Raw genomic sequence first — 72089 nt, 5'->3', positions numbered from 1 at the left:
TTCTGATAAAAAGAGATGAGTCTGCCACTGACGCCTTGAACCCTAACTGGAGAAGATGACTGCTGAGACGAGAAAACCATGCACGCGGTGCTTGTTTGAGACCATACAAGGATTTATGGAGCTTGCAGACGTGATCAGGAAAGTTGGGATCGACATAGCCAGCAGGCTGCTTCATGTATACTTCCTCCTCCAAGACACCATGTAAAAAGGCGTTCTCAACATCAAGTTGACGCAACTGCCAGCCATTCATCACTGCAAGTGATAGAACTAGTCTGATAGTGCAAGGTTTGATTACCGGTGAGAAAGTTTCACCATAATCTACTCCCTCTTGCTGTGTAAATCCTTTAGCAACCAAGCGCGCTTTATGGCGCTGTATAGTACCATCCGGATTTCTCTTAATCCGAAAGACCCATTTAGACATAACTACATTCATGCCAGAAACAAACTTTACGAGCGAGTAAGTGCCATTACGTATTAGTGCATTTATCTGATTGTCCATTGCTGCTCTACATACAGGTATCTTGCAAGCTTTAGAGTAGCACGTCGGCTCCATAAAATCGTCGTCATGCAGAGGATACTTAGTTGTTTCCAGACACAATTTCTGAATTGGTTTGGTAATGCCTGATTTAGCACGTGTCACCATCATGTGACCTTGTTGCTCTTGCTGTAGAGTAGGTTGAATTTCAGAGACAGCATGAGCAGGAGTCAAGGAATTATCTGCTGACTCTGCTGAAGCAGCCGGTGAAAACTCTGGAGATTCTGGAGCAAAAGCCTGAGGCTGCAGCTCTAATGCAGGTGACAGTGGCTGCTGCAGCTGCATCTGAGTAGGTGCAGATGGACTGAAAACAAAAGAGCCAAGGATATCTATGCTTGTTGCAGTAATAGGCTGACAAACGTCAAGAGTATGCTGCTGTCGAGGAGAGAATGGGAATGTGGTTTCTTCAAATCTCACGTGGCGTGAAATATACTGCCTATTGGTTGGCAGATGAAGGCAAATATAGCCTTTATGTGCGGCACTGTATCCTAAAAATACACAAGGAAGTGACCGGGGTTCTAATTTGTTTGCATTGTAAGGCCTTATACATGGATAAGCTAAGAAACCAAACACTCTAAGAGAAGTATAATCTGGTTTCTTTTTGTATAGCAACTCAAGAGGTGTTTTTGAATATGTTTTAGATTTAGGTATCATATTGATTAGATAACAAGCTGTAGTAAAGGCATCTGACCAAAAATATTTAGGCAAGTGAGCATGATGAGGTGTGAGGGCAGGAAAATCTATGTTGAATGCCTGAACTGTTTAAATAGGAGGTAATTCTTTTGTACTCAAGAGCATTGTCATATTGGAAAACCTTGATTTTGTAACCAGATAAATTTTCTACTTGTTTGTGAAAATGAACAAAAATATTGTAAGCATCAGAACGATGAACCATTGGAAACACCCAGGTGTAGTGAGAGAAAACATCCATTAACAACATGTAATAACGAAAACCAGTCCTTGAAATTTGTGGAGAAACCCAAATATCAGAAACAATCAAACTTAAAGGTGTATCAAAGGTAGTAGTACTGAGGGAAAATGGAAGTTTTCTACTCTTGCTAACATGACAAGAGTGACAAAAATCGAACTTCTTATTCACAACAGGAAGGGAGAAATTCCTAATTATTTTTGAAACCGTTCCAAGCATGGGGTGACCCAGGCGCTGGTGCCAAACAGGTAAACTGGCTGAGAGAAAGGACTGTGGAGGTTTGGATGGAGAAAAGTCACCTAAGCCATCGAAAATATACAACCCATTTTCACTCCTCCCCTTTAGCAGCATTGCTCCTGTGCATTTGTCCTTCACAAGAAAACAACTTGTGTGAATGTTGTCTTTACAGACTGTGGAGGTTTGGATGGAGAAAAGTCACCTAAACTCAAAAAACACGTTGTTGTCTTTACAGAATTGAGAAACAGATAGAAAGTTTGTTTTAATCTTAGGCACATGATAAATCTGATTTAATAGAAAACAACGGGAATTATGAGTGAATGTTGCGTTACCAATATGCGCAATCTCCAGACTATTACCATTACCGACACGAACTTGATCCGTGCCTTCATACTCATGCGATATACAGATGTTGTTCACATCAGGAGTTAAATGATGGGTCGCACCTGTATCAGTAACCCATTGGCCATTAGGTGGACCATTTGGTAAGGCAATATAAGCTTCAGGCGTTTTGGCATGCTGTTGAGCATCTCTGTCATAGCGAAACCAGCATCGCTCTGCAGTATGGTTACATTTTTTGCAAATCTGACAATAGACTGGACCATTACCAGTATTTCTTGGAGGTTGTTGAGGGCGACGATTGTTATTGTTTGGCTGATTTGGTCCTCTTGGTGTATTTGGAACACCTCTTGGTGCAGGTCTGCCTGCAGATGATGAGGAGGAACTGACATAGTTTGCAACTGGTTCTTGCATCTAAGACAGCTGATGTTCTAGCCTCATCTCAAATGTCAGAAGATGAGTTATGAAGGTTGATATGTCCATTGTTTCAGCAGTACTTAATGTTGTGACAATTGAGTCATATGTATGATTTAATCCATTGCAAATGGATTGCTTTTTCTCATGAGCAGGTACGGTGTATCCTGTGGCTGCAAGCTGATCAAACAAACGCTTAGCATCATTTAAATACACCTTCAAAGTCTTATTACCTTTGTGCAGATTATGGAGCTGTCTCTTTAAAATCATCTGGTGAGCAAAGGTTTTTGGAGCAAACTCAGACTCCAAGGTATCCCATATCTCTTGTGCAGTATCAAGCTCTGCAACTACACTGAGAACCTCAGGAGTCAAAGTAGAATTGAGCCAACCAACGATCAAAGAGTCCTGGTGCTCATATGCTGTAAACGCAGGATTAACATCCTCACTTTCTGGTAGATTTCTTGGTGGTTTTTGTTTTGATCCATCAATAAAACCTGTTAGGTCATAGCCTTTCAGTATGGGCTTGAACTGAGCCTTCCACAAGGGATTCTTTTGAAATGGGTTTAAGCTAAGTCAGAACATAACGGAAACAAAAAGAATTTAAAAACAGATCATTTCCCTTTTCTTATTTTCATGACCTTGTACATTCTTTACATACCAGCATAGAACCATATTACATTCTTTAGGATTCTCATAGGAATTTAATTCTAATCAGATTCTTGCTTGACGGCGTTCCTGATATTCATGTTTGATCTGCTCCACATAGTCTTCTTCAAATCCTGGAGGGATTTGACACCCACCCATATGATTAACTACCCCCGGACCTCCTAGTCCAGCTGATTAACTACCCACCAATATGCAATCCTCTAGCCTGTGCACCTCTGCTGGCTGCATCACCAATAGTATACCGCACCCTTCACAATTGTAGAATAGGATGCGATGAATGGGTGGTGGAGTCTACAAACTCCACCACCATCTGCAACCATAACATCACCAATAGTATACCGCACCCTTCGCCAAGAACTTCCGTTAACTTTGGATTCTACAAACTCCCCCATAACTTCTGTATCTACTGCTTTCGTTTTGCTCACAGGATAGATTATTGTCCTATACTTCATAATGGTGAACTCGATGCTATCTATGACCCTAGTCTTGAGTCCCCTGGGTCTGTGGAGTCAGATGGTTGGTTCCATGGCCATGCTGATCCTAACCTGGTTTTTGAATTCTTTGAGAGTTTATCTGTTCGAGAGCCCGTAGCCCTCTCTAGTCCTAATGTTTCTCCTAATCTTATCCTTGATGGAGATCTATTCCTATCCTGTTCTAGCGAATCCTCTTTCCTTGATGCACCTGAATCTCCTTCACTGCTAGGTAAGTGTTCCTTTGATTTGGATATCGCTAGACACTCTTTTTCGCCGATAAAACGCCAGTGTTGTGAGCTTGGTGGAAATTCTTCTCTAAGGCAAAGGCTGGTGGGCTTGCATTTCGAAAAGGCCTGTTTCCTTTGTTAGATTTGACCCGTATTCCGACCTGCACCGATAACCAAAAAGCCTCCTTCCCAATTCTGGTTGAAGACCTAGATTTAATTACCTTTTTTATATTTTTCTCATTGTCTACCTCTTTACTTCATAGTTTATATCCTTGTTCGTTCTGTCAGTTTTTTTTCGCGCCTCCTTTACCGTAGTTGCGTAGGTTTTTCTCTTGGCCTCCTAGCCTGCTATCTCTTGGTTAAATTATCTCTGTCGCAGACTTTTCTAGCCTGCCCTTTTAGTCCACTGCTCTAGAATATCTAGACTTAGATTGGCTCACTTGCTTATTTCGTCTCGTCTTTTCTTTGTCCTTGAGGATTAGAATCCATAGATTCTAAACCCAATAAATATTCTCTCTTGGAACTGCCAGGGAATTGGTTCCAATTTTACGACATCTCATCTCAATAAGCTCTGTGTAACAAAAACCCCGGATATTCTTTTTCTTTCGGAAACTAGATGTAAGGCTGATAGAGTGGTCCCTATTCTGAATTCCTGCGGTTTTCAAAATTTGTCTATAGAAGACCCTGTGGGTCTCCCGGGTGGTTTATGCTTAGCATGGAGTGACCATATTAAGGTATATATCCGTAGCAAAACTAGGAGAATGATACATGCTCTAGTTACCATACCCATTGACACCGAGATCCTAATATCTTTTGTCTATGGTAATCCCAAGCAACCGAAAAGAATTAAAGACTGGATTTTCTTAGAAGAACTTGCTGCTGAAGTAACCTCCCCTTGGTTAGCGATTGGCGACCTTAATCTTACTCTTAATAGTGCAGAAAAATTAGGAGGAGCCCCTTTCAACTCTGATCCCGTTCAGAACATCATTTCCATTATAGAAAGTATAGGACTTATCGACTTGGGGTTCATTGGACCCATTTTTACTTGGTCTAATAAGCAAAAGGATGATGATCTAATTAAGGTTAGGCTAGACAGAGCGTTCGCCAACCACGACTGGTTAGCTCTCCATCCTAATTCAGTGTGTATCACCTACCGGATATAGGCTCCGACCACAGTCCTATTCAGTTTTGTACCTCTCAAAATGCTCAGAAATCTAACATTCCGTGCAGATTCTTCAGTCTTTGGCTTGATATTCCAGAGGCGGTTAGGATACTTAAGGATTGCTGGGACACTCCAGTTCTAGCCTCCCCCCCCCCCCCCCCTTTCAAAGTTGTCTCCAAACTAAAACTAGTCAAGAGAAATTTATCTAAATGGAATAAAGAAGTTTTTGGGATTATACAACATAATATTAAACACAAACTTGAAGAGATTAGCCAAATACATTCCCAAAACACCTTGGGTTCACATGACTTGTCTCTACAACATTGTATCAGTGAACTAGAAACCCTTTATGACCAGGAAGAGAAGCTTTGGAAGGAAAAATGTAAAGATAACAACCTTAGGTTTGGGGACAGAAACACTAACTATTTCCATTCTAGTACTTTGAATAGGAGAAGGAATATAATCCACTCTCTCACTGACGCCAGTGGAAAAACAACTTCCAACCAGACCGAGATGGCTGATATTCTTAGAGACCACTTTGAAAACATTTCTGTTGTTTCTCATACCGGAGATGTTGCTCCGATCTCTGATCTGTTCTTCCCATCCATATTCCAGGAAGAAAACGCAGCCCTTACGGCTCTCCCCTCTGGACTGGAGATTCTTAAAGTTGTCTAATCGATGGCAGGGGATAAATCCCCTGGGCCGGACGGTTTCAATTTAAAGTTTTTTCAACATCAATGGACTCTTATTGGTCACGATATCATTAGAATGGTGCAACATTTCTTCTCAAGTAGGCACGTCCTTAAGGAGATGAATACCACTTTCTTAGCTCTCATTCCTAAAGTAGACCAACCCTCTTCGCCCAGTGACTTCAGGCTAATAAGCCTTTGCAACTCTACCTACAAGATCATATCGAAAATCCTAGCGAAATGACGTCGACCTCTCCTGGCTAAAATTATTTCTCCTTCCAGTCAGCCTTTTTGCCTGATCGAAGAATTACTGATAACATAGTCATGGCCCAAGAAGTTATCCATACAATTAAAAAAAAGAAAATAACTAAATCCTCTTCTGGCCTTATGGGCCTAAAACTAGATATGAGCAAAACTTTGGATAGAGTTAGTTGGCAGTATTTAATGGAAATTATGGCAAAGCTAGGCTTTTCTGATGAGTGGTGCCAGCTCATACAAGAGTGCATCAGTACCCCAGCAATTTCTGTTCTCTGTAATGGTTCGCCGGGGAAGTTGTTTAAACCTAAGCGAGGGTTAAGGCAGGGAGACCCTTTGTCTCCTTATTTATTCCTCCTCTGTGTGGAAGGGTTAACTAGGCTTCTTAGGAAAGGGAAGGAGGATAAGAAAATTCACCGTATTCGCGTAGCCAAAATTAGTATTCCAATATCCCATCTCCTGTTCGCCAACGACTGCCTAATCTTTGCCAAGGCATCTCTTTTGGAAGCTAGAAACCTTCTTGACATCATTAACACTTTTAGCAAGGGATCAGGGAAGATGATCAATTTCCAAAAATCTGGTATTTTTTTCAATCCGAAATTGCCTAATAGGTTTGGTAAAATGATAATAAATATTCTTAAAGTTGAGAAAATTCGCATGAAAGACAACTATTTAGGTACTCCCATGTTCATTTCAGGCTCAAAACTAAGTGCTTTGAATCCATGACCAAACGATTCATAGGTAGACTACAAAACTGGAAAGGAATAAATCTCTCTCCAGCCGCGAGAACTGTTGTAGTTAAATCTAAAATGGAATCAATGCCAATCTACTAGATGGGTTGTTTTTTGATTCCTAAAACTATCACTTGCCAAACTTACTTCACTCCAGCGGAATTTCTGGTGGGGAAAGACGGACGACAAGAAAGGATTTTTCATGAAGGCTTGGCCTTCTCTTAGTAAACCAATTAGAGTAGGAGGGATGGGTTTTAGGGATAAGGGCAAACAATCTAGCCAAATTAGGGAGACTGGCTTGGAACTTGTTGACAGGTGCCGACACACCTTGGGCTAATACCCTTAAATATAAGTATTTTAGGAAATGTAGACACCCTTTAGATGAACTATAATTTTGGGCATACCAAAATCTTCCAAGGCGTACTGAATGAAGACAAAAAAGGTTGTGAAATAGCAAAATCAGATAACCCCTTAACCCAAATTTTTTTAATGGCAAATCTGCCCTATACGTATTAGTGTTAATAATCTTGATTAGTGATTAAATATTTTGTTTAGTGATTAAAATAATTTTCAGAACTATAAGAGTTGTTTAGATGAAAAATTTGAGGAAAAAAAAATCAAAGTTTTGGTTTGGTTAAGAAGGAGAGAAAGAGAAGGAGAAAGTGAGAAAATTCTAATTCTTGATTCAATGGAGGATGAGGAGGGTCATCATTCATCTAAAAAACCTAGGAAAATACATATCAACTACAACAATGATCCAGAAATGGCTGATTTCTTAGATTATGAGAATGATTTTACACCCACTCAAACTCAAGCTCAAACTCAAACACAAACTCAAGATGATGATTTTTATGAGCCAAATCCTGATGATGAAGACATTGATGAGGAACCCAATGCTTCTGATACACAGGTACACTTATATCCTATACTTAATCTCACTTCTATAGCTCTCAATTATCAAAAGTTAGGTTTTTTGAATCATGGTTCGGCGAAACAGGTTGAGGTTCGGATCACATCAAAAGGTAATTGAAATGTGTAATTTTCTGGACAAAAGCGCTCGGTAAATGCAGAGGCCGACACACTATCATATTCCTTATGTCCATAATTGATGATAGGCCATAAAGCACTGCGTTGTACGTAAGCAATCACCTCAGGAACCTCTTCATCAAGACTCCATTCCGCTGCCCTCTGGTGTCTCAATACTCGGACTGCATGGTTGTGATCAGGAGTCTCATAAATTTTCTTCGCCCAAGAATCGGCATAACCAATCAACACATTTCCTCCATCTTCCGGAAGACCATGAGGCAATCCATCTGATCGAGGTGTAATTACGTCATCTTCACCAGGAATGTGTAAACCAGTGATCCGTCGATCAACATCGTCCTTCTCTTTCTCGGGTTCTGCCACCTTCTTACCTTTCTTGTCTTTCTTGGGTTTTCCTTGGGGTTGTGTTTCTTGATGAACTTCTTGATTATCATCAACTTCTTCATCTTCAGCTATTCCTTCTTCTTGTCTTTCAATTCTTACTTGTTCAACTTCTTCTTCTAAAATTCCTCCTCTACCTCCCTTTCCCAATTTTTTCTTACCTCCTCCTCTAGGATCGGGAGTTTTAGAAGTAGAAGGTGTTACCTCCATCTTCTTCCTCTTTGTAGCTTCATTGGTCCTGACACAAGTATGAAAGTTATAAGACTAATTCGAACAACAAAAAGATTTGGAAAGCCAAAAACTTGTAAGAAAATAAGAAGGCTCGGCTTACCCGAAATAACACATATGAGCCGAATCATGTCTTGAAATTTTTATTAGCTTACACAGAGAGTGGATCGGATCATACCACAAAACAATTATAAGCCGATCCTATATATTCGGCTCACAACCGATACCGTCGAATAAGCCGAGTCTATGATTATGAACTCAAACATGTATTCAGCGCAACATGATATCATATAAATAAGTCGATCCTATACACTTGTAAAATTTATGAAATTTTAACAATGATATTCGGCGCAACCCTAATACTATCGAATAAGCCGAATCTAGACTTATGAATTGAAACCTTTATTCGGCGCAAAACTAATACAACCATACAAGCCGATCCTAAGCACATGCAAAAATTCTGAAATTCAAACAACAATTATTCGGCACAAAACTAATACTACCATACAAGCCGATCCTACGCACATGCAAAATTTCTGAAATTCACAAAACATATTCGGCACAAAACTAACACCATCGAATAAGCCGATCCTAAATATAAGTCTCTGTGTCACTAAGTTCGGCTCAAAACGGATTTCAGATATACGTCGAGCCGTTCATATGCACTTTCAGGGTTCAGTTTCAAGAACAGCTCGGCGCACATCTAAGATTTGTTTTGCGACGAACCATACTCTATAACCGCCGCAGAAACATGATTTTGACGAATTTAATCGACCAAACCAATCTAAAACATCAAATATGAGATGGGTTTGTAGAACTAACCTTCTTATTCTCATTTCCGGAGTTGGTTCTTCTTCAATCTATTCTTCCGGTTGATTTTGTGGTTGATTTTGAGTTTGTTCTACACTCTCTAAATCTTATTCTTTTTCAATGGGTTGTTGAGTCGATCGATTTGAACGAGATACTGGCTTACGACGACCCATTATATAGATGAGTTTAATCGTCGACTAAATTTTCACGAATCGACGATTAAATTTCCGCGATGAAAAAAAAGAAAGGGAAGGGTGAATGAGTTCGGCTGTGGAGAGGAAGAAGAAGAAGGTGAATGAAACTGATTTTAGGTGTAGTTGATTATAGGTTTTGTATTAGGGTTAGGGATAGATTAGTAGTAATTTAAAGGATTTAAGGGCATATAGGTAATTGAACCACCCCATAGGGTACCTCTTATAAGGTCACCCAAGTTAGGACTAGTGCTTTGTATGCTTAAGAAGATTTTGGTATGCCCAAAATCAGGGTTCCTTTAGATCCTAAAATATCAAAACTGGAACTTGGATATGGACCTGCATCCAGAAAGGCCCGGAGGTTATTCGACCTTTTTTCTTTTGGGAAGTAGGTAGTGGCCAGTCTATTAATATATGGGAGGATTGGTGGATCCCCGGTTTTCATTCTCTTCCTAACTCTCTCTCTCTTCCTCGCTGTCTCTAGTGAGTGAACTCATTGATAGCTCGTCTAACTCTTGAAACACTATCTTAATCAATGTGTCCTTCACTCCTGACATTGCTAGTGCTATCTATAGGATTAGAATCTGTTAAGAATTTGGTATTTCTTATTCTTTCATATAACCGATTACAATGATTTATATAGGAATTATCACTTGGTAAACAAATAACTTCTTTCCTAATACGACCCTTTCTCAAAACTAACATAAAGAGTCACAATTACGGCATATTCCATAACAGTCTCGGATTCTTACCGAGCTGGGAAGTCTTATTCTGTAAGACTTTCCTAATCAATCTCTAATAGACGTGTATAGCTGAGACTTTCCTAATCAGTCTCAGATACGCGTCTCAACACCGTGTCTCAATAACCCCCTCAAGACGGAGCATGTAGGTCACAATTGCCCATCTTGGACAAAATAGCATGAAACTGAGCTTTCCCCAACGACTTTGTGAATATATCCGCCAACTATATTGTGGTAGGAGTATAAGAAGGTATAATAATCTTCTGTATTACCGCATCCCTGACTAGATGACAGTCCACTTCAATATGTTTCGTTCGTTCATGAAAGACAGGGTTCTTCGCAATATATAATGCTGATTGACTATCACAAAGAAGACTCATCGCTTGTGTATGGTGAACTCCCAAATCTCTGAGTAATTGTTTTAACCATTTTAATTCACATGTAGCCGCCGCCATGTAACGATATTCTTCTTCAGCCGAGCTACTAGACACAGTTTGTTGCTTCTTAGTCTTCCAAGATACTGGTGAATCTCCAAAAAAAACAAACCATCCCGTCAGTGAGCGCCTAGTTAAAGGACACCTTGCCCAATCCGAATCACACCAACCTCTCAAGTTTAAACTACTATCAGAGCGCAACAGAATTCCTTGTCCAGGATTCTTTTTCAAATATCTAACCACACGAAGTGCTGCTTCCCAATGCTCCATTCTAGGTCGTTGCATAAACTGAGATAAGATATGCACTGAGTAAGCAAGATCTGGTCTGGTGACAGATAAATAGATTAAACGCCCAACCAATCTTTTATACTTCTCTACATCATTAAGAAAATCTCCTGTTGCTAAAGCAAGACGATGATTTGTTTCCATAGGAAATTCTGCAGTTTTCGCACCCAATAAACCTGTCACCATTATAATATCCAACGCATATTTTCTCTGGCATATGTAGAAACCCTGTTTACTACGAGCCACTTCCAATCCTAGGAAGTATTTCAATTTTCCTAAATCTTTCATCTTAAAACATTGACCCAAGTATGCTTTAAATTGTGTAAGCGCAACTAGATCATTACCTGCAATAATCAAATCATCAACATACACCAGCACATTAAGTTGTATCTTTCCCTTCATCATAGTAAATAGAGAATAATCTGAGTACGATTTCCGAAACCCATAATTCTTCAATGCAGTTGACATCTTCGCAAACCAACGCCGCGGTGCTTGTTTTAGGCCATACAACGATTTCTTCATCTTACACACCATATTAGGATTACCCTTAGCAAATCCAGGTGGTATTTTCATATATACTTCCTCTTCCAAATCTCCATGTAGGAACGCATTATGCACATCCATCTGATGCACATCCCACTGTTTAGCTGCAGCAACAGCCAAAAACATACGAACAATTGTCATCTTTGCCACTGGTGCAAACATCTCATTGTAATCTAATCCTTCAACTTGATGATTTCCAAAAATCACAAGTCTCGCCTTTAAACGCACCAAAGTACCGTTTTCATCATACTTTTCCGTATATATCCACTTACTTCCTAGAGCCTTCTTACCAGGTGTCAATTCTGTTAGATCCCATGTGCCTTGTTCTTCTAAGGCCCGTATTTCTTCCGCCATTGCTTTCCTCCAACCTGGATGTTTCATTGCCTCTCTGAAATTTCTCGGCTCACACTTTGCATACAATGCAGCAATATAATTTTTATGCATGTCAGAAAACCTGTCACAACTAACATAATATGTCAAAGGATAAGGTGTACCTGAGGATGATGATTGTGATGATTGAGAGTGAGATGGAATATTTTCTCGAATGGTGTGCGTCACAAAACCTTTCAGCCTACTTGAGGGGATCTTCTGACGCTTGCCCTTACCTAAATCATTGTTGACAACAGCAGCATCTGTGGCTTGTCTGTCATTGTTCACAACTGCCTGATTTTCTGACGCTGTAGTCTGATGCTGAACTGCGATATCTTCAGCAGGTGCTGCAGTCTGTACTGCGACATCTTCATCAGGCGATGCAGTTTGTACTGCAACGTTTTCATCTGTCTGTCGTTGTATTTCTGCATCTTATTCACCAGCAGAAACTATGTAATCTTCGTCATCACTCCATTCTTTACCATCACGATCTGTCTCAGGTGAAGTCCCAGCAACATCAGTCACTATATGACTTCTAGTGCTCCCCATCATGTCAGTCTCAACTATATTACCATTCAACTCAGTCTTATATGGAAACTGTGTCTCATAGAATTTGACATCTCGAGACACCATAAACTTTCTTGTGTCTATATCATAAACTTTCCACGCCTTCTTACCATATGGATAACCGAGAAACACACACCTTCTTCCTCGACTAGCAAACTTATCTCCTTTGCTACTTTGATCATGTACATAACATAAACATCCAAACACCTTCAACTGTTTATATAGAGGTGGTTTTCCAAACAATACTTCATATGGTGTTTTATTATTTAGGATAGGTGTAGGCGTACGATTTATCAAGTACGCTGTTGTCAATGCACACTCTCCCCAAAACCGTTTCGGCAAGCTTGCTTGAAATCTTAAAGCCCTTGCTACATTCATTATATGTTGATGTTTTCTCTCTACTCTTCCATTTTGTTGAGGAGTACCTACACATGATGTCTCAAAGACTATTCCATTAGTCTTAAAATAACCACGTAATGCATTAAATTCCGTTCCATTATCACTTATAACAATTTTAATATCTTTGTTGACGCTTCACAAGAGCAACAAATTCACGAAATATTGATTCAACCTCTGTTTTATTCTGAATTAAATAAATCCAAACACCTCTTGAAGAATCACAGTTCCTATTTTCTCAGAGTATGCATACTTTCCATCAGGCAATCCAACCGAACATGCCTTAATATCTCTTATACTTATCATGTTAAGAAGTTCATACGTAACATGGTTTTTTGCTCCTGTGTCAACAATCCAAGATGTTTCATTCTTTTTACCTTGTAGATGAGAACCAGACTTTCTTGAGTTTAAAAACTCCATCACCTGTTGAACCTGTGCTGCTGTAACTCCTACTAGACCCGTTCCATCAGCTGATGACGTACCAGCACTATCCTTTGCCGCCGAAATATGCAGGTTATGAGCACGAACATGATTACCTCCTTTTCCTCTACCTCCTCTTCCAGTACGTCCTCTTCCTCCAGTTCTTCCTCCTCTTCCATTCTTTGGTCTGTCTCCCCACCATTCTGGATATCCAATAATCTTAAAACATCCATCATCAGAGTGTCCTTGTCTGCTGCAAGTTTTGCAGTACTTGGTGGGATCATAAGCACTATTAAGTAGGCGTTGATCAGCTTGCACCTTGAAAGCCATAACATTCTCCTGCATCTCTGTAGGCACTACTCCATCTCCAATCTTCAGGCGTTCTGAGTTCACAATGGTTTGATACGCAACATCTACGGACGGTAATGGTTCCCTTGCAAGCAATTGTTCACGCAAAGAACTGTATACAGAATCTAACCCAATCAGAAAATAGTGCAAGAAATCTTCTTCTCTTAACATACTTACCTGAGATGCAATATTACAAGTACACTGTCCACACTTGCATTGGGGTATCTTCATATAAGTCACCATCTCATCCCATATTTTGTTCAATCTTCCAAAATATATAGCAACTCCCTCTGTTTTCTTCTGTTTACAGTCACTTAAAGATGCTTTTAGTTGACATATTCTTGTTCCACTAACAACACAAAATCTTCTCTTCAAGTATGCCCATAATAGACTTGCATCCTCATAATCTCCCAGAGTTGATCTTACTGACAACTCTAACGTGTTACCAATCCATGAATCCAACGTTGATTGCACTGCTATCCATTCTTCTAACTGATCTGGATCTACAGGTCGCTTGATGGTTCCATCAATGAAACCAAATTTTCTCTTGGATATCAATGATCTTCTTATGGCTCTAGCCCATTCATCATAATTATTACCTCTCAGAACTATTGGCGTGATGATAGTTCCTGGTCCATCACTCGATCCTAGATGATATACAGTATTCTTCTTCTGTGTATCATATTCCACTATCTTCCCTTTGGATGATTCAATTTCACCGACCATCTTTAGATTTTTTTTTTTTAGGTTTCGAACCTCGCTCCTGATGCCATGTTAAGAATTTGGTATTTCTTATTCTTTCATATAACCGATTACAATGATTTATATAGGAATCATTACTTGGTAAACAAATAACTTCTTTCCTAATACGACCCTTTCTCAAAACTAACATAAAGAGTCCCAATTACGGCATATTCCATAACAGTCTCGGATTCTTACCGAGATGGGAAGTCTTATTCTGTAAGACTTTCCTAATCAATCTCTAAGAGAGGTGTATAGCTGAGACTTCCCTAATCAGTCTCAGATACGCGTCTCAACACCGTGTCTCAATAGAATTCGTCCTGGACAGAGTGATGCTCTTAGATGGTTCCCCAATAAGAATGGTGAATTTACCACCAAGTCTCTTTACTGTCTCATCAAACCGTCGTCTAACGACAACAATATCTCTTGGAACAGAATTTGGACCTTGAAACCCTCCCCAAGAGTTCAGCTCTTCATTTATAAATGTGTAAACTACATGCTTCCTCTCACTTCCTACTTATCTAGATTTTCTGAGATTCCTAACTCTTGCACCTACTGCGGTCATCTAGGAGAGACAATGGAGCACTTCTTCTTCCATTGTCCCTTTGCCAGAAGCGTGTGGTTTGCAAGTTCAGCCAACCCTTTCTCTATTTCTCCCTTGCCTGACCGTTCAAAGTTGGATTTTAGACTGGCAGAGAAATCCGATAGGTTGGAATAGCGATATAGGTGACTGGAATGCGCTTTGCGCATCAATCCTTTGGCACATTTGGAAAGTCAGTGCGATAAGACCTTTAAGGGATGTCGTCCTGACCCAAGACATACTTACAACACGGCTTGGAAGTATTGGATGGACCAATCCAAACCTTTTAAAGTAAAACCCAAAACTGACCAATTAGTTACGGTCACCCATAGTTGGCATTTTCCCCACTTAGGCAGACTAAAGCTTAATGTAGCAGTGAAATGTAGCCTGGAATCTCCGGTTGGTGTTGTTGCTATCATTCTAAGAAATTGTGAGAGTTTTTGCAGGGAGGTAAGGACCAAAACATTGGCAGCGCGAACCAAGGATGAGATGGAGCTGCTGGGATTGCAGGAGGCTATTGAATGGGGAATATCTATAGGCAAACAAGGCACCTTTATGGAATCCAGTTGCAGCAATATTATCAAAGAACTAAATAGCGAAAGGAACCAGTTGGCTTGGCAGGCTAAATCTCAATGGAAAGACTACCGCACCAACAACCTTTAGAGCAATAGTTTAACCAATGATTTATTTAAAACCTTTATTTTTTGTTATGTACCTAAGCAAGCTAATCAGGCAGCATTTGAATTAATCAATAAAACTAATGCAAATGCAATCTGTATGAATAGCTACTATCCTCCTAGTTGTTTATTTGACATTCTAAACTCTGATAGGATTTCGGCCAGTAGGAAACGACATGTCCATATCCTGTAATCCTCTTTTTCGCTTATCAAAAAAAAAAAAAATCTTTAGCGCCTAGTTTATTATTGGCCCGATAGACCGAATGGATCATCATCATCGTTGATGAAAAAATAAATTATCTGAGGATATTTTGGTTAATATCTTCCTTCGTGTAGGTCCTATAAGGGGCTCAACTTTGAGTTTCTCTATGGTGCATTCACATTCAAAGACAAAGAATTAGATATTTTGGGATCAAGCAACGCTTTAGCTCTCTGTCAACTAACGAAATCAAGTCGTTACCAGAATAATTACTATGTTTACAATCCACTCACAAAAAAATACTTCTCAATTCCACAACCCTCTGATAAAGATATTGCTGGTCACTGCTTCACTTATGAACCTTCCAATACATCAATTATCTGTTCCACAACGGTTGTGCGTATTCCACAAGTTAGGTATCCATCAAAAACATTTGACCTCGAAATTTACTCTTCGCATACCGATGAATGGGAAACCGGAACAGTTTTATGTCCACCGGGGAAAACTATAACTATTAGACCGTTTCTTTTTTCTTTTCCTTCCCTGGATGCAGTCAACCATAATGGAGTATTGTACTGGATTAACGGAAAGGACTGTCCTGAAATTAGAGCTATAGACCTCAAGAATGACAAGGGAAGATAAGGTTGTTATGAATGCAAGGCTCTTTACTTGCCTGGGTATTACGATAATGATGGATGTCTAGGGGTACCGTTGGAAGGTCCTCTATGTTACTGTTCTCCTTAGCTTTGGTCATGTGTACAACATTCGGACAAGAAGAATCGAACAGCTTACAGATCCTTTCAAGTCTAGCGAGGCTTCACGTAAGGAATTCTACACTAGGAACCGGACGTTTTTCTGGAAGAAGTATTGGGACTACAATGAGGAGAGGTTAATGCGCAGTAGCTGTGCCATCACTTGCAAGTGAATTTCTTCATATCTAATTAGTTATGTGAAATGTTTTTTATGTGAAATGTTTTTTTGGAAAGAGAAGGTTATATTAAAAAGAAAAAATTGAACCAAGGTTTAAAACCAAGGACAATACAGTGGTAATTATATACACATTAAAGTTTCCAACTACTCCAAATTAAGCTAGGATCGACAAACTTGAAAGTATCTTTATCACAAGACCATAAGACTATCAATTGCTTAATCAAGTCAATAACTTCTTGTACACACTTATGCCTACCTCCAAAATCTCTTCCGTTCCTTTCCTTCCACAAGGCCCAGCAAATCGCATAATGAAGTATTTGCCACACTTCTCTTCCTTTACCACGCAGCACATTGGAAGACCAAGCTTCAAATAAATGAAGTAACGTGCTTGGCATAAGCCAAGCAATTCTGAAGGCCTTAAGAAAAAATTTCCAAATCTCAAAAGAATACGAACAGTGAATGAGCAAATGATTTGCAGATTCCCTAACATCGTTGCCTAAAACACACAGCTCACTATCAATGGTAACACCACGATGCTGCAACATATCCCTAGTAGGAAGAGAATCATGAAAAGAAGCCATAAAATAAAACTAACCTTGTTCGGAATTTGAGCTTTCCAAAGAAATTTATTGAAGCCGCACTCTTCCAAATCACCTGTGAGTTTATCATAACATTTCGAGGTGCTAAAGTTTTCCATAATCTCCACTTTCTCATCCTCCTCCACCAAAACGGGCACATGATGTAAATCACGCCTTAGAAAATCCCATTCTAGTTGCTCATTCATATTTAAATACCTCTTGAAATCCCAAACCCATTCTCCATTCACTATCATATTCGAGATTGTTGTATTCTGCAGTCTCATTGCCTTGAAAACAACCGGAAAAAGATCCTTCAAAATGCCTCTGTCAAGCCAATGATCCTTCCAAAACCGAATACCTTTCCCATTCTTTACCGAGAATATCGCCATGGTTTGAACTGTTGAAACCATATTAGTGACATTCTTCCAAAGACTCATACATTGAGAAGTATTATCGACATCAGGAAGTAAAAGAGAAGTATTATGAGAAAAAATTTCATTCACCATTTTCCTCCAAAGGCTATTTCTGTTCCTTAAAAACCTCCAAATCCATTTGATTAATAAGATTGCTTATTTTTCTCAAATTCTTCACACCTAAACCGCGGTTTTCTTTTGGGACACAAGACTTCTTCCAAGAAACCCACACCATTTTCCCCCTTCCTTCAACCGAACCCCAAAGAAAGTTGCGCATAATTTTAATCATTCTCTTTTCCACACTCACTGGAAGATGAAAAAGTGAAAGATAACTTTTGATAAGAATTAACCTACCAGCTTTATTAAGTTTCTTTTTCTTCCATGACGCCATGTTTTGTTCCATTATAATCAAGACATGGTACCAAACAGAAGTGCTACGCTAGTGGGATCCAATTGGCCTACCAAGGTAAGTGAAAGGAAGCTTCTCTGTCTTACATTCAAGTTCTCTATCAAGTTCATCAATTATCCCGTCTGCACCCACACTGATCATGGTACTCTTATCTAGATTCAACTTCAGCCCCGTCATGGTTTCAAAAACAGCCAGAATAATGGATAAACGTCAAACTTCCTCCACCGCCGCATCAATAAATATCAAAGTATCATCCGCAAATTGAAGGTGAGAGATAATAGAACCATGTTCCACCACTTGAAAATCAGATAACTGTCCTCTCGCCACCGCATCATTAATGAGTTTTAAGAGGATTTTTACCACCAAAAGAAAAAGATACGGAGATAAAGAATCACCCTGCCTTAAACCCTTGCTTGGTTTAAATTTTTCGGTAGAACCACCATTCACAAGAACAGATAAATGAGTAATAGTTACACACCTTTTAATCCAATTGATCCATTTATCGCCAAAGTCATGCTTTTGCAAGATGGTAAACAAAGCTTGCCAGTTGACATTATCAAAAGCTTTCTCCATATTTATATTGCACAGAATTCCAGGTTTCCTAGCCTTCAGTCTGCTATCAACATATTCATTAGCAATTAAAACACCATCTAGAATTTGTTTACCATGAATAAATCTCCCTGGAAATCAGAAATCAACATTGGTATCACCATCTTCAACTGAACTGCAAGAATCTTGGAAATAATCTTTTACACCATACCAATAAGACTTAGAGGTTTGTAGTCTTTAGGAGTGCATGAATCCTCCTTTTTTGGAATCAAAGTGATAAAAAAGCAATTAAAACGCCAGTCAATTGAGCCAAACCTGTGAAAATCTTTGATAAGTTTCATGAAGTCTTCCTTTATTATGCTCCAACAAGTCTTGAAGAACTCAACAGTGAAATCATCTGGCCCCGGAGCTTTATTACTCCCCATTTTCTTAATCACATCCCAAACTTCCTCCTCCGTGAACTCTCGTTCTAACCACAGCCTATCCACCTCAGTGATTTTTGGAAAATATAAATTCTCCATACTTGAGTTCACCTCTTCTCTTTGTGTAAAAGATTAATATAGAAGCTTCATATTTCCTCCTTAATATCATGTTGATCGAAACAATCTACTTACCTGTAGTTTCGCAATTGTATTACGCTTTTTCCTTGCACTAGCTATACTGTGGAAGTATCTAGTGTTCGAATCTCCCCACCTAAAATTTTTTTGTTTCGACCTCAAATGCCATTTCTTCGCCTCCATTACTTCTATATTCCTCAACTTCAATTTACATTGAGTTCTTTCCTCCATCTGATTATGTTGAAGTCTAACAGTCTCCTCCAAAACGTTTAACTCATGAATTCTAGCCGTGAGCTCATTCTTGTCTCTATAAACGTGACCATAGTGTTGCTTTCTACAAGGATTGATAAGGTGTTTTAGGTTCTGTAACTTGAGAAAAAAAGGTGCACTTGCACTGCCCGTATACGACAAGCTCCCCCACCACATCTGAACATTCCGAGCAAAGTCTTTATGCTCTAACCACAACCTATCTAGCTTGAAATAAGGTTTGGAAGGAAAAATCGGTTCAGAGAGAACCAAAATTGGGTTATGGTCTGATATTGTTCTTGTCAACACCACTTGTACAGCATTTGGGAACGCCTCCTTGAAATCATGACTGAAAAGAAAGCGATCAACTCTACACAGCAGCGGGTCGACTTGATTGTTAGACCAAGTGTAAGCGCCACCTATAAGAGTTCAACATCGCTGTATTACGGCTGTCTCCATCTCTGCGATTCCTTTCCTCGTTAGAACGAATAGCATTCATGTCTCCTGCGATATATATAGGCCCTGTCCACCATTCCCTCACTTCAGCCATGTCCTGCCAGAAATCCCTTCTTGGTTCATAATCACAAGGACTATACACATTACAAATAGCCCATTGAAAGCCGTTTGCTCTTGTCGAAAACAATGAAGTGATGTTATTCATTCCGAATCTCTCGTCCAGTTTCTCAAACCTGCTACTATCCCATATTGTTAAAATCCCTCCACTATATCCATTAGAAGGAATATAAGCCCATCCAAAATTCTCATCGTACCAAAGTTGACGGACGAACCAATCTGTCATACTATGCATCTTCGTCTCCTGATCAAACATATTGCACACCTCTGTGACAGTATCAAATTCTTCACAGCAACTTGTTTATCAAAGTCGTTCATGCCTCTTAGGTTCCAACATATAATCTTAAAATCTATTAGTGATTAATTCTTCCCTAACAACACGTATCTCCTCTACACTATTCAATTCTTCTGCACTTTCATTCTACATCACATTCTCCTCTATATTCTCTATATTAATATCTTCCCCATCAGACGTATCATCATTGTTGTTTACTCCTTCTTCCACACCATCAACAACCTCTGCAGATTTAAATCTCTGTCGATACCGTAGTACCAGCATTTTCATGTTGTTTTTTAAGATCTCCTGTTGCGCAGGTTCTATTCTTCCGGAACTGCAGGCCACTTGAACTAGAGACTGAACTGTGTTATATACTAATTCGCCTTCTTCTTCCACAGTATGCTGCTTCACCTCTTCCAGGTCATGTAACACTTTATCTTCCAATTCAGTTCTTCTGCGGTGTGCTGTTGAGGACGTATTCTCATCATATGCAGATGTCTTAATCCTCCCTGAGTCCTCCAAATTCCTCAATGGCGTATACCTAGAGCCAGTAGATGTATCTGAGCTCCAGTTAGTAAATCTAGATCTTGAACCTGTGCTCCTTCTAACACTCTCGTTAATGCCACCTTCACTGTTGCGCCTTGGAATAAAGTCCCAGCTGCTTTCTGTATTCTCCAAGTTTTCCTTCCCAGACACAGGATTATGAGTGATGTTACCTTCTATTCTCCTACTACTTTGATCACAGCTATTTTGAGTTGCGTCCCTGGTGTTTTTATTCACAGAGTTTGGGAACTGTACAAAATTTGCATATTCCCGTATGTTGTCCTCGAATTCTTTTACTTTCCTCATGTACTCCTGTTGCGTCCAGTTTTGCAGTGGTGAATAGTGAATATCCCATTGGATTGTGAATACCATCTTCACACCTCCTAATTCCTTCACTACCGCCGTTGGAACCTTCGTAATATCACCCCCAACTGAAATCCTAAAAAAATGAGCCTTTGTTGCCTGTTTAATACTTAAAGTTTCTGGAGAAATATAGGACAATCCACCTAGTACTTCTGGAATAGACTTGAAGTTATCTTCCCCCCAAAACTTCAATGGAAGACCTTGAATCTTAAGCCAATACTGAGATTTACTTACCGTCCTTATAGGAATAGTCGTTTCCTCCTTAGCCTGATGATTAACCTGGGCAATGTTATTTACCTTCTCCCTAACATTCCCCTGGATAGAGCTCGGGAATTTTGGAATGTCCTCACCTTGGCATTTGTAGATTTTAATAGTTACACCATTCTCCTTACAAATGCATGGCTTCCATAGTCTTCTCCACTTCTGGACTTCCAACTTAACAAGGGCAGTAAGCTTGTTAGCTTCATCCATCTCCAAATACCTACTCTAGACAAATCTTCGTTTAATTAAAGCAGCAATTCTTTCCCATCCTATGTTCTTCGACACCTTCACAACTGCCTTCAAGTCCTTCTGCATATCTAGCATTGGGAATTCTGTGTTAGAGTGCAAACTGACTATTACACTCTTATGTCCAGCTGAGCATTGAGAGACGAAATGTTGTAGAACTAGAGCTAGTACATGCCAGCACTGGTAGTCCTCTCCGCAAGGAAAACATAAACTGTATGATTTTACCTCTTCAGTACACTTGAATCTCGAGACTCTTAAATATAAACCCTCTGAATTATTATGTATCTGAGCTAAGTAAACATCAGCACCAACCTTGTCCTTCCATTTATCCTCTCCGAGTCTTCCTTCAGAATGTTGTCTACTATCCTCTTCAACCAGTCGACCTAACCAAGCCCTAAATCCATTCCTTCCTCTTTCCATTATATTCATAACCCTGGTTCTGCCATAGTAGTCTATTTCAATCGAAAAATATTTACGTTCCAATTGCAACAGTCTTCTTTCTGGATCCTGTGAGCCATTGTATCTTCCTTCATCTTCATTTGACAAAGATGTTGCACCCTATGTGTGTTTCTGTTTCAATAACATCCTCATAGTTCTATCCTTGGTTCGACCAGTTGTCATAAGGAATAGAATAAAACCCTAAATAGAAAATTTAATATAAAAGAAAGCAATTAATCAAACTCCGCTAACCAATAAATCCCGGCCCTAAGGGGAAAGATCAAGGATCCGTCCTTAGACAGCGGAGAAGTTCTGTTAGCACACTGTCAAACTGAATCAATCAAAATTGATTCGATTGAAGGCTTAGTTTGAAAAAGGGGAAAAAAATCGCCATGAGAGATAACTTCCGAAAAACAGGACCCTCCCATTGTGAACACTCAAATCACGAAGGCATCCGAATGCTCACAACCAATCATCGTAATCTAGAGTGATTTGTGATGATGATATCTTAGTGTTGATTCCTTGGCTCAAAACCTTCGGGTTTATCACAGCCTCATCTAACAACTCCATGCGGGGCGTTTGCGCACGGGATATAGGTAAAAACACAGAAAACAATACATACAAGTAAAGATCCATGGGGTTAGGCAAATATAAAGTGCTGAAATATAAACAAGACCGAGGTTTACGTGGTTCAACACTAAGGCCTACGTCCACGGGGTTTGTTGTTTCACTATGTTCTTCAAGGTTACAAGACTAGTCGAATGACTTTTGGGTTCACATGTATTTTCTCTTCTAAAGGATTAACTTACACTCGAAATCTCTCTCTCCTTCCCTTCCTGATTTTTCCGATCCCCCTTCCTCTTGGTGGAGAGGGGGTATTTATAGGGTTAGAGTGTGGGGCCCATCTCTGAAGGCCGTTGGAACCTTATCTTCTAGTGTCTTGTGTCCATTACGCAGAGGTCTTCGTTTGCCACTTGATCACGCAGAGACGTCCTCGCTCGTCCCACGGGTTGATCGACATGTATACTGCTCAGAGTGTTTAATGAGGGTAGTTGAGATGCCTGCTCGTGTCAGACAAGTGTCTTCTGCCCCTGTCACATCCGTGTCAGCTAACTTTCTCTCCACCGTTGATCTTAGATTCTTTTGGGGATGAGATAAAGTAACTCCTTGGGGTTTATTTGGTGTTCCGTAGTGCCTCGTATTTTGATGTCTTGGCCTGCATGCTTTCCACGTATCTTTATATATACACGTGTCTGATGGTGAGATATATGTATACACAATTTGCCCCTTTTCTTCGGGCTTGAATGTTTAATGGGTGCATTGAAGAAAACAGTCGTTGCATATTCTTCTATCTCTCCTAATAGCTTTTCCTAGATACTTGGGTACGTCTTTTATTTGTGCATTAACTGCTCATGTAACGGGCACGTGTCTGATGCCTGTCAATTTACTCTCACCAACCTTCAGCTAGACTATAAGAAATTATCCGCGGAATATGAACATATTGATGAAGCACGAGATGCGGTTGTTAATGAGTATGAAGAGGCTTCGGCTTTTATCGAAGGTATAACCCTATTTCATCGAGTGTGATTGTGTCTTTTCTGTGTTAACTCCCTGGTGTTGTCTTTTTCAGAGCTCGAGGGACAAATCCGCGTTGCGAATAAAAAATTGGAAAAGGCTCGATTTTCCTTAACGCAGCAGGAAGAACAGACCAACCATTTTAAGAGTTTGGCGGCAACACGCGAGGAGGCCGTTGGTGCTGCTTCTAGAGAAGTGAATCGTCTATCTTCGTTGTTATCCCAGGCCCAAAAGCGGACGGCAGTTATTAAGCACAAGGCTCGGTGTCAATTGGATGAGGAAATGAACAAGATGCTGGAGAAGATAGAACTTGGCCTAAAGAACGAGCATGATCTTGCTAAAAACTATCCGCGTCGTCCAGTTCCTGCTGCCATGCCTGCCTCCTCGGGACCCTCATCTGGTGGGAGCGTGCCTTCAAGTCTTCCGAACAATCCTGCTGATGGGGCGGCATCATCTAGGTAGAGACCGCAGCATTATTATCCTTCCCTTTTTTGTAATTATGTAACAAGAATATTTTTTGCTAGTATCATGTAAAAGGGATATTTTTTGATGTGTATTCTTCCTTGAATTGGCCTTTCACTTTTTGTAATCATCCTTTAATGAAATGGATCCTTTTCTTGATATACCTGCAATGTTGGTTTGTTTTTATTTTAAGCATTGTGAAAAAACAAAGTTTTTAAGTGTTTGGGTGCGATACTGAAGGGGTACCTTCGTGATCGTCTTGAGACCTGTCACCCCGCTGGCGAATCCTGGGCCAGAGGATTCCCAGACGGTGGGGGCCGAGGCAACGTTCTAGGATATGGGGTTAAAATTTTACACACCCATTCCGTCGACCCGTTGCCTTAAGATTGGTTGGGTATCTCTTTCTGCTGGGTGCCTTCCCCCTGGTCTTACACTTATGGACACTGATGGGGGAGCCCTGAGAGATTGTAGATTAACTACTTTCCCCAATATTGTCGATAGATTCCGTGACTTGATAATTTGAAAGCTTGTTTGATTGATAGGTTGAGGCCTGCAATTCCTCTTCCAGAGATAGAAACATGTGGAGCGGTCAGGCTCCCTTCTTCTTCTGGTACACTCCAAAGATTCAAGTCTGCGTTGCTCCTATGGGAAGTATGGTTTGAGCCACTTAGCATTCCAAGGATGCCGGAGGACCTCGCCTTTTAGATTACGAAGGTAGTAGGAACCGTTACCCGCAACATCGTGTATTATAAAAGGTCCTCCCCACGTAGGTGCTAATTTTCCCCATTCTTTTCTTGCTGATACCGTGGGATTGTTCTCAACACATACTGCCCTCTACAAAATTCCGAGCTTTACCTTTTTGTTGTACTCCCTTGCTAGTCTTCGTTGATAATTTTCCATCTTTTGTAATGCTGCTTCCCTTCTTCCTTCCAAGTCGTCCAACCTTTCTAACATCATATCTGTTGTGAGGTTTTTCTCCCAAGCTTCGGTCTTCGTGGTTGGCATGAGGATTTCCGTAGGGATGACTGCTTCAGCTCCATAAGTTAGAAGAAACGGGGATTCCCCGGTGGCGGATCTTCGTTGTCCTGTATGCCCATAACACATTGTGCAGTGTTCACCATCTCCCTTTATGCTCGTCTAATTGTTTTTTGAGTATAAGGGCGAGGGTCTTGTTGGTAGCTTCCGCTTGTCCGTTGCTTTGAGGGTATATGGGGGTGGACTTGTTCTTTCTTATTTGAAAGTATCGAAGAGCATGTCTATATTTTTCCCCTGTAATTGCTTACCATTATCAGATACAATTTCAGCGGGTATACCGAATCTGCAAATGATGTTCTGGAATATGAAAGTAAACACATCCACGTCTCTGATCCTGGCCAAGGCCTTAGCCTCCACCCATTTACTGAAGTAGTCCGTGGCTACTATCAAAAATCGTCTTTTCCCTGATCCTTCGATGAAAGGCCCGACGATGTCTACGCCCCATTTTGCAAATGGCCACGGGCTATCGACGGAGTTTAACATTGTTGCCGGCGCGTGGATCTTTTTGGCGAAGCGCTGACATTCTTCACACCGTCGGGACATCCTCGCGGCATCCTGTATCATTGTCGGCCAGTAATATCCTTGCGTTTTTGCTTTGTCAGCTAGTGATCTCATGCCGCTATGATTCCCCCGTCACCATAATGGATATCTTTAGAATTCGATGCCCCTCTTTCCGGGACAAGCAACGTAGTAATGGTCCAGGAAGGATTTCTTGTACAGGACCCCATCCCGAAGATCATATCTTCCTACTTTGGAGAGTATCTTCCTAGCTTGTTTCTGATCCGCAGGTAAGCTTCCTTTTCGAGAAAGGCATGGATCATCACTCTCCAGTCATCTTCGTTGCTGAAGTCTTCGTCTTGATTTGCTCTTGACAGGATATCTTCTTCGTCAAAGTCGTTATGGATGTCTTCTCCTACCTGGTCTTCGATATTTTCTTCCACTGTATCTTGATTGGTAGCGAAGGAGAATTGAGATGCAATCGAAGGCTCGTATACCCTTGCTATTTTAATAGCTTCGACGTTTTTATCCCTCAGCATGGATGATATATATGCTAGGGCATCCGCGTGCCTGAGGTCCCTTCTGCATAAGTGCCGGAACTTGTGTTCGGTGTGCGATGCCAATGTTTGGACCAAGGCCATGTAAGCTGAGAGGGTGTCATCGTACACATTATACTCGAGCCCTATTTGCCGTATGACAAGCTGCGAATCACTTGTCAGCCTTACATCGGTTACCCCCATCTCTATTATTATACGGAGGGCATGTACGACAGCTTCGTATTCAACATGTTGTTGGTATGCTCTTTGAATTCTAACCTAAGTGCCTGTATATCCTTATCCTTTCGGTTGGGGTGATATGACAATGCCTATTCCTGCTCCTTCCTTATTTTTGGATCCGTCGACGAAGACTTCCCATTGTCTTTGACTCGCAGGTTCGAGGATATCCATTGGATCCTTGTTTTCTTCCTCGGCTTCTGGTATTCCCTTAATCTCTTCGTCGTTGTCAAGGGGGAGGTCTGCTAAGAAATCCGCCAGAACTTGGGACTTCCGAGAATGTTGAATTTCATGAATGATGTTGAATTGGTCCAGATGGGTGTTCCATTTGGCTATTCGCCCACTTTTCCCGTGCTTTTGAGGACTGCTTCCAATGGTGCTTTGCATGGGACCCTGACGAGGTGAGTTAGGAAGTAGGTTCTCAGTTTTGAGTAGCCCATACCAATGCGAGGATGAGCTGTTCATCTTGTATAGTTCCTTTCCGCAGAATTGAGGGTCTTGCTGACGTAATAGATAGGTTGTTCTATCTTTGTATTGGTTTTGACCAACCTGCGCTGACTGCGTCTTCTGTTGCTGCTATGTACAATGCCAAAACCTCGTCAGGATCTGGCTTCTGCAGGATCGGATTGAGGCTAGGTGTTCTTTGATTTTTTGGAATGCTTCCTCGCATTCAACGGTCCATTCGAACCTGCTCCCTTTTTTGAGAATATTGAAGAAATGTTTGCATTTGTCCGAGGATCGGGCAATAAATCTGCCCAAAGCTGCTATGGATCCATTGAGTTTCTGTACTTCCTTTAAATTCTTTGGGGACGGCATCTCTACTATGGCTGAATCTTTGCTGGGTCTACCTCGATGCCCCTTTTTGTTACCAGATACCCGAGGAATTTCCCCGAGGTGACACCGAAAGTACATTTCTCCGGATTCACTTTCATGTGATGTTTTCTCATTGCTTCGAAGATATTCTCAGATCCTGGTGGTGATCTTTGCAGCTTGCTTTTGACGAGCATGTCGTCAACGTAGACTTCTAAGGTTCCTCCAATCCATGGCTTGAAGATAGCATCGACCATCCTTTGGTATGTTGCCCCTGCGTTTCGAAGTCCGAAGGGCATTCTAGTGTAGCAATAAAGGCCATGTGGGGTGTAGAACGCTGTGTGTGGCTGATCTTCTTCTGCCAGGGCTACTTGGTTGTAGCCAGAATGTCCATCCATGAATGACAGTTCTTCATATCCTTCTACTGCTTCTACCAGCTGATCTATGCGGCAGGGGATAGCTGTCCTTTGGACATGCCTTGTTGAGATTAGTAAAGTCGATGCATATTCTAACCCCTCCATTTTTCTTAGGAACAATGACCATGTTGGAGATCCAGGTAGGGTACTTGACTTCCTTGATAAATCCTGCGTCTAGTAGTTTCCGAAGTTCTGTTTCTACTGCCTCATGATACTCTGGAGCTACTTTTCGTATTTTCTGCCTGAACGGGGGCGTGCCCGGTTTGATGCGTAGCTCGTGTTGGATTACTTTTGGGTCAATCCCCGGCATATCTCCTAGCTTCCAGGCGAACACATCCGCGTATTCCTTAAGTAATTTGGTTAAAGAATCTTCCTTCCTTCGTCCATTATGGTCCCTATTTTGATCATCTTCGGGTTTTCTTCCGTTCCTATGTTGATTTCTTTTACGGGCTCCACTGGTGTGAACACAGGCTTCGGTTTCCGAGGACTGGGACGTTCTTTAATTGCTATTTAGCGTGTTTCTGTTCTTCGCTGGTTGTTGAAGTACTTGTCTCTGTGCTTAGGACATTATCATCTTTCGTCAAGCCCTTCCCTGTAGTTTCCTTGAGGAACAGGTCTATGGCCTTCTCTTTCGCGGTTTCTTTATTTTTTACTCTTCGGATTTTTCGCTGCTCTTCTTGCTCGTTGTTGATATGATCCTGAGTGGCCTGGCACTCTCTCGTAGTGACCCGATCTCCCTTGATTTCCATTACTCCCTCAGGTGTTGGAATCTGAGATATTGGTGGTACGTTGCCGCAACTCCTTTGAGTTTATGTATCCATTTTCGTCCAATAATGCGTTGTAGGGGGAGGGGTGTCCACCACACTGAATCGGGTTTCTAGTTTCATGGGCCCTGCGTTAACCTGCAACACGATGTCTCCCAAGGGCTTCGTGGGTGCTCCATTGAATCCGTAGATGGTGTAATAAGAGGTCATTAACTGTTCATCATGGAGTTCATCCGTTTGAATGCATCGTAAAATAGGACGTTTACGGAGCTTCCCCCGTCTATGAGGATCTTTTTGAGGTTACATCCAGCTACTGGTAGTGTTAGGACCAAGGGATCGTTATGGTCTTCCATATCTTCTTCGATATCTCGGCATCGAAGATGATAGGAGATTCCATCCATCTTCGTGCTCGTCCACCTCTATCCCATCGACCTTATACAATTCGCAGCGGTCTTCGAATTGCTTCCGTAACCTCTTTCCTATCTGCGCTGTAAGTGAGGGCCCTGTGGCTTCAGAACACGAGATGGTGTTGATTGTTCGGTTTCCTTCCGGAAGTTGGACTGGTTTGGTTCGTTGGATCTATCCTCGGTAATATCCTTTCGTACGTAATGTTTGAGCTCTCCCGCATCAATTAATTTTTGGATCATTATTTTAAGGTTCTTGCACTTTTCGGTCTGGTGTCCGTTGAAACAATGATATTCACAGTAATCTTTAGACTTCTCGGATCTCGGGGGCCTTTCCCTTAGACCATGGCCACTCCAGTTTTCCCTCCCTTTGATCTCTCGTAGGATACGAGCATAGCTAGCGTTGAGTTTCGTGTAAACTTGATCTTCGAATTTTCGGTCACCTGTTCTTCGTTCATCCCTTCGTTCCTTCCTATCTTCGTGAGGTCTCTCCACTGAGCAACTCCTTTTGGCCCCATTGGTTTGTTCTGCTGAATTGGTGCGGTGAGATCTCTGCGGATATGCCCTCGGGTTTTCCCGTTGAATTTCTTCAAGTCGAGCGTGCTTTTCATAATTATTCGAAGATCTCCCTCTGTCTTAGGCACGCTTCCATGAATTCAACAAATAGGGGACTCATTCGGTCTAATCCCCATTTGTAGCAATTGATGCTTACCACTGGGTCCACGCTCCCTATGGCTTGGCAGATCTTGTGCCATCTGTTAGTGTATCCCTCGTGGTTTCCTTGTAGCCAATCGCTAGTGAAAAGAGCTTATCCATTCCGGTGTTTACAGTCTTGTTGTACATGTATGTTCTTAAGAATTTTCTGCGAGTTGGTCGTATGAGTGGATGGAGTTGGTGGCAGATTATCAAACCAGGATAATGCCGATCCCTTCAGGCTTGACGGGAAGTATCTGCAGAGTATGGCGTCGTTCTGACCCCATCTAGCTAAGACACGGTTGTAATACCGAATATGTGCAGCAGGGTCGCTGGATCCATCATAGCATTCGAACGTTGGGACAGGGAATTTCAGCGGAATAAGGGTGTTGGCCAAGCGATGAGTTAAGGGCGTAGAGTTAGCTTCTCTCATGACCTATTCTAATCTCCCCCCGCCTTGTCTACTTTTTAATTGCTTGATCTCGGCCATCATTTCATCTCGTAGCTCTTCCGTCGCGCGGTGGTGCTCTAAGTTCTTCTGCTCGTTATAGTCTGATTCTCCGTCATCATAATCCGGGTCGGATACGCTACTTCCCCTAGTCGCGTCTCCATTAGCCGCTATGACGACTCTTCGGTCTCGGTTTGGCTCTGGTGCTTTGGAATTTGCTTCATCAAGTTGTTGGATGGTCTTCGTGCTTAGAGCAATCCGATCCTTTAAATCTTGATTTTCTCTGGCCAGCAGAGCTACAACATCTGCGTAAACCTGCTGGCTCTTCTTCAATTCTTCAAGCTCAGCCATCAGTCGATGTGATTCGTTGGACCCCTGATTGGGAGTCCCAGCTCGTGCCACTACGGCCATGGTGCCGCCTTCCTCTACGGTCTGCACTAAAGGTGGCAGAGGTTCGGCTTCGGTTGCTGGCATTTCCAAATCGGGGTGAGTGCCCCTCTGCGGTGCTAGAGCCGCCGGTATGGTTTGATTTTGATCATTTGTTGGTGGCATTCCGAAAGTTGGAAGGTGCACGGGTTGGTATGTTCTGGATTCATCCACCCTTTCTCTTGGTTGATGAAATTGATTCATAGCACAAGTTTTGCTAGCCTCTGCAGCCTTCGGGACTACCGCAGCCGCACTGTACTTTGTCGCCGCTTCTCTGAGAGCCGCGGCTGCAACTGAATTAGCGTTCATAGGTGAAGTGATTTCCGCAGTATCTTGCATTTGACTGGTCATTTTAGCTTTGTCTCCTTTCTGCTTGCTTCGGGTGATCACCGGGGTTGTCCTGGGTGTTTCCTTTGACAAATCTTTGGATTTTCCTGCTTCCTGCGTCTTTTCCATCACGGGTCCTTTTGTCGACAATGAAATCTCACAGAAACTCGCCTTCTTTACTCACAATCCGTTCTTTCTGCACAAGGGAATTTCAAACAGCGAAAAACGGGAATATCCGCGTGAATCGGGTTAGTTGGCGAAATATCTTCTTCCAGGAGAGGATTAATACATACGAGTTACAATACACGGGTTAAAGTTTTATTAAAAGAGATCCTTCTAAAAATGCAAGTAGATCCTTTAAAAAACTACGTAAACCCCCCTGAGAGACAGGTTCGCACGAGATCTAAAGAAAAACGTAAATCCATGGATCAAAACAATAAATCTTATCGAAGATAATAGGTGCGTTTTTGAATATAATAAAGTTAACAAATGATCTATACGGTCCGAGTTAATAAATCAGAGCAATCATATGCCAATTTAAGATGAAATCACAGGACAAGATAAATCTTTTACCGGGACGAAGTCCCTGTTTCTAGCGCCAAATTGTGAACACTCAAATCACGAAGGAATCCGAATGCTCACAACCAATCATCGTAATCTAGAGTGATTACCAGAAAAGCCAAACCTTTTCTTCAAACTCTCTCCATGTCCTACTATAGGATTTCGCTCGAGCAGAGATGATTAGTTAATTTTCAGAGAGATTAAAATGTATATTGAATCTACTGATTGAGACCGAGTTAACTCGTGGCTCAGGAAAAAGGGAGAATAAATAGAAAATGGTGGAATATGTAAGTTAGTTAAGTTCATTTCAATTGAATTAATTGATAATTAAATTCATCTCCAAATAATAACCTTATTAACAAGAAAGAAACAAAATACTGCCACCAATTTAAAAGAGATCCAAAATTAAATTATCCCTCCCTAACATTGATTTGAAATAAAATAAAATTTCATCGTTCTCTAATGATAACAACCGGAGTTCTCTTCTCTAATCTTATTTTTTTCTTCTTCATTTCTAACAACCACATCAACAACATGATCAAATCTACAATCAGAAAAATATTTACGAATAAGCAGCAGAAGAAATATTATTAATCATTTGTGATGGACTACTCATCACCGGTGGTGGAGAAAACAGATTTCGACGAAGTCTCCGATATGGACAAAAATGATGATGATGATTATTCCTCCATTGATATTGCTGATGACTTTCATAATGACGCAAAGACCTAATAGTATCATTTTTTTTTTACTTTATGTCCTCTTAGATTTCTAGATGCTTCATCATAAGTCATTGTTGTTTCTTCTACTGCATTAAAACTATCTAACCATTTTCTGTTCACTCCTCACCATGATTCCTCTAGCTTCTCTGAATTTCATCTGCAATCTCTGTTTTTTCTTTCCTTTTCTGTTTTTATTAAAATAGAACGAAGAAGATGGAGAGTGATATTAACAAGACCGGTCTTGATATACGCATGGCTAAATTACAGTAAGACGCATTTTTTAGCCGTAAGATTTAATTGAGAGATGCCGCATTGATTTGTTCATGTGGTAGTAGATATTCAATTAATGCAGCGTTAGGTAATTTGGTCATTTCGTGCATTGCTGATATCTCTTCAGAAGAGATATTGACTGGTGCGATATTGACTATTTAGATGGAAAATTGGACAGTAAGGCATTTTCCCATAAAAAAATTGATGGGGCATTTTTCCTATGGAGCATCGAAATATAGGGCATTTTTCCAATTATCCCTTCGGCAAACCCAACGATTCCAACCAATCCGCTGATTCATTTCTGTTAAAGTATCCTGTAATTCAATATTCTTATGCAACAAATGCCAATAATCCTCAAGCACCCACACACTCAAAGTCATCTGATTTCTACTAAGAAAGGCATAAAATATGAACCCTTCCGATACCTCTAAAGAACGATTATCATATACACCGTATTTCCAAAAAACAAAACCATCATCGACATTATCTTCCTCCTCTTCCTCAGGAAAGCCTATCATCCTACATCGATAATTACCAGCAGTTCCATTGTTAAGACAGTCGTATATTAAAGTTCTCTTTTCCCCAACATTCCAATATAGAACTCCATTATGTATAACTAGACTATTATAAACATTATATGTCCAAGTAACATATTGAGGACATGAAACTCCATATGTAACCCAATTACCCGAATCCGAAGAAAATAATTCAATCTGAAATACATCTGCCGTTCAAAATTCGGGTATGCGAACAACCTTATAACTCGTAGAAACGATTGAAAGTGACGAACATTCATCGCATATGAAATCAGACACAAAAGATACACATTTCTTAGGTGGCGGTGGAAGTGATACGCATTTCTTGGTCAGTGGATTGCAAACATAATAAATTACCTGATTATTATGCCCTAAACTTGTTGTTGCACAGAGAACCAAACCGTTACTCGAACCTAAAAGGAATGATTTACCAACTAAACTAATATTTTCCCGATTTAAGAAGCCAAAAGAAAACCCACTTTGGTGATCAGTTACGTAATGTGAGTGCGAATAAGCATATGCAATTTTAAATCTTCTTCTTTCTATGGGTTCGGGATGAAATTACTTTATAGGCTAATACCCATGGGAGTGATGAACTGTTTAGTTTATACCATTGGTTAATGAAATTAGGATTTGAGAGAGTTAAAAACCAAACTTTAGAAACATATTGGAATATGAAGATTGAATCAAGAGGGAGATAAAGAAATATTTCATACCAAATATCATCTGCTAATTCCTTTGGAGTAACTCTTTGAATAGATGATTCTTCATGTGAAAAAGTAATAGATTTAGAAGAAGAAGAAGAAGAAGAAGAAGAAGAAGAAGAACCCGTGAACTCGATCTATTCGTTCTTCACCGTATAATCTACGCTTTGCTTAAGGAATTAGAGGTTTGACCCGTGTTTCTCACCGATGGTTTTGAGATTTGAGTTTTATTAAAGAATATATTATACTGCTTTACTTATTTTTATTAAGGAGAATATTTCCTGCTTTACTTAAGCCAGAGATAGCGGAGACCGAGAGAAATAATCCGTGATCAATTGTGCCCTGAAGATAGCGAATAATCCTCTTAAAGGCGTGCATGTGAGGCTCTCGAGGATCATGCATGAGCTTGGCATTGGTGCTACTACCTTTACGCTTGCGGGACCGTATATACAAACACTCCTTTTCTGAGAGTCTGGTCGACGTATATACCCACACGTGTCCAAAGGTCACCGACTCTTTGGATATCGAACACTCCTTTACTGAGAGTCTGGTCGACGTATATACCCACACCGTTCCGGGCGGTTGAGTCCCCGTTGAGCCAGAGCTGGTATTTATGTTCATGTGCTCCTGCTCGATCCAATGGGATCACTCTTGCGTCCTTGCCGACATATTTAGTTTCTTGAACGCAGAGTATGTTTAGTTGGAATTTATCAGCCTTGGCTGCCAGTTCAGATCCCGCAAGCGTAAAGGTAGTAGCACCAATGCCAAGCTCAGTGCTACCATCAGCGCACTAAACATATTTAGTTTTCAGACGGGACGTGCAAGACATGAATATCACCAATACGAACGCGTTCACGAACAAAGTGTATGTCAATCTCCACATGTTTAGTGCGCTGATGTTGAACAGGATCTCCAGACATATATATCGCACTTACATTATCACAATACACGATAGTAGCGCGTCGTAAAGGTAGATGGAGCTCTAGAAGAAGGTTGCGAATCCATGTTGTTTCAGCAACAGCGTTTGCTACCCCCCGGTATTCTGCTTCAGCACTGGATCGAGAAACTGTTGCTTGACGTTTTGATGACCAGGAGATGAGGTTGTCTCCAAGAAATACACAAAAGCCAGAAGTCGAACGACGTGAATCAGGACAACCCTCCCAATCAGCATCATAGTATGTTGTTAAGCCAGAGATAGCGGAGACCGAGAGAAATAATCCGTGATCAATTGTGCCCTGAAGATAGCGAGAAATCCTCTTAAGGGCCTGCATGTGAGGCTCTCGAGGATCATGCATGAACAAACATACCTGCTGGACTGCATAGGATATATCTATCCGTGTGAAAGTGAGGTACTGCAAAGCACCGGCTAGGCTTCTATACAAAGTGGGGTCCGTGAGAGCAGGGCCATAGGTAGTACTGAGCTTGGCATTGGTGTCGACCGGAGTAGCCACTGGATTGCATTTTGTCATGGACGCACGTGCAATGATGTCCTGAGCATATAACGACTCAGACAAAAATAGCCCTGAGGATGAACGAGTAACAGTAATACCCAAAAAATGATTTAACGGGCCAAGGTCAGACATAGCAAATTCCCTTTTCATCAAATCAATGAAGGGGCATAGGAGAGCATCAGTAGAGGCAGTTAAAATAATATCATCAACATATAATAATAGGTATGCCGTCTCGGAACCTGATTGATAAACGAAGAGGGAGGGATCACACACAGTAGCACGAAAACCACAATTAGTGATAAATTTGGCAAACCTCTGAAACCACGCTCGTGGAGCCTGCTTAAGACCATAGACAGACCTACGTAGTCGACATACATAATCAGGGTGATCAGGATCAACAAACCCCGGAGGATGATGAATATATACTGTCTCGGTCAAGTCACCATGAAGAAACGCATTGTTGACATCTAGATGATGTATGGGCCAAGAACGCGAAGTAGCAATAGTAAGAACGGTACGAATAGTAGCTGGTTTGACAACCGGACTAAACGTTTCAAAACAGTCAACCCCAACCTGCTGAGATTTACCATTAGCAACTAGACGAGCCTTGTATAGCTGCAAGGAGCCATCAACATGATATTTGTGACGAAAGAGCCACATGGAACGAATAACATGAGTGTCACGTGGTCGTGGTACCAGTTCCCAAGTATTAGTTTTCAACATAGCATTGTACTCATCTTTCATGGCAGCATTCCAGTTTATGTCTCTAAGAGCATACAAGTGAGAGAACGAGGGAGCGGAGAGATATGACAAAGGGTTTGGACATGAATATTAAGGCGATGGACAGGGCGGAATATGCCACGGGAGGCGCGAGTGGTGGGGCGAGAAGGAGCTGGAGGAACAGTAGTGATTGGAGGTATGCAAGAAGGTGTAGGGACAGTGGTTGTTGTAGGGGAAGAAGTGGTTGGTGGGGATGAGGGGTTAATGTCAGTAGGTTGTACGCAATGATTGGATGGTGCAGAAATGGTTGGAGTGGGATCTGACGCAGTGGGAAAAGAAGAAGAAAAAGAGGTGAGGGGAGTTGCTGACTCAGTGGGGTATGGAGGTGGGAGTGGAAACTGACATTGGGGAATGGGAGTGGGAACTGATGTATTGGGGGAAGAAGAAATGGTGATGGGGCCTGCTGACTTAGTGGGGACGGAAATGGCAGGAGGGAAGAAAGACGTTTGGATGGGAGGAGGAGATAATGTGTTGCGACGATGAGGTGGGATGTAGATGTCTGGTGGAGTAGGCTGAATAGGAGATGATTGTTGTACAGTAGGAGCAGTACTAGAGGATGGATAAGAGAGGTGATTATTGTGGGAGTTAAAAAAAGAAGGAGACACATCGTCGTCATCAGGGGGGTTGTTTTGAGGAGGGGTAGAAAATGGGAAAACACTCTCTTAAAATATCACATGATGGGACAGGATTATTTTGTGTGTGGTGAGATCTAAGCAGCGGTATCCACGGTGGTTAGGAGGAAAACCAAGAAAGATGCACCTAGTGGAACGAGGGGAGAGTTTGTGGGGAGTTGTGGAGGAGAGATTTGGATAGAAAAGGCAACCGAATGTACGAAGATGATCATACGTTGGTTGGCGTTGATAAAGAATAGACACAGGTGATTGATTATGAAGGACTTTGGTGGGTAGAATATTATGGAGATAGACAGCCATATGAAGAGAATAAACCCAATATTTAGGGGGAACGGAAGAGTGAGACATAAGAGTGCGAGTGATGTCGTTGACACGGCGAATCATGCGTTCAGCCTTGCCATTTTGGGAGGAAGTTTGGGGGCAAGAGAAACGAAAAACAAGACCATTGTTATGAGCAAAAGTATGGAAAGAAGAATTGTCAAATTCGCGGCCCATGTCGCATTGAAAACATTTAATTTGACGTTCAAATTGAGTTTGAACAAATGAACGAAATTCCAAGAACTTTTCATAAACTTGGGATTTAAACTTTAGTGGATAAACCCAAAGATAGTTGGTAAAATAATCCAGTAATATAAGATAATAACGGAAACCGGTCTATATGTGTAAAGGAGAGGTCCATAAATCACTGTGAATGATATCAAATGGTGCAAAAGTAATGGAATTTGATTCATAAAATGGTAATCTAACATGTTTACTAACTTGACATGAATAACAAAGTTTAGAATGTTGATTTTTATTACAATGAATATAATTATTTGTACGAAGAACATCTAAAACAGCCTTGCCGGGATGACCAAGGCGGCTATGCCAAATATCTGGCGAAAAGACAGCAAGAGAAATGGGGGAAAAGTGAGATGATATTTGTGGTGGCACGGCAGAGTTGGTGATCGGGTAGAGATCCCCGGAACTATTACATCGAAGGATAATTTTCCTCGAACTCAGATCTTTCACAGAAAAACCAGAAGGATCAAACTCAATAGACACACGATTATCAGTGGTGAACTTACGAACGAAAACTAAGTTTTTGATAATATCGGGAACAACAAGGGTATTTTTGAGTTGAAGAGTACGAGAGGGAAGGGTTATGAACTTGGTACCACTGGCAGTAACTGGAATACTATTGTCATTACCAACTAAGATAGATCGTACATTGCTAGAATTGAGAACGTTGTGTAGATTACCTGGATCAGCAGTGAGGTGTGACGTAGCACCGGTATCCATATAGAAAGCATCATTGGGTTGCTGTAAATGCATAGAACTGTATGCCTCAGCAATGTCTGTGAGCTTCAGTTGTTCCCTCGCCATTGATTTTTAATGGTTTAGAGAAAATAGGATCATAGGGGGCTGATACCATCTTGGATTTGATGATAACTTCCTTAATGATTTCTATTCACCGGGATTCTTATTATATAAAACAATAGTATCCCTTTTGGGAATACAAAAGTTATGGCGGAGATAATCTCCTCATTACAATATTATGACAGGAAATATTCTCCTTAATAAAAATAAGTAAAGCAGTATAATATATTCTCTAATAAGTTTAATAGTACAAAGTAGAGTACCCCTTGCAAGTAGTCAACTTATCATAACTCACCATTACTGGCCCTCATTACTCACCCAAATCACATCAAGTTATCTTTGGCAGGCTCTTAGTTAGTCAACACTGCAAACTGCTGGATAAATTCAGTCAGACTAAATTTATTGGTGCTCAAAGGAAAGTGAAGGACAAGGCCTTGGAGACTTGACTTGAGTCTCCGTGAAGGTTTTCGAGTCAAAACTGTTGACCTTTGAGTTTAATGCAGACAGTGTAACCATTTAATCTTACCCATTTAATCTTCTTACCTAGCCCAACTGTCCCAAAATCTCATCACAACAACTCACTATGAATTTCAAGGAATCTTTTTTATCTGCGAAGAGAAATATTACAGATATATGACAAGTTTGTCTACATTGTAATAAAAAAAAAACAGTCCCGTCATGCAAAAAAAGAACAAGTTGTAAAAAAAAACATAATTGAAATATTTAAACCATGTAGGAAACTTCAACCCTCTGTACAATTTTAATCCAACATATCCATCAAAACTTTCTAGTGCAAAAGAAAAGAACACTAGCAAAAGGTTTAGTCGAGAAATATTGCATTCCTCAATGAGATCTAAGTTGGAGTAGGAGACGCGCAACTCCGCATTCAATTTCTCAATATTTGAGCATTCAATATCGAGTTTCTTTTCCAAGAGACCAGTGGAAGTACTGTTGGCCTCAATGTACTTACTGTAGACGAGTATAACCACATTACTCAGATCTTCCATTCAAAGCTCAATATTTGAGCATTCAATATCGAGTTTCTTTTCCAAGAGACCAGTGTATCGTTGGCCTCAATGTACTTATTGTAGACGAGTATAACCACATTACGCAAATCTTCCATTCAAAGCCGTACCAAAAATTTTCAAATTAGCTAGCCTATTAATGAGAATTTTATTCTTATGACCCTGGAAATTATGGGTTTTATTTTTTGGTCCCAATGTTATTTAATAAAATTTGCATATTATTTTTGTGGCTCTGGAATATTATAGGAAGTAGGTTTAACAAAATAACCGCTATGCATATTGCCTGCACATAAAATCAGTGTGCATATTGCCTACACACTAAAAAAACATGAAGAAAATTTTAAAAAATATTTACAAAAATCAGTGTGCATATTGCCTGCACATTATAAAATATGAAGAAAATTTTAAAAATTATGTACAAAAATCTGTGTTTATATTTCCTGCACATAAAATCAGTGTGCATATTGTCTGCACACTATAAAATATGAAGAAAATTTAAAAAATTATTCAGAGAATAAAAAATATCATGAAATGAAAATTTGATAGTTGTATTTACGCTCATTGTGTAGGTCTTTCAAAAAGCTTTCCAAATATATAAAATTGGTCGAATTCTTACTTATGATTTGTGAAACATGTTATGTTTAAGTTGGCATTACGGTTATACCCGTAAAGGATATAGTTTATCATTTGATAACATCATCAAACATCTTTATCTAAATGGCCTTCTTTCTTTTTTAAGGATCATTTTAATAAAATGAGTTATTTTTTTTAAAATTAAGTTTCAAACCAAAGACCATTTAAGTAAGAGAGAATGAGAGGAGAGTGAAACACTTAATTTCCACTATATTCAAACTCCAACTGCCAAAAATCACATCAAGTGTATCTCTGGGGCAGAGTTTGAGTGCATCAGTCAACTTACTTCGGTGGCATAAAAGTAAATTCAGAAGTTGGAAACTGTTATTTTTTATAAACCTTACACGGTATTTAATCTCATTATATAGCAGTTCAGCCAGATTTAACATCACTCCCACGTTAATAAACCCTTTCGGTGCTTCAACTACCACTAACCAATCAAACAGATGCTGTGGTCGATCAACTAAATTTCTCTTTGGATGAAACGCGGATACATTCTCCAGACCTCTCTTCGACTCACGAGGAATACCATAAAAAGAAAAAAAAAGATTATCAAGAAGAATTGGTTGTACTACATATTCTGAACATAGAACTTAAAAGACTAGACCCAGAGAACCATAAGAACTTAAATGTGAACATAGCATCTGAACCATATGAACTGGATGTGATTCCATATGAGTAGACAAAGTAAATTGTAGTTTTTGACATCAAGCTAACCGGCATATATTACAAACTATAAGAGATTTAAGAACATTAGACAAATTCAGAGAATGGCACTTTCTGTTACGTATGAAAAGATGGATTGCCTAGTCTTTTATGATGTAGCAGCTAGAACTGTGAGGGAGAGAAACTTTTTTTTTGATTGAACGAGGGATGTAAGCCATTACTGTGCGGTTACTCTATGTTAACTGGTTATTCAAACCATAAGATCATTGTCGAGGTCAACAAAGTACCTTCTCCAGAACCAATGTTGCTTCCATACTTCGGAGGCATCCTCTTCGACTAGTATTTGGTTTGTGTAGAGCATGAAAGTAGGCAAGAAAACTCATAATCACCCCGAAGAAAGCGAACAAGTATAAGACATAGAACTTGATTAGGTAGACCATGGAGGGGAATACCAAAGTCATGAAACCGGAAAAATTCCAATGCACTTTTGAAGACAATTGCTGACTGCAAGACCGAACCTCCAAGGGATATAATAGTAACATATCATCACTAGAGAGAAATATCCAACCTAATGGACCCCATGACCATGCAAATCCTGCAACACAAATGCAGGTGGTGGCTATAACTAAGTAGTCATACACATCAGAAGGGCCCGTCACACCTCCTAATTTGATCCATACCAGAATCCCCAACATGATCTGAAATTGAAAATTTCATTACATTAGTGATATTCAGACACACACAAGAAAGGTAACTATTCCACAAACTTAGTATTTATAGTTAATTTAGTACCATTACCTGACCAACACATATCTGAACTCCTCCTGCTATGAGGAAAATCCTTCTGTAACCTTGACTAACCGCAATTATACCAATGATAGTTGCAGCAACATTGACCCCTCCAACGATGGCTGTGTATGTTAGAGCTGCACTCTCTTGAAATCCTATAACTTGAAAAAGGTACGGAGCAAAGATAACTATTACATTTATTCCAGTGAGTTGTTGAAACAAGGGGAGAGCTATAGCCATCGCACGGTAAGGCCTGTTCTGTTGTCTAGACATGATTTGCTTCTCACTTCCTTTCGCCGACTTTAATGCTTCATTGGCGGCTAATAAATCATTGAACAGTATATAAACGTCGTGATTTGATCCATGGAGGCGTTGGAGCAACTGTTTTGCGTCGTCAAACCTTCCTAACTTAATCATGGACATCGGGGTGTCTGGGAGTAAGAAATATCCAATAGAGATGATAGCAGCAGAAAGCGCAGCAATGCCTATGCTAACTTCCCATCCCCACCCACCTTTGATACTGTTGGTGCCACAGTTCACAAGATTGGCCACAAAGATACCGATCGCGATCATCATTTTAAAGGAAATATTCACGGCAGGTAAGTAGCTTCTATGAGCGAAACCCATCTCGGACATATAGACTTGAGCACCCTACACGAAAATAATGACACGAAATGAGAGGATGGACAGCTAGAAAGTTTTGTACTAGGCGAGAAAGAAAAGAAATGGTGAGATAATTGATTGTTGTTTGCTTTGATTTTGGATACCGATCTACTATTCTCCTTTTTGGCCCCTCGCATGAGAAACAAATCAAGAAGTTCGGTGTTCAAAATCAGAGAAAACGATAATGTTTGCCGCTAGAAATACAATGAGAGTTCAAATCTTACACTAAATGTAGCATTACACATTGTGGCCTGTGGTATCATGACGAACTAAACCCCTACCTGTTTGCATAAAAACTTGTATGAAACAACACATGCTGACATCGTACACAGTGTCAATGACTCAATGTAATGTTTTCGTCGCACTGAAATGCATTGAATAGAGAGAATGAATGTGGAACGGCCTCAGTTGGTTTATCAAATCTATTTTGCACCTAGTTTAATGATCCCGTACCGAGTAAAGAAAAATTCGCCCGTGAAGAGTTCACTATGCTAACATATTTTCACTTACAAGAGACAAAACATATCTAAATCAAGAAAATGTCTACTATTGGATTAAGCTAACACACAACTAAAGGGATTGTCCACACTCTAGACAGGATTCAAACCCATGGACTTCTGACCAACGTTATGAGAAGTTCAATGATTTAATAAAATAAAATAGACAACATACCTGATACATTATGCCAAAGCCCATAGCGAATATATTTGGACCTAAAATATACATAAACTGGCTGGTGGTGAGAGCAGACCACTGAACCTAAGGAGACAAGTACACCGGACAAGATCATCTGTCTTCTCATATCCAGTCTACTGAAATCTCGTTTTCTAAATATATATCCCCATGGAACCGAAGATGTAGAGAGTTGCAGGAACCATAGATATTCCCATGGAGTACATTACAATGTTATCATAGGTGAATGCACCGTAGGGGAAGAGATTGGTCATGAATCCTGTCCCAAATATAAGCCCTCCTGCAAATCCATCACATTCATTTCATGAACATCAAGCATTTTTATCAAGGAAAATTAAATACTTGCTAAGGCATTAAAAAGAAAAATATATATAACAGTCCAGTTGGCAACCAGTAACGTCATCGTAATGATAAACCCTAATTTATCACTATTATTATAAACCCTAAACCATGAATGCAATAAAAATTAAGGAGATCTGTATATAGTACATACCTATGATACCGGTCATATACCCGATCAAGAAACCAGAATTAATACCAATAAAACAAGCCATGAGGAAGATCAAAGACATCTTCTTATTCTGGTCGGGTTTCTCCACATTCATTCTCATCTTTGACATAGCCGATGGTAATTCTAGAGCAGGAGGACGAGTAGGAGTAGTACCAGTACCATATATATGTCTAATTGACATTCTGTAGATTTTGATGACGGGATAAATTCGAAGAAACAAGGATGAAAAACTTTAAATTCTCCTATTATACGTTTAAAAACATCAATTTGGATGATTTTGTTTTCGATTGTTGGATTTTGTTCCGGGAGAAGTTTGCTGTAAACTCTCCGGTCGTCTCCCCTCATATATCTTTGGAGGGTGCTATCTTGGCACTCTTTCTCCTATCCTTTTATATAATCTTGCCTTTTTCAAACAAAAAAAATACTAGTAAGAAATAGATTTCTAAGAAACCACGATAAATATGGTAACCCTGAGTTATGTCGGGCAGTAGTGTTTTGTCCGGCTAAGCTACTACCATGAAATCCATGTCCAGAAAGAAGAGTTGAGTTTATTCCACTTGTTCATGAAAATAGAGTTAGAGAGAATTGATAATCATACCTTTGACACACACTTGAAGTCTTGAATGGTGCCGGTATTCTGTTATTGACCCTCTTCCTCTTCTTTGCCTTGGATTAGTGCTTGCACGTCAAAATTTAGGCATACGTATTTAGTCACTTTTCCAGCTAATATCGTATTTTAAGATCAAATACATGAATACTAAGAGTAAGAGCTACAGAATGAGTGTTAACCTCATTTATTTCAAAATCCAGTGAGTCACTATGTGAAGAAGTGATTCTTTGACCAATTAATAATTATCAATTTGGATGATACGTCTAAGAACATTAATTTGGATGATTTTGTTTCCGATTGGTGGATTTTGTTACGGGAGTACCCAGAGAAATAATTTGGATTATATGCAGAAGTAGGCCTCGTATGGACCCTCACTTTCATTTCTAGGCCACTTTTTTTATTTCTTGCAAAACTAGGCAAGTTAAACGGATTCCATCCACTTTAACCATCTCGGTCAATTTATCGCGTTGACTTGTCAATATCTCGCCAAAATATCATATAGGGAGATCTCATACATGTGGTCAGATTACTGAAATGTCCTTCACACGTGTGTGTCAGTCACGTGTTCGATCTCATTCATTCTTCTTCTTCTTATCTTCTTCTTCTTTGTTTTCTTCTCCTTCCGTTTTCTTTCTTCTGCTCATTAGTGAAGAAAAAGGGTTTGACAGAAATTGAGAAGCAAAGTAGATTAAGGTTCAGTTTGTGAAGAAAATATTGATGGTGTTTGGCAGTGATGGTTTCGATAATCGAAGACTAGGGTTGAATTCGAACTGAAATTGGGTTCTTGGTGCTAGTTTTGAATGATTCTGCTGATATCATCCTCCGTTTGTTTTCTGCTGACTCTCTGCGAGTCGTGTGTTATGTCTATCTAAGTACATCAGATATTGAGGTGGTATGATTGTTGAAGAAGATGGTGTGGTTGAGGTTTATGAAGAAAATCAATTAGAGATTTTACGGTTTCGGGATTAATCTGATAAAATCAGAGTTAGGGTTTGGCATGAAATTGAGAAATGAATTGAGATCTTAATGGATGAGGAAAAGAGGGGTTGTTGATGAATTGATGATATGAAGCAGTTCTGGGAGAATAGTTGGGAATTGAGTTACGGTTTCTGAGAAATGAAATCAGAGTTTAATTTGAGGATGAATAAGAAGAAGTTAGAAGATGGGTTTGTTCTAATTGATGTTTGATTGAAGCTGTCCTGAAGATGAATCAAAGAATTAGGGTTTGCTGGTTATTTCAGTTATATGAGAAGAGTATGTAGAAGCTGTTGATGCTGAATTGATGGAAACAATGAAGAGTAATTCAAGATTAAAGAAGATTGGTGGTGGTGCTGGAGTTGATTGAAGTCAGGAAACCGAGAGAAGGGTTCGATAGAATTTGTTATGAAGATTGAGAATTGTTGGTGATGATGGGAGTATTTTGGTGTTGGATGAAATAATTTGGTGGAATGTTGTAGCCTTGAGAAGAATTGCAGAATCCAGTTAAGAAAGAACAAGAATTGAATTATATTTGTTGGAATGGATTTATCTTGAGGTAATTGTTCTTCTCAGTGAAAGGATTGTATGAGATGCATGAACCGTAGATTGGTGGTGTTGATAGCTAGAGAATGGTGGTGGTGTTTGTGTAGATGAAACTGTAGGTGTTATGGGATGGCCTGAATGAATGAGATGTTGCATGAAGTATGGGTTTGGTGACATGATTTTGAAATGGTTATGAAACTGAGAATGAACCAAGATGTGTATTTGAAGTTTTATATACTGATATGCATAAGCAGTTATGCATAATAAGTTATGCAGTTCTGCATAGTTGATTTTACTGCATAACCAGTTATGCATAATAAGCTACGCAGTTATGCATAGTTGATTTTACTGCATAAGCAGTTATGCATAATAAGTTATGCAGTTCGGCATGTTTGTTTTTACTGCATAACCACTTATGCATGATAAGTTATGCAGTTCAGCATGTTTGCTTTTACTGCATAACCAGTTACGCATGATAAATTACGGAGTTCAGCATGTTTGCTTTTACTGCATAACAAGTTATGCATGATAAGTTACGCAGTTATGCATAGTTGTTTTTACTGCATAATCAGTTATGCATGATAAGCTACACAGTTATGCATAGTTGATTTTACTGCATAACCAGTTATGCATAATAAGCTACGCAGTTATGCATAGTTGATTTTACTGCATAACAAGTTATGCATGATAAGTTACGCAGTTATGCATAGTTGTTTTTACTGCATAACAAGTTATGCATAATAAGTTATGCAGTTCTGCATAGTTGATTTTACTGCATAACCAGTTATGCATCGTAAGCTACACAGTTCAGAATGTTTGCTTTTATTGCATAACAAGTTATGCATGATAAGTTACGCAATTATGCATAGTTGTTTTTACTGCATAGGCAGTTATGCATAATAAGTTATGCAGTTCTGCATAGTTGATTTTACTGCATAACCAGTTATGCATAATAAGCTATGCATTTATGCATAGTTGATTTTACTGCATAAGCAGTTATGCACATTATTTTTTTTTGGGCCTATGCCTAAGTTCGCCTAACGTAAAAGACGAGGAATAGCTGCAGATTTTGGTATTTGACTTAATCTTCGGACTTTTCTGTAATGTTTGTTGCATTCATTCCGACCGGTGCAGCGTTGCTTCTTTACTGATGATGTATGCTCAAGCAATTCAATGAGTTCAGCAAGCACTGAATGTTCAATAGATTTGAAGGACTAAAACGTCTTTTTAGCTAAGAAGATATGGACAGTTGGAAGATAACTGCAGCTAACTTTCCATCCATCACTTTTGGTCAAAACTTACCTAGTCTAGCAATAAATAAAAAAAGTGGCCTAGAAATGAAAAGCACCAAAAAAACGGACTTATTTTTGTAAAAAGCTCAAATAATTTTTTAGCTAAAGGTGGGATTAAAAGCCAGTAGTGTTTTGTTCGGTAAAGCTACTACCATGAGATATTTCCTTGATTTTGGAAGCCCTAAAAATGTAAGGTTTGTGAACATATGTTTTTTCCGTCTTATTTCACCCAAAAAATTATGGTCTTCACTTTTCATTCTAATACTAATTTTGTATTAGAATGAAATGTACCTGGCGAACTAAGTTTATATGAACTGAATTTGACTTCTGACAAAGGGTGTTCGGAAACTAGAATGTTCAGCTAAGGAAGCTGACAGAAAACAACCAATCAAAAGGGGGTACATAAAAATAAGAAAATAAAAAGAAAATAACGCTAATGCAGTATATCATAGTAATATAGCTTGTAGGTTGAGTTTCTGACTGTGAAGTGGAAGTATGACAATTTCAAGTTTCTTAACAGACCAATCTAGGGGACCCTAAAACTCACATGAGAAACAGAACCATTGGTACGCAGGAAAGAAGGGTGGGAGAGGTTTTCACCAAGCGACTGCTGGAAGGACTGTCGGTCTTGGTTTCAAAGCACATGTTAACATGCCCCAGTAAGGACCTGAAAGTTTGCTCTCCAAGAGAGACGGATGAGAGAGTTGTTCATATCCCCCGTTTCTGATGTTGTAAGCCAAAATGTGCTTCTTGTAGCCGAGTATAACCACATTTTTGTCAACCTGATTGAAACCTATAACCTGAACATCTCTAATCAAATCTACCGTACTTTCTACTCCAATCGATGAAGACTCCATTTGTGCTAGCATGTCACAAAATTCGATATCCTTGTGCAACAAAAACTAGTTTTCTTCAAGAACCCAGACACTCAAACTCCTCTCCGCTTGTTCGATAATAGCGAAACAAATCGTTCCTTCTGATTCCCCTAGACATTGATGTAAATCCCTTTGTTGCCACTTTATAGATTGATTAAAATACCTGTTCTCATTATCTATCTGTCGATCTGGAAAATTAATCAATCTAATTTCATTGCCACAAGTTTGATGTTTGTTGATTCTATCAACACTGAAAGCTAGAACGTTGTTGTATACCTTTTGGTACCAGTAAAAAACGCCATTACAGGTATCATGATTGTCATAAATTGAGCATCCATGATATACACCAGGAGGATAGAGAACATCATAGACATTCCATTCATCCAAATCAGAAGTAAATATATCAATTTTGAATGAGCCCTGTCCTTGAGAAACACGAATAACCTTATAACTCTTAGAAATTAGTGATGATTCACATGTGAAACCAGTTTGAACATTGATCTGTTCTGTTGGTGGTGGTGGGAGTGAAACCCATTCCTTAGTGAGTGGATTACAAACATAATAATAGTTCTGACTAGAAAAATTAGTTGTGCATAGAACCAAACCATCACTAGACCCTACAATGTATAAATTTGTAGTCGACAACTCATGCTTTTTATTTACGAATCTAAGAGAGAACCCGCTTGCACTTTGAAGATGAGATATAAACGGTGAATTCAACTCAGCATATGGTAACCCTTAGTTCAGTCGGGAATTCAACTCAGCATATGGTAACCCGCTTGCACTTTGGCTACACTACTACCATGAATCAATGTCCATAAAGAAGAATTGTGTGTTATATCACTTGTTCATGAAAATAGAGTTAGAGAGAATAGATAACCATACCTTTGAAACACATCTAAATTTGGAGATTGGTTCAAGAGGAAGATAAAGAAAGATTTCATGCCATATATCATCTGTTAAATACGTTGCAGTAAGTTTTTGAACGGATGGAGTGTTGAAGTAGTCAGTCCAATAAAGTAGTGGTAGTCGAGTCTTTAGTGTAATGTCCTATTGTTCAGGACAGTTTGTTATGTTGGATTCATTCTTTGTTACCAGTAACACCACTAGTTAGACATGGTTGTTTGATCCTATTTTACTGCACTTGTAAGGCTATTTATACCTATCATTATTTCTCTTTCAATAACAAGAAATACAAAAAAATTTCTTATACATTCTTGTCTCTAGATTTGGTATACGAGCCAGTTAGAACTGGTTTGTCAAAAGGAGTGTGAAAGATTTGTGTGTTTGAGTGATTTGAGTGAAGCATGGCAACAAAAAGCAGTTTTGTACAACCTTCAATTCCAAAGTTTGATGGTTTCTATGAACACTGGTCGATGCTGATGGAGAATTTCCTGAGATCAAAGGAGTATTGGAGTATAGTGGAAGAAGGAATTCCAGCTGTTGATTCAAAATCTACAGAAGCTCGGATGAAGGAACATAATGATGTGAAGTTGAAAGATCTGAAGGCTAAGAATTATCTTTTCCAGGCCATTAATCGATCAGTTTTGCAGACTATTCTAGATACTGGATCAGCCAAAAGTGTTTGGAATTCCATGAAGAAGAAGCACCAAGGAACTGAGCGTGTACAACGTGCACAATTGCAAGCTCTCAAAAGGGATTTTGAAGTGTTACATATGAAGGCAGGTGAATCTTTGAATGGATATTTTTCACGTACCTTAACCATTGTCGACAAGATGAGGCAGCACAAAGGCAAGGTAAGTGATGAAGATGTTGTTGAGAAAATTCTGAGATCGATGACACCTGATTTTGCATATGTGGTTTGTTCAATTGAAGAGTCAAAAAATCTCAGTACTCTATCAATTGATGAACTACAAAGCAATTTATTGGTGCATGAGCAACGAATGAGTGCACATGTTGATGAGGAGAAGGCATTAAAAGTGACATATGGAGAGTCTTCAAGAGGAAGAGGACGTGGTAATTTTCGAGGTCGAGGCAGAGGCAATGGCAGACATAATTATGACAGATCAACAATTGAATGTTTTGGGTGTCATAAGCTTGGGCAAGTATGAATGCCCAAAGAAACTGGTAGAGAAGGCACACTATGCAGAAGCAGAAGAAGAGATGTTGCTCATGTCTTACACAAATGAAGGGAAGACAAGTCAGGATGAAGTGTTCATGTGGTACCTTGATTCAGGCTGCACCAATCATATGAGTGGTAAGAAGGAGATGTTTTCTAGTCTTGATGAAGGTTTATGAAACAGTGAAACTAGGAGACAATTCAAAGATGAAGGTGATGGGCAAATGAACTGTTATGATGGTAGTGAATGGCATTACACAGATTTTTACTAGTGTGTTTTATGTTCCAGATTTAATAAATAATTTGTTCCGCATTGGGAAGCTAGCTGACAAGGGCTTGAAGATTGTTATAGAACAAGGGAAGTGCACACTCTATCATGCTCAAAGAGGTTTAGTTGCAGATATTCCCATGTCTTCAAATAGGATGTTCAGATTGTTTGCAACCTTAAAGAAGAAGGAGGAGATATATTTTTCTGTTAGTGATGATGTGGCTCAGTTATGGCATCGTAGATATGGGCACTTGAATCACAGAGGACTAAGACGACTCCAGCAACAAGGAATGATAACCAGTTTACCTTCACTTGGATCTATGGAAAAAGTGTGTGAAGTATGTCTTCTCGGAAAGCAACACAGACTTCCCTTTCCAAAGAAACTACATGGAGAGCTACACAAGTCCTTCAACTTGTACATGCTGACATATGTGGACCTATCAGGCATATGTCGAACAGTGGAAAGAGGTACATAATCACTTTTATTGATGATTTTAGCCGTAAAACATGGATTTAGTTTCTTGTGCAAAAATCAGAAGCTTTTGATGTATTTAAATTATTTAAGAATCGTGTTGAGAAATAAAAGGGCATGTGTATCAAAGTCCTTCGTACTGATCGTGGTGGGGAATTCACCTTGAGAGAATTCAATGACTTTTGCAGCAGTAATGGCATAAAAAGGCAGCTGGAAGCCTCATATACCCCACAACAAAACGGAGTTGCATAAAGAAAGAACCGAACTATCATGAACATGGTTCGTAGTTTGCTCGTTGAGAAGCATGTTCCAAAATCATTTTGGGCTGAAGATGTGAATTGGGCTATTCATGTAATGAATGGAAGTCCAACAATGGCAGTGAAGAACAAAACTCCAGAGGAAGCTTGGAGTGGTATTAAGCCTTCAGTTCATTATTTTCGTATATTTGGCTCTATTTCTTATGCGCATGTGCCTGAAAGTAGACGCATCAAGCTAGATAATAAAAGCATTAAAGTGCATATTACTTGGAGTTAGTGAAGAGTCAAAGGCATAACGGCTACTTGAACCCGTCTCTCAAAAGATTATAGTGAGTCGTGATGTTATCTTTGAAGAGGATGAGAGCTGGAAATGGGACAAAGAAGATGAACAAGGTGTTTTTGCTGATCTAGAATGTGAAGATGATGATACAATGGTTGCAACAGATGAAGCTGCACCAACTTCCGCAGTACCAATTAACACAGATGTTCATGTACCAACTGAAGAAGTTGATCAAGCTGAAACTGACACACCAAGAAGAAATGTTTCAGGCATTAATAAAGATTCCCCATCTTCAGATGCTCATGGAAGAACTAGAAGACCACCAGCATGGATGAGAGACTATACTAGTGGAGAAGGTCTCTCAGAAGAAGAACAAGATGATGATGCAGTTTTCTTTGCAATGATGTCTTTCTCAACAGATCCAGTGTATTTTGAAGATGCTGTCAAAAGTGCTTCGTGGAGAGCTGCAATGGATGCTGAAATTGCTTTCATAGAAAGAAACAACACTTGGGAATTAACTGCTTTACCAGCTGATGCAAAGAAGGTGGGAGTGAAATGGGTCTACAAGACAAAACTAAATGAACATAGATAAGTGGAGAAGCTTAAAGCTCGTCTGGTAGCAAAAGGGTATACTCAGGAGTATGGAGTGGATTACACTAAAGTCTTTGCACATGTGGCTCGATTGGAGACGGTTCGTATGGTGATCTCTCTTGCTGCGTAGAAGGAATGGAATATCTTTCAGATCGATGTTAGGTCGGCCTTTCTTCATGGGGAGCTCAGTGAAGAGGTGTTTGTTGCACAGCCACCAGGCTATGTGATGAAGGGAGAAGAAGATAAGGTTTACAAGCTTAAGAAAGCTCTATATGGACTCAAGCAAGCTCCACGAGCCTGGTACAGTCGCATATAAGCTTATTTTGCCAGAGAAGGATTTCTGAGATGTCCTTATGAACATACACTCTTTGTCAAGGTAGGAGATGAAGGTAAAATACTCGTTGTTTGTATCTATGTTGATGACCTGATATTTACTGGTACTTATGTAATGCAATTTGACAAGTTCAAGAGCTCTATGATGCAAGAGTTCGACATGACAGACCTTGGAAAATTGAAGTATTTTCTTGGCATAGAAGTAATGCAGAAGAATGAAGGCATATTCATATGTCAGAAGAAATATATTGAAGAGATACTTGAAAAGTTTGGGATGGATGCTTGTAATGCAGTTCATAACCCAATTGTTCCTGGTTATCATCTCATCAAGGATAAAAATGGTGTTAAGGTGGATAGCAGTCAATACAAGCAGCTGATTGGAAGTCTAATGTATCTTACATCAACACGTCATGATATTATGTTTGTTGTAAGTCAACTTACTCGATACATGGATTGTCCTACTGAGCTTCATCATAATGCAGCAAAGAGAGTGTTGCAATATCTGAAAGAGACAAATGATTATGGTATTCTCTTTAGGAAGAGAGGAGATGTAAAACTTGAAAGCTACACAGACAGTGACTATGGTGGTTACTTAGATGATCGCAATAGTACTTCAAGGTATGTGTTTTAGCTGGGTTCTGGTGCTGTATCATGGCTATCAAAGAAGAAAGTTATTGTTACTTTGTCAACAATTGAGGAAGAATTTGTTGCAGCAGCTTCAAATGCAACTCAGGCAATCTGGTTGCGAAGGATTATAGAGTATCTTCATCAATCACAAAATGGTGAGTGCACTATCATACTCTGCGATAATAGTTCCAGCATTTCTCTCTCTAGGAATCCAGTATTACATGGTCGTAGCAAACACATTGATGTCAGATTTCATTTTCTTCGTGATATCACTAAAGAAGGAGTTGTTAAGCTAGTTTATTGTCCCAGTCAAGATCAAGTTGATGATATCATGACAAATCCATTGAAACTGAATGTCTTTGTGAGGCTTAGAGGTTTGCTTGGAATGTCTTCTACATCAGTTCTAAACTGAACTCCAATGTTCAGTTGAGGGAGGATATGTTGAAGTAGTTAGTCCAATAAAGTAGTGGTAGTCGAGTCTTTAGTGTAATGTCCTATTGTTCAGGACAGTTTGTTATGTTTGATTCATTATTTGTTACCAGTAACACCACTAGTTAGACGTGGTTGTTTGATCCTATTTTATTGCACTTGTAAGGCTATTTATAGTTATCATTATTTCTCTTTCAATAACAAGAAATACAAAAAGATTTCTTATACATTCTTGTCTCTATATGGAGTAAGTGAATTTGAAGAAGGAGATCCTGTTACCCTAATTTTCTTCATTGTTATTCGTTTTTCCGGGAGAAAACTAGGAATTTCCCTTCTGCTATGAACCGGCAGGTAAATTTAGGGTTTTACAATATATATTTGGCTATATGTTTCGGTATAAACTAGGGCTCTGTGTTTTACAGCTTTTTGAAGTGACAAGTTACTCGTTAGTGATTTTTGGGTTACGTTGCTGAGCTCTTGGCCACTTATGCCGCATGACCGCTGGTTTTGGAGGGACTGAGCATGAAAAAAGACGACGTACTTATTGATACTGTCAACTATTGTGATGCATTATACTACTACAATAGTGAATTGAGAGATATTTAACGTAAAAACGTACGCGAGTGACATTATAAGGTTTGTGACTATCTGTTTTTCGGGAATATGCCCCAAAGTAACGGTTTCCATCAAGGAACCGTTAAATTGTCAATTTATCGTAAATGTGTCTGGACTTTTCTTTAATTTTTTCGAGGTTTTTTCTGTCTGAATATATTCCTGAACCTTGTAAAGGTGTTAGTATATAGTATATATGTCTTTTAATTCGCATATGTACTCCCAAGTGTGTGCGAATGTTGAGTACTTAACGGTTTTGGATGGGATTTTGGACGGCTGGGCATATTCCCGAAAATCGGAATCCTGGCATATCCCCGAGATGACAGACATTGTTGATTTTGGGGAATATCCCCAAAGTAACGGTTTCCGTCATTTGGGACCCTTAAATAGTCAATTTATCGTAAATGTGTCTGGACTTTTCTCTAATTTCTTGGAGGTTTTTTCTGTCTAAATATGTTCTTGAACCTTGTAAAGGTGTTAGTATATAGTGTATATGTCTTTTAATTCGCATATGTACTCCCAAGTGTGTGCGAATGTTGAGTATCTAACAGTTTTGGATGGGATTTTAGACGGTCGGGCGCTAGGGGTGCACATGGGTTGGATTGGGTCGGTTTTGGCTTGACCCACCACCCAACCCACTGATGGTGGGTAACAAAAGTTGTCACCCGCAACCAACCCAACATTACAATGGATCGGTTTTCACCCAACCCACATTACGACGGGTTGGATCGGGTGGGTGGTGGGTTACCCACAATAAAATACAATGAACATTACAGTTACAGACTTACAGTTTTACTGTTAAACATACATGTATACAAATAACTAAGACTCTTACAGATTGAGTAACTCTCTGTGAACTTTTTCTTCTCTTTAATCTATTTAACTTTCAAAAAAAAAAAAGACTCTTATAGATTGGATGTAATAACTTTTATCAAAAAGCTGACTCCAAGTCAAGTGTAGACAATTAACATCATAAGAAGTTACTTAAAAGTGTAGAAAATTAATATCATAAGCTGACTCTTACAGCCAGAAAAACATTTATAAGCATTATATATCATTACTTCAACGGCTGTGGTTCATCTAGGTTAGGTAATCTAAGGGTTAAAATTAAGTTAGAAATATTTAGGTGGGTGGGTGGATGGGTTGGGTCGGGTGAGGGAAGCTGTCACCCACAATCGACCCACCATACGATGGGTTTTGATGTTGTGACCCATAATCGACCCGCTCCTAGGTGGGTTTGATCGGGTGCGGATAATTTCAGGCGGGTGTGGGTTGAATTGGTGGGTTGAGTCGGTTTTGTGCAGCCCTAGCTAGGGCATATTCCCGAAAACTGGAATTTTGGGACATACCTCCAAGTCCAAGATGACCGTTGTTTTTGGGGCATATCCCCAATTTCCCCATTGAACAATACACAGAAAGGATCCATTTGTTTGCAATTGTCACTCTAGGTCAAAAAATTCAAATAAGAAAGTTGTCAAACAGCAAACAGTATTTTCAGAGTTATGATTGACGTCAACATCGACAACCATATACACATATACTACTAGGTAGAGCATAATAAACTGAAATATGAATAAAGATTACTTTCCTAAATTGTCTATCCAACATGTAGGTAGAAGCTCTGTTTGGCATGGCTTTAGCACAAGCAGTGTCATGATATTACGTGACTTGAATGAGAAACCTTTGGTAGAGAAAGAAGGAGGCGAGAGCTCCTCAGGTCTCCTGGTTTAGATGCTGTGTGCCCAAATGAAGTCGCACCACCCAAGCAATACATAATTTTTTATCTTGCGGATGAAAACCTAGAAACTGGATTTGGTAAACCGAATGATTCCAACCACACAAATGATTCATTTCTGTTACAGTATCTTGCAATTTAATATCCTTATGCAACAAATTCATTTCATAACCATCTTAACAGGTTTTTTCAAACTAAGTTTAATTCCCATCTGCCCAAATCAGATCAAGTTATCTTTGGGCAGAGTCTCAGTTAGTCAACACTGCGAAGTGCTGGATAAATTCAGTCAGTATACGTGTTCCCTCTCGAACAGCTTCATATTGGTGCTTGATGTGAGTCTTCGTGAAGGTTTTTGAGTCATTCAGAGCAGCTTTATATTGTTGACCTATATAACAGTTAATTACCCAGACCAAATGTCCCAAGATCTCATCACAACAACTCACTGTGAACTCAAGGAATTTTTTCATCTTTGAAGAGAAATATGGAGATATACGTTTATCTTCATTGTAATAAAAAAACGGCCCCGTCATGCAAAAAAAATAAAAAATTGTAACAAAAAGAGAATTGAAATATTTAAACCATATATATGCAGGAAATTTTAACATACCCATCAAAAATTCTAGTGTGAAAGAAAGGAATGTAAATTAGTAGATGGTCTAGACTTTCTGAGTGCGAGTTAAAGAGGAGGAAAATTCATCCATTGTTAAAGGCGGTTACCTAAACATACCCATCAAAATTTCTCGTTACTTCGTTATTATCCTGTACTCTTAACATGAACAATATTTTAGACTATGAACAAATTTTTTTGGAGACCTTAGACGAAGTTATAATGATTTATAATGATGTAAACCCATATGTACGCTTGCAAAATGTTCAACGAGACCTAAACTAAGTAGAAGGCGAACACCATCACATTCAATTTCTCGATATGTCATCATTCAACATCAAAGTTTCTCTCCAAGAGACTGGTGGAAGTATTTCCGGCTCTGGCTTTAAAACAAACGTCAAGCCACCCGAAGGAGGAAAAGAACCATTTCTAGGCAGGAAAGCAGGATGAGAGAGTAGTTCATATCCCTTGGTTCTGAAATTATATGCCCAAATGTACTTCATCTACCCGAGTATAACCACATTTTTGACAAACGGATTGAAGCCCAAAACTTGAATTTGTGATATAAAATCAACCATACTTATTCCACCAATAAACAGAGATTTCATTTGCGCTAACATATCATAAAACTTAATGTCCTCGTGCAACAAACACCAGTCGTCCTCGAGTACCCAAACACTCAAACGCCTATCCTTTTCCTCGACTATAGCGTAACAGATCATTCCTTCTGATTCCCTAGTCGTTGACTTAAAAACTTGTTCCCTCCATCCATCGCTCGGTCAGGAAAATTGATCAACCTACATTCATTGCCACGGGTTCCATCTTTATTGTTCCTGTTAACTCTGAAAGCTAAAATTTTATTACTCATTACCGTTTGCTTCCAGTACAGAATACCATTATGGATAACAACATTCTCATCAATGGAGGTACTCCAAACAACATCCAAAGGACATGAGACATCATAGGTATTCCATTCACCCAAATCCGAAGAAAATATATCAACTTTGAATGATGTGGTTGCTCCTGGAAAAGATGGTATACAAACAACCTTATAACTCGTAGAAGAAATTAGTGGTGACGATAAACATTCATCACATGAGAAACCCGTCATATTGCAACTATTTTTTCTTGGTGGTGCTCGAGGAAGTCGCACCCGTTTTTGTGTAAGTGGATTACAAACATAATAAATCTCCCCGATCAATAAATTTTCTGAGCAAAGAACCAAACCATTACTTGATCCAATAATATATAATCCATCTTCTAAACTAGTATTCAGAAAGTTTTCTTCTTGACTCAAGAATTTCAAAGAGAAGCCATCCTGATGACGAGAAATAAATTGGGAATGTGACTTAGGATATGCAATTGTGAACTTTCTACTTAATGGGATATCTTGGGAATGGTCTTTCTCTGGATTATTAATATGTATTAGTCCCCATGGGAGAGATTTAATGTTGAGTTTATACCACTTGTTAATAAAATTAGGGTTTGAGAGATAAGAAAACCATACCTTACAAACACACCTGAATTTGAAGATTGCACTTATAGGAAGATAAAGAAAGAGTTGAAAACAAATATCATCTGTCAAATACGTTTGAGTAGGTCTTTGGTTGGATGATTCTAAAGAAGAAGACGAACAAGAAGAATCCCTTAACCTAATTTTCTTCATTGTTGTGTTTCTTATTTGTTAAGAAGAAGAACAAAATTAGGCGACGGCCTTTGTAAAGTTTCTTTGAGGATTGTCGGGGAAGTTTTCTTGATCGTGATATATATGTATATTAATCCGGAAGTGAATTTAGGGTTTATTACATAGATACAGTAGTTTACGAAAGTGACATGTGAATTTTGGGTTTCTTGATCCATTGCTGCCCCTGCCTTCTAGCGGAAATAAGAACGGTGCAGTTTATTTGTTATCTTGCCTGCCAAATAATGTGAGCGACAATATATGACTCTACCGTCTCCGCGGTCGCTAAGATACTTTAAAACGATAGTTCTACTTCAATCTCCAAAGGATAACTGGTTGAGTTAGTACAGAAAAAGTATGTATAAGGTTTGTAAATCTCTAGTTTTCAAATTATCCACCAAGCAAATATTTTGTTCAATGCAGAACAGTACAAATGCGAACAAAGTAGTACTAAAAAGATAGTCAATGGGTTATGAACAGAACACTGTTTTTATTATCCTATAAATTGTTTCTCTATTCGATATTTTAAATGCCAAAGGTATTTCTGTGAGTCTGTCCAAGATATAAGTGGAAGCTCCGTTGGCATTGGCTTTAGCACAGGTGACTTAAATGAATGACTTTTATGACTGCAGGAAGGATGCCACAGCATCTCAAATCTTCTGGTTTGGATGTATGCCCAAATCAAGTCGCACACCAAGCAATAAAACATTTTGATCTTCCCAATTCAGACATAAAAGCTGGATTTCCGGTTTAAGAAAATGCCACCGTTTTTTTCAAAATTTATTAATTGTCACAACCGTTAGCTTTTCCATTCGGACCCACGAATTTGGTCATTTTTGGTTGACTTTGTCAAAAGAATATGTCTACTTTACATACTTACCCTTACAAGTTTATCCTTATCACGAAGGGAACAAAAGAAAAAGCCATCGCCATCTCCTCTATGGCTTCTGCAGATCCGCTTCTTATTCTTTCTAACTATTCTGTTTCTATCTTCTTGTTTCATCTTCTCCTTCTTTCAAATCTCGACCACAACAAAAATAACAAGCCATTTTCTCACTATTAGGGTCTGCAGATTGTGTTAAAATTGAAATTAGGGTTTGATTTTGGTCGGATTAATGGGTTTTTTGTTTTCTAATCATATCTGACTAATGGGTTTCCATCAGGATTTGAAATTGAGATTGAAATTTTCCTTTCATTTTTCTTCTGAGTTTGAAATTGAAAGTAGGGTTTGATTTTCTCACTAATGGTTTCTTTTCAAACTCAGGCGAAAAGTAAATCAAAGACTTAGTTAAGGTTTCTGGATTTGAATAAAAGGAATTAGTTAGTGAACTGCATGAATGATGAAGGAGATGGAACTGTGGAGTTATGAATTGGTGAGGGTTCTATTTTGACTGAAGAGAATTTTGGGTTTGTGAGAAATTGATCACAAAATCGATCAATTGATAATGGGTTTTTACGGTTACGAGGAAGGGAGAAGGATTTATTGATTGAATCTCTGTTTGCAGTGAAAATATAGGGTTTCATGAGAAGAACTCAGGGAAGGATTTGGGATGGGAATTTGGTGTTGATTGAAGCCGAACCGAGCTAGCAGTGAAGATTGGTTAATTGTAAGAGGTTACAGTTTGGGTCTGAGGTAATTTTCTTCAATCAATTGAATTGAATTTCTGTTACTGTGATGAGTTATAGAGTTTAGGTAATTATTGTATTAATTTTGAATTGAAGAATTAAATGGATGATATTGTTGACCTTGATAATCTTAGGATGTCTGAGTTGATAGGAATTGATGTTGAGGTTATGTTAATGTGGAGAGCTGATGTGTAGAGCTGAGCTGAAGGTGATGGTTGCAGAGAAAGACAAACAGATATGAATGTTGTTGCTATAGGATTGAGTTGAATTAGAGATTGGAGAAGATGCAGTTGCAATGGTGAATCATACAAGATGAGATGGTGCTAGTGGTTGTTGTTAAGGGAAGTGAGTTACAGCTGAATTTGCAAGTAGATGAGCAGCAGCTGGAGGTAAATAAATTGCTTGGCTGGGTTGGTATTGGTGCATGAAAGCATTCAGTTTGTTTCGACTCGGTATCTAGTCACGAGTTAACTCTCTACTCAATCACTCGTTCCCAGTTAACTGATTCAAGGGCTTGAATGTCATTTTATATGGGCGATTTAATGACACGTATGCACTAACGGCAGTTAACTGTTTTCTCAAAAAAACTGGATGGAAAAGGTCAAGAGCGTGGCATTTAATAAATTCTGAAAAAAGCAATGGCACTTTTTTAAACATGAAATTGGAAGTATGTCACTTTATTAAATCTCTACTTTTCAAATTATCCACCTAGCAAATATTTTGTTCAATGCAGAACAGTACAAATGCGAACAAAGTAGTACTAAAAAGATAGTCAATGGGTTATGAACAGAACACTGTTTTTATAATCCTATAAATTGTTTCTCTATTCGATATTTTAAATGCCAAAGGTATTTCTGTGAGTCTGTCCAAGATATAAGTGGAAGCTCCGTTGGCCTTGGCTTTAGCACAGGTGACTTAAATGAATGACTCTTAGGACTACAGGAAGGATGCCACAGCTTCTCAAATCTTCTGGTTTGGATGTATGCCCAAATCAAGTCGCACACCAAGCAATAAAACATTTTGATCTTCCCAATTCAGACATAAAAGCTGGATTTGGTAACCCAAGCGGTTCCAACCAAACAACTGATTCATTTTTATCAAATTAAAAGTTGTTGTAATTTAATACTATTAAAATTAATTTCTCAAGTAACAGCTTAAGGACGTGAAACTCCATAGGTAACCCACTTGCCGGATTCAGAAGAAAATATTTCAATCTCAAATGCTGTTCTTTTAGAATCTGGTATTGGAACGACCTTATAACTCGTAGAACCAAGAACTTGTTTGTTTGCAGCTGACTCAGCGTCTGAATCTGAGTCAGCAGTCAGACCGTTTGTTTTCCATTTTGAGTCAAATCTGACTCGACCTATGACTCAGACATAACTCCTGACTCGGACTCATTTGAGTCAGGTAACAAAATATCCCTGACTCATGGGATCAAACCACTGACTCACTTATTTTCGAGTCAGATGAGTCAGATCTGACTCAAAACAAACATATCGACTCAGATCCAGATGAGTCAGGTGATTTCACTCAGATCCAGATGATTCAGATCCAGACGACTCAGATGAGTCAGGAGTAAACAAACATGGTGCAAGTGATGATTGCAAACATTTATCACGAGTTATGAAAGCAGTGACCAAAACATACACATTCGCTTTCTTGTGGTGGTTAAAGTGAAACCCATTTCATGGTGAGTAACGTGATCCTCATTAGTTTCACGTAAATATGATGAACAGGGAACCAACAAAAAACCCACTTTGACGACAATCGAAAATTTAAACATGATTATTTTTTCTTGGCTTTCGAAGATGATAATGATGATGGTCCGAGATAACAGTGTAAGATAATGTCCATGGGAGTGATGAACTATTGAGTTAATTTACACCATCGGTTAATGAAACTGGGATTTGATTTGATACCATAGAAAACCATACCGTGGACACATATTTGAGCTTGAAGATTAAATTGAGAGGAAGATAGAGAAAGATTTCGTACCAATATCCTTAGTTAATTCCTTTTGGAAATAATTGATTTAGAAAGATTTCATTTCTTCTTCTCTGTATAATCTCTGTATGAATTTAGAAGAAGAACAACCCATGCTCGGCAAGGAAAAGAATAGAGAACAAATACAGAGGAAGAGGAGAAGTTTCATATATAGTGTGGGATTTATCCGGTGGTTAAGAGTTGGAATTTTGGTTAAACTCTACGTTGCATAAACTTGTTCCTAAAGTTTAGGAACTTGGGGAAAGTTAGGAAAACTTGTTTCCAAATAAAGTTTCTAAAAGGCCAAGTTTGTTTCTCCATATATATAGGACTAGAATTGTAGGTTTGTAGATAATCCAGCTAAGAAGAGAGGGAAAACCTTGTGTTAGGTTTTTGGTCTCTTTGGCAGGGAGGATCATGTGCTACCGTGAAAGTCAATATCGGTGTGAGAGAAAAACTTGTAGAGAAAGGATTTTGGTGTTCTACTGTTTACGGTTTGGGACTTTGCCCTAAACCAAGTTTCTAGTGTTTCCATGTTTCTCATCTGTTAGTAGCAACTGTGAAGACGGTGTGCAAAATAAAACACGAGGCTGGTTTGAAGAATGGTTTATTCAATGGTGTTCTCGCGTATGTCTTGTTAACTCTTTAATCTTGTCTCGGTTGCGGATAGAGCATGTAATGGTCTTTGATCTAATGGAAGTTTTTCTGGTGGTGTTGGTCGTGGATGTAGCCTGTAAAGGTGAACCACATATATCTTGTGTTGTGTATGTGTTTCGTTATCTTTTGTCTCTCTTATTATTTCTCCCATGTTTGGTTCAAATCACCAATTGCCATAAGTGATCATGTGTTCCGCTGCGCTCGGGGTGCTAATTTTCCCAACAATTGGTACGAGACCCAAGGAAAGGCGGGTGTTATTGAACATGGAATTCAACGATGATTTATTGTTCGGGTGGAGACATATATTTTGAAGATAATGTTTCAACCTTTATTTACACAAAGATGGATTTGTGATTTGATTTACAAATCGAAGGTTCAACTTAGTAGAAGTGTATGTTTTTTTATTTTGTTTAATGATGTAGTATGGGATGCAAAATAAGACCGAATGAGGTGGAATACATATATACTTCTTGAAGACCATTAGTAATCGCACACTGTAAAGAATGAGTTACAAAGTTTGAAAAAGGGATGGGCATGTGAAGTCTCATGTAGAAGCGAGTCCAGCACTGCGTCGATGTTATGCACGAGATATTATAGATTTATGTTCTTAAGTCTATGTTAAAGTATTATTGTTGTCTTGCATGTAATATCAAGAATGTGTCCGATCTCGGAAGCATGTACCACAGTAATATGGGCATTCACACGGTATATGATATGAGCGAGTATGTTGGGTGTGATGGTGGTAAAAGTATATCAGACTGCTGATGGCTTTGAGAATCGCTCAATGGATTAAGCCTGTTAATCAAAGTGAAGATGTCTGATGGTTTGTTTCAAATACACGGTAATCATGACATATGCTGCAGTATGATATTGAAGCTAATTCTTCTTTTCTGGGTTAGAGTTCAATATGTTGTTATCTTACTAGATAGGTGGATATAGCGGTGATTCTTTTGGATGGTTCTCTTGGTGATCAATAGTGGAGTTTGTGCAAGGATTCGTTAATGGTATTTAAAGATATTCATGGTATCTTTGAAATGTGGCTACTTTCACAAGTGTTCTTCATGAAGAAGATGATTTGAAGACTTTTATCAATATCATGGTGTTTTTTATTGAAGAGATGGTTCTATGAAGATGTAAGTTCGAGTTTGATCTTCAAAAGATATTCTACGAGTATATAGAGATAGTGAATAACCTTGGTGGAAGACGAAGGTGATTTCATGTGATCGTCTCATTCTTGATAATATGATCTGAGGTGGAGAATTGTGGGATTTAGCCGGTGGTTAAGAGTTGGAATTTTGGTTAAACTCTACCTTGCATAAACTTGTTCCTAAAGTGTAGGAACTTGGGGGCCAAGTTAGGAAAACTTGTTTCCAAAGTAAAGTTTCTTAAGGGACAAGTTTTTTCTGTATATATAGGAGTAGAATTGTAGGTTTGTATACAATCCAACCTAGAAGAGTGGGAAACCTTGTGCTTAGGTGTTTGGTCTCTTTGGTAGGGAGCACCGTGTGCTACTGTGAAGGTCAATACCGGTGTGAGAGAAATATTTGTAGAGAGAGGATTTTGGTGTTCTGGTGTTTACGGCTTGGGGCTTTTTCATAAACAAAGTCTCCAGTTTTTCCATGTTTCTCATTTGTTAGTAGCAACTATAAAAACGGTGTACAAGAGAAGACACGTGGCTGGTTTGAAGAATTGTTTATTCAATGGTGTTCTCGGGTATGTCTTGTTAACTCTTTGGTCTTGTCTTGGTTGCGGATAAAGCATCTAATGGTCTTTAATTTAATAGAAGTTTTTGTGGTTGTGTTAGCCGTGGATGTAGCCTATAAAGGTGAACCACATATGTATATGTCATGTACCTGAGTACGATGACAAGATTTGGATCATAAATTGGTAGAGATAGATAGGGTTTATTCTTAAACTTCACGGTAAAAGCCTACTGGTTCAGAGAACACATCCTAGACGAAGAAGAAATTCTACTTGGATTCATTAATAATTCGATAAGGCTTTCATCACAGACCACTAGCCTTATATATCTAGGTTAATAGCAAAGGCAACTACTATTTAGTACCCTTACAAATGATAAACAATAACTACTACTAACAACCCACTCGAATATGATAAGGGCCCTCCATTACGATACTGGGTACACGACATTCCACCCTCCTTCAAAACATCCTTGTCCTCAAGAATGAGAGACAAATGAGTCGACTGGAACGTTGGACAGTTGCGCACAAGAAGACCAGTACCCATTTGTTTGAGGGTGAAAACAGTTTCTGCTGATTTTGGTAATTTCGAGTGTGTGGGTGAGAAACAAGTCTAAACCCTAAACAATGTACTGCAAGGTAGTACTTTGATTCGAGAGATCAATCTGTACAAATCCGGCCTAAACCAAGAAATGGTTGTTCCAGACTTGGTTGGGTCACAAAGTGAATGAGAATGGTTGGTGTAGAGAGGGAAGCAAAGAGAGTGTTGAGACCCAAATAGTTGATTCAGGAAGAGTAGTTATTTAACGACTTGTATCAGAAAGTGGAAAGCTAACAGATAGGAAAGCTAACAAGTGATTTCGGAGTGTTGTATTCTCCTGACCAAAAAACTTGTTTTTGTTGGAAATATGTGAGACCTATTTATACAAGTCACAACGAAACGTACCCTGGTCTCGTAAGAAGTGGAAACGGTTGAGTAAATGGAAGAAAATGGTAACGGGTAATGCCTGGAATTGATGTTTCCATAATGAAGGAAACGTTTCGCCATTACTTCTTGTATTTACTAACTGCCTCACCCTTATGACACTTTCCTGTAACGGGCGTAGTGTACGCCGCGCGCTGTAAACTGCCAGACCAATACCCCGATGAGCATCCCCTAGTTTATGACATGTTTTGATGTCTCGGGTGTTTTCGTGGAAAACATGTAGCATGTTTCTACGTGTGGCGTGGCCAAAGGATTTGTCATTTATAGCCAAGTTGGTGTCGTGACCAAAGAATAGGCATCGTAGCCAGGTTAGTGACGCGACCAGAGAGTTAGCATCAACCAAGTTTGTGTCGTGACCAAGAGTTAGCATCGCATCCAAGACATTGCCACGAGTCGTCCGGTGGCAGGTTTGTACGGATGAGATCTGCATCTCAGGAGGAAGGGTAGTCTTAGATTTTTGCAACCCTTAGTTTGGAAACCAGCGGCATGGTTGCAGCGCCTGCATGCTCTTGGCACGTCCAAGTTAGGATTTTGGCGTCGTAGCCGAGAATTGGCGTCGTGGACAAGAGATTGCCATAAATCATTTGGTGGAAAGTTTGTATGCTTGAGGTTCGTATCTCAGATGGAAGGGTGGCCGTTGATTGTTGCAACCTTTCGTTTGCAGGAAGTGGCATGGTTTAGGCATGACCGAGCTAGGATTTTGGCGTTGTTTAGGTGCGGCCAAAACTAGGGTTTTGGCATTGAGTCAAAGGTTTCCATGCGTTTGATGGAAAGCTTGTACGGCTGAGAGTTGCATCTCAGAAAGAAGAGCGGCCGTTGATTGTTGCAACCCTTTGTTTGGCAGCCAGTGGCATATGGTAGGGACGGCATGGCTTTGGCATGTTTTAGGCGCGGCCAAAATTAGGGTTTTCGCATAAACCGTGATGTTTGGCCTTGGGCCAATAGTTTCCATGCGTTAGGTGGTGAACTTGTATGGCTGAGATCTGCATCTCAGATGGAAGGGTAGCCGTTGATTATTGCAACCCTTCGTTTGGCATCCAGTGGATGGTGGTAGGGCCGCATGGCTTTGGCATGTTTTTAGGCGCGGCCAAAATTAGGGTTTTGGCATAAACCGTGATGTTTGGCCTTGGTCTGGAAGTTTCCATGCGTTAAGTGGCAAACTTGTACAGCTGAGATCTGCATCTCAGATGGAAGAGTAGTCGTTGATTGTTGCAACCCTTCGTTTGGCAGCCAGCGGCATGGTGGTAGGGCCGCATGGCTTTGGCATGTTTTAGGCGCGGCCAAAATTAGGGTTTTGGCATAAACCGTGATGTTTGGCCTTGGGCCGGAAGTTGACATGCGTTAGGTGGAGAACTTGTACGGCTGAGATCTGCATCTCAGATGGAAGAGTAGCCGTTCATTGTTGCAATCCTTCGTTTGATGATGTGATTTTTAATTTGTTGTAGTAGTAAGATTCGAACCCTAAGACTTGTGAAGATTTAATTTAAAGGTTTAATAAAAGCGAGAGTTACTGGGACTAGGAGTTCACCGAATTCATATCACAAGGTTCAATTATTTATTCTTCAACAATTACAGCTCAATAAATAAAAACATGGACTCTTATTTTTGCCAAGGTAGATTCTCAAAAGATTAGTTGTAAATCCTAAGTATGGAACATCAAAACATCCAAGCAAGCATGACCATCAAATTAAATGACAACCACTTAATTCAATTCATAAATCAATTTTAATTAGTGCAAAAGTCATATGGAGAATAAAATTAATTCACCCATGTATGAAATTCGGATTCATCCGTCGACCCAGAGTAGGTTTTAACCCCTCATATTGTAGACACGCTCAAAATTCATTTTTATTGCTCAAAAGTGCTTACAAGAGGTGAAGAGATAAGAAAACTGAGTTTCGCAATGCTGTAAAACCGTTACAAAACTGTTACAATGAATATTGCAGAAAACTATTGTTTTTATCTGTCGCAGGTCGTTCCAGGTAGAAACATTGACAGTTTTAAACGACGGACTACAAGCGTAGTCTGTTCTTCTTCTTCTTCTTCTTTTCTGCAGCAGCAGAAAAATCTTCTCTGGAACCCTCTGTTCTTCTCCCCAGTCACTCGATACCAGCTCTGTAGCAGCCAAGGCTTGTATTTATACTCACAGGGCCCTCAAATCTTCGAGTTAATGCCCAATATTTTTGCTTTAAAATCTCACAGATTTTATTCTTCTTTCCTTCCTTTCACGCGTCAACAGTAGCTGTCAATGGTTTCCAAAACTGGCTGATTGATATTTCAGAAGAGATAATATCTCTTTATTCTCATCGATATACCGAACATAAACCAAAATCCTAAAATATTCCTTCCCTGCTTGCTATGAAGATTTTGTTTCCATTTTCTTCTCTGCTTTTGTCTTTTACATGCTTAATTGCTTCCAACACACTTCCACTCGTGCAATATATAATTAAGACATAGTCAAAACTCGTAAAACGCACTATCTACACGTAACTTCCCGTGAAAACAAACACCGAGTTTACCTCCTTTTCTGTTTTAACCAAACTTGACGTAGCCCACCTATTTTCTCGAATCTGACCAACCTACTAACCCTTCTTAATCTCTACCATTCATTATCAATCCACAACAGAGACTAAAACCAAATAAAACTCTCCCAAGTCGAGTAACAGAAGGACGGTAATAATTCTCCCCTGTTTTGCTTGAACCGAACATAATCTCCCTATATTTTTGAAATCACATCTCATACCAACCTTGTTTGGTCCATTGGAGAAAACCCAATTGATTTCAGCCTTTTAATTTCATTAACACGCCTTCAATTATCGGATCCTAGTTTCTGCCGGAACTAGTTTACATTAAATCCACGATTCTAGCCAATTGCAATTGTAACTGAACACATTACCTGTCTTGTTAGACCGAAATCAAGATACCCAAATGATTAAAGCCATTTAGTCTCACTATAATACCTCCAAAATCCAAACCCCAATTCTACCTTAATAATAATATTATTATTTTTATTTTTTTGAAGACCCGCTACACAACTGGTCATAATAAGAAAATACATAAGAATAGACCCGCTACACAGCTGGTCATAACCCTAACGACTATAAAAAAAATTAATTTTTTTTAGACCCGCTACACAGCTGGTCATAATATACCTACAAACCTACACTAGACCATTACAAAAAAGATAATGTATTGCAACACCTCACTCATGTAGCAAGAACCCATGTCTAATGTGGAAAAAACATATTGCCACACAATTTCTTTTTTGCACACCGTGTGGCAACAACCTGTGTGACAAAATATTATTGCCACACCTTAAATACACTGCATCAATAGCTTGGTTTTTTCCACACCAAATAGTGAGGCAAAACCATGAGGAAAAATATTATTTTCTTATTTAATTTTTATTTATTTCCAACATCTCTTGCCACACCAACTGATGTTGGTATAACGTGAGACTAAAAGTCACTTTCTTTTTGTTCAGCTTATTATTATTTTTTCAAAAACTCTTTTGGCTTACTGCCCCCCACCCCCCACCCCACCACCACAAAGTCTTGTTCACAAATTTATGGAGCATTGTAATCATGTAAAAAATAGCTTCCGAAAATCAAAAATTTCATACCGAAATCAATCAAAACTCAAATTTCATTAAAAATAGTATATATTACAAAGTACAGTGAAACCAAATCTTAACTTAAGAAAAAAATAAACAAACTAATTTACACAATTTTCAAATTTAATATCAACCTCACTCTTAAAGTACAGAAACCTTAAACTTCAAAACTATTCGAATATATCAATTCCATAGCAAATCCACTCCAGCCATTCCTAAGACGTGTGTTCCTGCTAAACAAATCAAAACGAACACCATCAAGCGAAAAGAACATCTAGACATGGGAAATATCATCAGGTCTAATGGAAGCTTGAACTAGCCACAATTCGAGAAATTAGTCACATTTTGGCGCAATTTAGTGAGTTGTTCGGACTTCTGAACAACAATAAATTCATTCAGTCGAAAATATGCGATACATTAGTGTTGGTCACAACATTACATCGAGATACAGAATGTGATAGTACGTGTTGATGTTGTCTGTATGAAACGTTGTGTCTAAATGAATGAAAACGTAAAAAAAAAAGTACAAAATTAGTTATGTTAGAATGAAAACATAAAGTAAAATTACAAAATTAGCTATGTTACCGTAAATGATAGTCGAAAGATCAATTACATAACTTCGGAAGATCATACCGACATAACACATAACACTATTGAATCAACTAAACGGCATGTTATACCGAAAATATAAATTACATGAAAAGTTCGAAAAAATTACACATACCAGTAAATCATCCTTGGAGTTCGACCACTCCACTTCTGTAGTGTCAATTGAAGCTCGAGGTGCTACTCCTGTCTCAAAATACTGCTTTCACCAAAAATAACGCAGCGAATTTACAATCCCAATGGATTTGGTCTTTAGGTTCCGAAGTAAAATAAAGATTGAACATTATAAACCCCTTCGCAGACATATGTAGTGAGTGGTTTGTCTAATGGGACGGCTAAAATTCCATAATACAGCCTATGAGCAGTGTGCCAACTTCTAATATATAAGGCATCTAAATAACAGTCAGGGGTGTGATTAAAATAACCCCAGTCACAGACATTTCTCACGATAAAGTGAATCAACAAATACTGATGCATATTCAAAAGAAAATGATAAAAAGTTTCATTCTCCTAATAATATACGAAGCTTCGAGCCTTCGACATCCATTTAACATGCGCATACATATCTCAACCATAAATAGATAGTAGGAAAAGAATGTAACTAAACTAAGAAAATAAAAAACACAGTAGAAACAAAAAATTATAGGTAGTCGAGTTCACAACTTCTTTAGCAATTCGTCTAAACATCAGAGATGCCAAAAACCATTACCAAAATAAGGGGTTCTAAATTGCTGTGAGTGCAACTGTGTGAAAGTTAAAGCGAGTACAACAACCATGACTTTAGGATCAAGGAATGGGAAGAAACAACTGGTACCTATTCTTCTGCACATACATCTAATAGAAATACCACAAAATCTAGAACCATGCACTGCATGAGGGGCAGAAATGTTATGGGGATAAGGCCTAAAGTTTAAATAAAACAAGAAGATTCTTATTTCAGATTACGCTAATATAAGAGTTCAAATAATATACTGACATTTGAACATGAGAGAACAAACTAGAAAATTTCACAAGGCTAAACTGATGTAGAATCGATAAAAAGGAATATCATCACGACCATAACTAAAGGATCACTGTAAATGTAAATATTTGGCCCTAGCAAGTCTAAAAGGGGTTAGTTCACATTCCCCAAATCCCACTATAGCAGAATTTCCACATATAGTTAGCATGAGAAAGATTCGAAAAAAAGAAGAAAAAAAATCGCAAGTTTTTAAAGAAATTAACTGGCTCCGCAATAATATATTTAATCTTTTCTAATCAGAGGAAGAAACACTGTTTCTAAGTTACAGTTCCATAGAAGTGAAGATGCACGGACTACTTCCATATAGTAATCAATCTGAGACCAACTAGAATTAAGTATTAGGCAAACCAAAAACAATGAAGATGAGGCAAAGAATCTTTATGCAATTAGACGCATGAATAAAAACCTAATCCAGATTTGGACCCATTTCTCAAAATCCACAACCCTAGAAAAGCATCGTAACCAAAATTCAATCCACAAGAAAAACATACCAAAACAAACTGTTAGATATTTGGTTGAATTTACGATGAAGATTAGAAGGATTTTTGATCATGAAGGAATGGGAAAGTAATAGTTTCTACTCACTCTATTTTCTTTTGATTTCTTTCTTCATAATAATTTATGTCTCTACACATGATCAATATAAGACCATAGAGATAAGATGATATGTGGACATCTATTGTCCATACAATTCTACCACTACTTATATTCTTACACCCCTATTACATTTGAACATTACACTAACATCAACAATCTCCTCCTTAATGTGATGTTCTACAACTCCAAGTAATTTCCTAAAGTTCTGGAACTTGCCTTTGGGAAGTTCCTTGGTGAATATGTCCGCCAATTGGTCTTCCTTCTTGCAATACTTGAGTTCTATCTCACAATCTTCAACCTCTTCTCGAATGAAGTGATACTTGAGTTTGATGTGCCTTGCTCTACAATGCTCAACCTAATTTTTGGACATAGCAATTGCAGATTTGTTGTCACAAAAAATTTCGGTGCACCCTTCTTGTTTCTCTTGAATGTCTTCCATGATTCTTCTTATCCATACAACATGAGATGTGGTTATTGATGCCGAAATGTACTCTGCTTCCGCCGTGGATAGAGCTACGGTTGGTTGCTTCTTCGATGCCCATGTAAATATACCCGAACCAAGAGAAAAGGCATAACCCGATGTACTCTTCATGTCATCAATACACCCTCCCAAGTCGCTATCACAATAGCCAACTAATTTGACATCCAAATTTCTTGAATACATGATTCCATAATTCATTGTTCCTTGAATATACCTTAACAACCTCTTTGCCACGCCAAGATGTAGATGACTAGGTGAACTCATGAACCTAGAAAGCATACTTGAAGCAAACATGATGTCGGGTCTTGTATGTGTATGGTACAACAAGTTTCCAATAAGACCTCTATAGTAAGTCTCATCAACTTTTCTTCCTCCATCATCTTTCTTGAGTTTCTCATTCACTACAAGTGGTGTAGATATGGGGTTACAACCAAGCATACCAAATTTCTTCAACACCTTTTCGGCATACTTGCTTTGAGAAATGAATACTCCATTTTCACTTTGATGAACTTCAATACCAAGGAAGTACTTGAGTATACCCATGTCACTCATTTCATATTTCATCATCATTTCTCTTTTGAATTGTTCAATCATATGAACATCATTACCCATAAAGATAAGATCATCAACATATAAAGCAACAATGAGAATAGAAGTACCCTGTGTCTTCACATATAGTGTTGGCTCATTCATGATTTTGTTGAAGTTTTTCCTTTTGAAGTATCCATATATCTCACTATACCAAGCTCTTGGTGCTTGGTTTAGGCCATACAAAGCTTTCTTTAACTTGTATACCTTGTCTTCTTCTCCTTCAATTACAAAACCTTGTGGTTGTTCTACATAGATCTCTTCATGGAGTTCTCCATTCAAAAATGCCGATTTGACATCAAGTTGATAAATTAACCAACCTCTTTGAGATGTCATAGCAATCACGGCTCTAATGGTGCCAAGACGAGCAACCGGTGCAAAAGTCTCATTGTAATCGATGTCGGGTTGTTAAGAGTATCCCTTTGCCACCAACCTTTCTTTGCGCCTTTGAAGTGACCCATCCGCATTGTACTTCACCTTGTAGATCCACTTCACACCAATAACTTCTTTGTCACTTGGCCTTGCTACTTTCTCCCATGTGTCATTCTCATTAATGACAACAACTTCTTCTTCCATAGCTTTTATCCAAACCGGTTCTTTTGATGAATATGCCAAGCTTCTTTAGCTTTAAGAGAATGAATTACTCTTGGTAGAATAGTGTGTCCAACTCCTTGTTGGATGTACATGGATGCTTTAGCATTCTTCTTCCTACTCTCCTTAAGTAAATTTTTTTGGTCTTGATCTAGAGTTGATGTATCTTCAATTTCATCATACCCACTTTCTATAATCTCCCACACATCTTGTGACATAAACAAGGTCTTCATTTTGATGGCCCAAAAATCATAATTTGTCCATGGAAAAGAGATATTGATGGTTGTTGAATGTATAAACTTGAATTGCTAGTACTTGCGATTGATTTGGTTGATGATTGATTGAAGAAATGGGTTTTTTCTTTTTTGGATCTACTTTTTGAGAATTTTAAATGTTGCTTATTTTTGAGATTTAATGGATAGAAATTGATTTTTCTTCACTCTCCAAGATCAGATTCACTTGATCTATGCTCTGATACCAATTGTTAGATATTTGGTTGAATTTATGATGAAGATTAGAAGGATTTTTGATCATGAAGGAGTGGGAAACTAATAGTTTCTACTCACTCTATTTTCTTTTGATTTCTTTCTTCATAATAATTTCTCTCTCTACACATGGTCAATATAAGACCATATAGATAAGATGACATGTGGACATCTATTGTCCATACAATTCTACTACTACTTATATTCTTACACTCCTATTACATTTGAACATTATATTAACACTCAACACAAACTTACTCTTCTTCAA

The 72089-nt window shown here is 39.1% G+C and overlaps 3 protein-coding genes across 3 annotated transcripts; all 3 read right to left on the bottom strand.

The window, feature by feature from the left end:
* Nucleotides 1–40008: 40008 nt before the first annotated feature.
* LOC113350951 (sugar transport protein MST6-like) lies at nt 40009–42799 on the bottom strand. Its single transcript, XM_026595046.1, has 7 exons — nt 42601–42799; nt 42290–42387; nt 42087–42173; nt 41519–41608; nt 40761–41402; nt 40481–40660; nt 40009–40029 (listed from the first exon to the last, which is right to left on the bottom strand). Exons 1-7 carry the CDS (start codon nt 42797–42799, stop codon nt 40009–40011), a joined length of 1317 nt encoding a protein of 438 aa, XP_026450831.1.
* Nucleotides 42800–46943: 4144 nt separating this feature from the next.
* Nucleotides 46944–47814, bottom strand: LOC113350950 (putative F-box protein At3g23950). The gene is made up of 2 exons (XM_026595045.1): nt 47802–47814; nt 46944–47533 (listed from the first exon to the last, which is right to left on the bottom strand). Exons 1-2 carry the CDS (start codon nt 47812–47814, stop codon nt 46944–46946), a joined length of 603 nt encoding a protein of 200 aa, XP_026450830.1.
* Nucleotides 47815–70031: 22217 nt separating this feature from the next.
* On the bottom strand, nt 70032–71321 carry LOC113350948 (uncharacterized mitochondrial protein AtMg00810-like). The gene is made up of 3 exons (XM_026595044.1): nt 71179–71321; nt 70953–71094; nt 70032–70823 (listed from the first exon to the last, which is right to left on the bottom strand). Exons 1-3 carry the CDS (start codon nt 71319–71321, stop codon nt 70032–70034), a joined length of 1077 nt encoding a protein of 358 aa, XP_026450829.1.
* Between the last annotated feature and the right edge of the window lie 768 nt (nt 71322–72089).

Source organism: Papaver somniferum, chromosome 2, assembly GCF_003573695.1.
Source record: "Papaver somniferum cultivar HN1 chromosome 2, ASM357369v1, whole genome shotgun sequence".
NCBI lineage: Eukaryota > Viridiplantae > Streptophyta > Magnoliopsida > Ranunculales > Papaveraceae > Papaver > Papaver somniferum.
The sequence above is the reverse complement of the archived record's forward strand: the minus strand, read 5'-3'. Positions and strand labels throughout refer to the sequence as shown.

Bases quoted from the DNA above. Each gene is read 5' to 3' on its own strand.
- LOC113350951 (XM_026595046.1), bottom strand. From the start codon at position 42,799: ATGTCAATTAGACATATATATGGTACTGGTACTACTCCTACTCGTCCT. The intron at 41,403-41,518 runs GTATCCAAAATC...ATTTTCGTGTAG, and splicing joins AAAAGGAGAATAGTAGATCG to GGTGCTCAAGTCTATATGTC. The intron at 40,661-40,760 runs GTAATGGTACTA...TTTCAATTTCAG, and splicing joins TTCAGATATGTGTTGGTCAG to ATCATGTTGGGGATTCTGGT.
- LOC113350948 (XM_026595044.1), bottom strand. From the start codon at position 71,321: ATGGAAGAAGAAGTTGTTGTCATTAATGAGAATGACACATGGGAGAAA. The intron at 71,095-71,178 runs GTTGGTGGCAAA...TGGCACCATTAG, and splicing joins CTTCAAAGGCGCAAAGAAAG to AGCCGTGATTGCTATGACAT. The intron at 70,824-70,952 runs GTATACAAGTTA...CTATATGTGAAG, and splicing joins TTGAAGGAGAAGAAGACAAG to ACACAGGGTACTTCTATTCT.